At 42.0% G+C, this 72,089-nt stretch overlaps 1 protein-coding gene across 1 annotated transcript; it reads right to left on the reverse strand.

The window, feature by feature from the left end:
* Nucleotides 1–9,917: 9,917 nt before the first annotated feature.
* Nucleotides 9,918–41,323, reverse strand: TBX18 (T-box transcription factor 18). The gene is made up of 8 exons (XM_062187595.1): nucleotides 41,008–41,323; nucleotides 39,653–39,857; nucleotides 37,353–37,454; nucleotides 34,418–34,589; nucleotides 24,516–24,683; nucleotides 20,515–20,579; nucleotides 13,230–13,324; nucleotides 9,918–10,758 (listed from the first exon to the last, which is right to left on the reverse strand). The coding sequence occupies exons 1-8, from the start codon at nucleotides 41,321–41,323 to the stop codon at nucleotides 10,034–10,036; spliced, it is 1,848 nt and encodes a 615-aa protein (XP_062043579.1). The 3' UTR covers nucleotides 9,918–10,033.
* Between the last annotated feature and the right edge of the window lie 30,766 nt (nucleotides 41,324–72,089).

Here is a 72,089-nt window from a genome sequence, read left to right on the forward strand (position 1 = left end):
ACATCGGAGATGGGAAACCAGCTCTCCTTACCACCACGTGACTCACCGTTAGGATGCATTCTCAGAAATTGGTCTGGATTCGACCCAAGGGTCTTAAAGAAGAAATTGCTAGTTTTTCTCTGTAACAATGTGTGGCCACAATACAAACTAAATGATCAGAGAGTGTGGCCAGGAAACGGGACTTTAGATTCTAATACCATTTCTTGTTTATATCTATACTGCTGTGAGCACAGTAAATGGACAGAAATCCCTTATGTACAGGTCTTTATGGCACTCAGGAAAGATCATGAGCTCTGTCAAAGTTGCAGACTGGACTCAGCAATACTAACTTCATTTGCGTTATTATCAGGAGTCCACTGTAAAGCTAAGCCAAAGGAGCTGCCATCTAGCACTCCCCTAGATACCCCAGAGCCATCACGCCCTCAGCCTCTTGTGGAGCCAACAGCCCCACCTTGCCCAGAGGCTGAGGGCGAGGCCAAGGCTGAGCCAGAGCCCTAGCCCGAGGCTGAGCACAGGCATGAGCTTGGGCACGAGGGCGGAGGGTGCAGGAATGTTTCCCTTACAGGAAGTGATAGGACCCAATGGCCCCACCAAAATATGGATCCCCTTTAAAATGCAGGATTTAAATGAGACAGAAGCAGAAATGGGAAGCTTCACTGAGGACCCCAACACGTGGCTATAGGGATGGTATAAGATTACCGGCATGTTTGAGCTTACTTGGAAGGATGTAGTATTCCTTCTAAACACTACCCTAACTCATGGGGAAAAGCAAATGGTGTCGCAGCATGCCAATGATTATGCAAACACCTTGCATAGGCAGGATGAGGGACACCCAATCACAGAGGCAGTGATCCCAATTATGGAATCTTCATGGAACTATAATACCCCTGAGGGAAGAAAAAGTAGGGACCACATGCTGGCTTGTCTTTTAGCAGGTCTAAGGGCAGCCAGTAAGGCAAGACCAAAGAACTTTAATAAGCTATCAATGATAGAACAGGGACCACAGGAAAATCCAGCTGCCTTTCTAGAAAGACTCAAAGAGGGTCTTGATAAGTATACTGATTTAGATCCTGACTCTGCTGTAGGAAATGCCATATTAGGGGATAGGTTCCTAATTCAAGCTGCCCCTGATATTAGAAGAAAGCTTCAGAAATCAGGGTTGGGTTGGGCACCCCCTTGACTGACATCATAGAGGCTGCCTCCTTGGTCTACTTTATTAGAAACCAGGAGAACGAGGAGCAAGCTAGCAGTAGAGGATAGGCAACAGGCCAATCAATGGCTGCTTTACACAGTGATCTGCTGTCAAGGAGACCCAGCAAGGCCAGTGCACCCCAACTTGCTGATATAAGGAGCCAGGGCATTGGGCAAGCAGCTGTCGTGACAGCAACTGCCTTCTGTCAGCTCTGGCAAGAGCAAGGCCACTGGACACAGAACTGCCCTGGGTATCGAAGGACTCCTGGTTCAGAACCACAGACCTTGTGGCCCTGAGCTAAAAAGCCTTTGGCTCTGCCCAGCTTCTGCTCAGCTTCCAGCTCCAGCCACCGCTATTGAGGGGATGGCCTAGGGTCAGTGAAATGCAAGTTGCCTATTTCTATCAGCCTCCTATTCAGCTCTCCTCCTAGTCCAGCCATGTAATGCAAGTCAACAGGGTTGCTCCCTTAAAGGAGATTTGCATCTCTTTCAATTCTCTTCCAGCACCCCATGGAGAGGTCTGGGCCTCACACACCCAGCCAGGCCTTAAAAGTCTATCCAATAGTATTAAGCTTAGAAAGCCCTCCCTGCCAGTTCCTAAAAACAGGACTTTTGGTAACAGCTAACTCAGATAGCCCTGCACCTATTTGGACAGGTCCTCACTGAGGACTTAAAGGGCCTATCTCTTGAGGGGGGTGCACAATAATCCATAATGTAGATGGTTAAATGTGAATGATTTGTTAGTCTGTCTCCTTTCCTAGCCTGAGACTCTAGTCTTGTACACTGGCTTAACTTCCTATCAAAACTAGCTACTAGATATCCAGAGGAAAACAAAGCATAGCCAGTCCATTAGAGTGTTAATTATTTAACCCATATCCTCACCCCTGGGGAGAGAAAACCTACCACAGAGAGGATATGGGCCATACAGCAAATTCCTACTTCTGCAAACTTCAGGCAGTCCCAGCTTTTCTCTATCAGGTTACAGGTTCCTAGATACAGGGAAATAGCACAGTTCCTAAACCAGGCTCTCAACAGGCAGCCAAAGCAGAGACCTCTCCTTTGGGGGAAAGAGAAAACCACAGCCTTTGCTCAGCTAAAGGATGCTATGACTAAAGCCCCTGCGCTAGGACTGCCAAACCCAGAGAGACCCTCCCAGCTGTACTTCACTGGGAGGCAGGGAGTCACCTTTGGAGGGTTAATTCAGGTTTGGGACCTGTTAAGCAACCTGTAGGCTACTTTTCTAAAACCTTAGATATGGTTGCACAAGGATGGCCTCCACTGCCTAAAGACAATGGCAGCAGCTGCCTTGCTGACAGAGGAGGTATCTAGAACTACACTGGGGCAAGATGTCGCCCTTTATACCTCACATCAAGTAAATTCTCTACTGGAGCAAAAGGGCTCTCACTGGCTCACAGATAGTAGAATACTAAAATATCAGGTCCTCCTTCTAGAAAACCCTCAGGTAAAAATAAGGCATTGCTCTACTCTAAACCCAGTTACTTTAATGCCAGTTCCAAGGGAAAGTGGTCCCCTCCACTCCTGTACTGAGACTAGAGACTTGATCTATGCCAGCAGAAGGGACCTAAAAGACAGCCCCCTGACTAACGCAGATGAGGTTTGGTTCACAGACAGAAACAGTTTTGTGAGACAGGACCTGCTTCTCAGGGTATGCAACAGTTACAGCATGGCACGTTATTGAAGCGTGCTCTGCCCCCAGGAACTTTTGCTCAGTTAGCAGAACTGATCACCTTAACCAGAGCTCTAGATCACACAAGGGATTTGTAAGGCACCTTCACTCTGCATGGAGACCTCAGTCTTCCGGTAAGGTAGAAAGAGCCAACCAGGCTCTATGGAAAACATCACAAGTATAGAAATGTGTGCTGGGTAAGAAAGGTTTAGAAGGAAAGAGTGTTGTTGGTAAGAAGGGCTAAAAAGGAAAGAGATTTTTAAATAAGGAAAGGACATGGTTTGTAAGAATCCTGATGGCTAGTTTACTCTAGACTGGAATAGAAATGATGGAATGTTTCAAGTAAGTTGAAGAAGGTGTGCGGAAGTCACAAAACATTATGAAAGAAAAAAATATTGGACATGCTAACTGCTGCTCCAGGAGGTATCTGTGCCATGTTCCAGGAAGAATGTTGTCTCTGGGTCAATCAGACTAGACAGGTACAAATCCAAATTCATACTTTTCCTGGACAAAGTCAAACAGCTCCAGGACCAGGCCAAGCAGGGCTGGGATTTCTGGCCTGACATCTGGTCATGGAAATCCTGGCTATTTCCTCTCCTTGACCCAATAACTTCTGTAATCTTGATGCTTCTCTTTGCAACGAGTGTTTTTAATGCCCTTGTTCGTTTTGTCTCTAACAGACTAAAAGCTGTTGAACTCCAAATGGTCGTCAGACAAGGCTTCCAGCCCATTCCATTGGATGACCTAAGCAGCCCTCTGGACTGAGCAGCACAGTCTTTCCAAGGCCACTGTCACACACCATAAGACAGATAGCAAGAGGAAATACCCAAAACCCCCTCGACGCCCACATGCCAGCTTTGAAGAAGTTACAGAAAACGGAACTCCATCTATAATCCCAAAGAAGAATTTTGGATATTGCCTCTTGAGGGGGGAATGTTAGGTAGGAAGTCAGTTATGAGCTATGTGTGTGACATAAAGGTCTAAAGAGAAGACATCTATGTCCAGCATATGCTGCATCTCAAAGTCATCCTGATGGTGTTTCAGGGGCAGCCTGGTATTCACATCCTGCCCTGCCCTGCCCCATTCTACCTGATAACCTGCCAGGTGGGGGGTCCCCACCCCTTCTGCCTGACAAATCTTCCACAATCTCCCAAGTTCAGCCCAGTATCTGCATTTCAAATACCCTGCTCTGGATCCCAATTCTCTAGGGGGTCCTGCCCACTCTTCCTCCTGTCTGATAAAATTTGCATCCATAAAGTCCTTTGATTCAGATTTTCAAGAGAAAACTCAGATAGAAGTTTTTCTATTTACATCCAAAAAGCCCTTTGTTCCAAGAGGAGCAGAGGTGGGGAAGCAAGACCCATCTCCTTAAAAACCCCCAGCCTCAACCGGACTGGGCTCTCAGCCCTCTGCCTCTCTGCTGAGCTGCCCGCCTGGTCTGGCCAGGTATACTCTCTCCACTCAACCATGTAACCTTGCTCCCCCCCCCCCCCAGTCTGAACAACTGCCCTCTCTCTCGGGTCCTGTCTGGAGAGGTGCCCATCCATCCTTACGGATGTCCCTACCCTAATAAACTTTGCTACTTTAAACAAAAAAAAGACAAGACTCTGTGGAAAAACAAACAAACCAAAAAAAAAAAAACAACCCTACATGGAGGATCTCTGCAAGACCTCAGAGGAAAGGAAGGGTCATCAAAGAAGGAGACACTCTTCTCTGAAGGGAGAGGAGAACATCCTTTTTGCTTATGGCCGTGTCCAAATAACAACAGAGTCTATGGTCACAAAAGGCCTCCATGGCTAGCCCTGGCAGCTCATGACAAGAGCCTTGGGTGATCACTGACATCGTAAAAAAAAGAGTGTTAATTGTTAAAGGAACAACAGTAGTCAATGTGCACTTGCTCCCCAGGTAGGACCTCTGTCCCTATGGAATTGCAATATGAGAATCGACTATAAATTCTCTCCCAAACTGTTCTTTATATATTCTGTGTGGGTGTGGGGGTAAAATGTTGAAATCTATGATTAACATAGAGATGGTCCTCTATATTTAAAGTCACACTAAAAATGATACATAATGAAGAAGGAGATGGGAGAGGGAATGGGAGTTGGGAAGGGAGCAGGGTGGGGGGCATGAGGGAAAGAACCACTGTATTCCTAAAGATGTATATAATTAAAAATGCATTCATTAAATTAAAAAAAAAGATTATTTATTTATTTGAAAGACAGAGATACAGAAAGGTAGAGAAAGAGGTCTTCCATCCACTGGTTCACGCCCCAGATAGCCACAATGGCTGGAGCTGCGCCATTCCAAAGGCAGGAGCCAGGAACTTCTTCCAGGTCTCCCATATGGGTGCAGGGTCCTAAGAACTTGGGCCATCTTCTACTGCTTTCCCAGGTCATTGCAGAGAGCTGGATCAGAAGTGGAGCAGCTGGGACTAGAACCAGCACCCATATGGGATGCCGGCACTGCAGGCAGCGCGCTTTACTGGCTAAGCCACAGCACCAGCCAAAATTTTTTTTCAATAAAGCTATTATTTAGAAAAAAATTTCTGGGCCTTATTAAATAACTCCAGTAACCTGATTTCTATGATTGAAAACATGGATATAGGATGTATATGTTGATCCAGCCTTGGATAAACTCAGTAAGTTGCAGAGTAATAAATTTCTCCATGTTATTGTATCTGAGTCTCAGCATGCATAAAACCTTTGAAAAGACAAGTTCAAGTGTTTTCTGAAGGATTTAAATGTACTGTGAATGGGCTTAGAATGATCTCTATGTTACTAGACTGTCATAGTTATTCCAAAATGAAGGACTTTTATGCTATGCAATTAAGAGTACCATGAAATAGAATTTTATTAATATCCTTTTCTGTTCATTGTAAAGGCATTATTAAGTACAACTTCCTTCAAATATAATTATTAAAATGCTAAAACATATCCAACATATTACAACCGAGTAAAGCACAGTTCCACTTAAAAGATAACTTATAAGTAATTCAATAAATTTAAAATCATTTTAATAGTGTTCTTTCATATCCAAAAGTAGATATATATTCTGAAAGTGGTAATTGTTTTATAAAACTACTTCCTTAGTATTAAGCTAGATATTTACTCAAACTAAAACAAATACTGAAGATACTCATGCCAGCCACTTCTTTCACACATAAGAAAACTGATACCTAAAGTGGTTAAGTTTTTGCAAAAAAATCATCATTAAGAAATCCATAGTTTGAAATCCAGTTCCCTAGTTCCCAAGATTAGGACACTTTCAGAATACCAAAATCCCAAGAACTACCTGAAAATCTGTGAGCATGTAGAGGGATATTAAGTTTATACATCTATTGGATGTTTCTATATTTGAATATGCATTATTTGCTCATTTCTATCTCTGATGTTAATTTTCAAGCTTTGAGATTCTAGCATGCTGTACTCATGTGTATCTATACAACCATACACAGTTAACTCACTCTCAACTTATTTGAGCACATTTTTAAAACGGATCACCAATGAGATTAAAATACAACATGGTGGCCGGCACCGCAGCTCATTAGGCTAATCCTCTGCCTGCGGCGCCGGCACACCAGGTTCTAGTTCCAGTCGGGGCGCCGGATTCTGTCCCAGTTGCCCCTCTTCCAGGCCAGCTCTCTGCTATGGCCCGGGAATGCAATGGAGGATGGCCCAAGTGCTTGGGCCCTGCACCCGCATGGGAGACCAGGAGAAGCTCCTGGCTCCTGGCTTTGGATCAGCGCGGTGCACCTGCCGCAGCGCGCTGGCCACAGCGGCCATTGGAGGGTGAAGCAACAGCAAAAGGAAGACCTTTCTCTCTGTCTCTCTCTCTCTCACTGTCCACTCTGCCTGTCAAATAATATATATAAATAAATAAAATACAACATGGTAATAATTTAAAAACTATTTAATGCCCAATGCAAAGCTTGGGAAAACCTTCATCTGCATGACCCAATGAGTTCTTCATGAGGAAACCCCACATTGTGTACACTTTGAAATCAGGGTTCTTTATAAACCTAAGCACAGAGAGCCTCCTTGTAGCATTCGCCAACTATACCTCGGCTCCTGAAGGAAGCTCGTGAAATGATTGTTTTTACTGGCTCTGTGTCAGAGTTCCACGGCAACCTGCAGAGGTTAGTTAAGGATCTCTCTTCTTGTACTTTCTTGTCTCCATGGAAATCTTTCCAGAACTGCCCTGCCACAATTATTTATTTCCTTCTTAATCAAACCTCCTGCTCTCTGGAAAGTTTCTGTTTATCTATTTTACAATAAGGTGTCAGTTACTGATAGGTTTGAGTGGAGTTGGGTAATAGTGAGTTCTTTGCATTTTAAAAGTGATGGTTCCTTTTGCTCAAAATTTCTCTAATTAACATGGAGAATGAGTGTGGTCCTTCTCTATATAGGCTACACTGTGCCCCAACCTCCTCCAAGGGCCACCAAGGACTCCTGACCTCCTACATTCCAGCAATCAGGGGTCAGCAACTGGGTGCCCCATTTGTGAAAAGCTGTTGACCTCCGGGAGGAAGCTGGTTTGGAAGCAAGTGTTAATTTTCAGAATGTGACTGGTCTTGATAGCAGCACCCTCACCCCATCTCAATGTCCCTTGGAATGTTTTCTGGTCAAGGGGCCTAGAAGTAATCTGTCATCACTGGTCAGTGGTGCAACAGCTCATTCTTGTATCTATCTTTGTGTTTCTCCCCTGGACATGAAGCAAAACACACCCCACCATCCTCCTCCTTTCACATTCAAGTTCTCATGTGTTCAACATTTGTCAGGGCCTTCACCTTCAGTGACATGGTCAACACACCAAGAAATTATATCCAACATGTGGAAAGTGAACAGCAGGCCCGTTTCTTCCTGCCTCATGATTTAGAACTCATTTATATTTGGAGTATGTGTTCTGTGCTTATTCCTGGAACAATAGCTACAGACACTTAAAATAATTACCCTCCAAAATCCACAAAATGGTTTAATGACACACTTTAATATAGTTTCTTAAGCATTTTTAATAAAATACAGACATATAATTATCAATGTACGTATGCCATTTAATATAATGATAAAAGGCTAGTCTTTGAATGACAGGGTAATTGATATTTACAGTAAAACCCAATGGAAACAGCATTTGTACAATACTGCTGAATTTTATCCCAAAAAAGATTTGTAAGAAATCCCACTCACATTGTGATGTTATCTCAAGTTACCAAGAACAAAAAGGAAGACATTCTCCTAATTAGTACATACGAGTATACAGATATTCTTTCCATGTTTCCTCAAGCTGAAAAGGCCTCTTTTTTCCTTAAATTTTATCAAGCACCAAGACTGGGACAAACTCATTCTCAAAACCTTTCCCCAGATCTTTGTCAAGCTATTAATATCACATACAAATGTCTTACATGGATCTACCTATTGCTATTCTTAAATTTAAAAATCAGTACTAGTTTGATGAACTGCTGCAGAACCCATGAGGCAATTTATCAATATCTATAGAGTCACATCCTGTGCAAATTCTGTTCAAACAGTATATTCCCCTAAATATATCACAGTCACGCTATTTTAAAGTAAAGAAGGAAATCAGGAGCTAAATCATTTAAGCTAAGGATTAGTTAGAACAATCCTGTTTAGCATTTTAAGGAAATCACAGTCTTTTCACTTGTTGAGTATATGAAAGACACTGAGGTGAGGGGAAAACACATCATTTTGACTTCTCCATAGAAGGGGAATGCACCTCATCAGCCCCTCTTACCCTTTTCTGTTTAACTTGCAGTGTGCTATCAAAGCTACTTGTTTTGAACTCTTAAGTCACAGATACATTATTTTAGGGATTTAGAAAAAGTAATGTTGTTTGCATTTCTGCAGTTCTCAGGTTAGGTTAATAGTTTCATAGCGCCTCTATCATAATTAGTATCTTCCTCTTTAGTCTGCAAGAGGGCCTTTATTGTAATGGGCTTTGGCCTTCACACTACAACCCCAAAAAGACAGATTGCTGAAGATAACCTCCTTAAATTCCTTACTGGGTTATTTAACACCATAAAGGCCCTGAACCTATCTGGGGAAAGACTCAGACAGGGAACAAGGTTCAGGAGGGAGATCTCAATCTGCAAGAGTTAGGAAACATAAGTAGCATAAATGCTTTTTCCTTACATATAGAGTGTGGATTAGGAAGCTCAAAGGTAGCTGGAAGAAGTACCCAAAATTAAAAAACAAACTATACATAAATCAAGGGATGGTTAACAGTATTATTCCTCTAGATTTAAAAAGATAGATATTTCTCTTTGGAATCATAGAATTTGAGGTGGATTTATTTTCTTTTTGCCATATCATTCATATCACATTTTCCTTCCCTGGTGAAAACCAGATTTAAAAAATGTTTATAGAACATTTTTTTAATGGTCTATTTGATAAAGTAAATAAACTGGCAAAAAAAAAAATTCAAAACACTGGAAATTCATTCTCTGCGGATGAGTAAGTACCACTTATATGCCCAATGGAAAGTGAAAAAATTCACAAGCCTCTCCTCCACCTTCCTTAAGAAAATAGCAATTATTATGGGTTATGAGTTTTTATAGACCCAAGGTCATATAATATCTGTGGTAAATAAAAACAAGCAGGAATGCAAAAGCTAATCCTTTATGATTACAAATGTCTCAGAACTAAGATTAAGACTCCAACTGGACTTTGTACTTTTGGTTTTCACACTGTGTCCAAGAATAACATAAATCACAAAATTTGATATGCTGGTTACTGCTGGTTATCAACACTCAAGTATGGAACTGTTTAGAACATTTTTCTGACAAATTAAGTTATAAGTCTTCATCTGGTTAGTATCATTGCCAAATTTTAAAATGAGTCTGAGAATGACGGTTAAAAATACTACATGAATGCCAATACACTGTGCCCCTGGATGAATGAGGATGAACAAGGAGAAATAATAGAGGCTGCGATATTCCACATGCCATGTATATACAGTCTACATACATACCAAAGATAATTACAATCTCACCATGAGAAAGTCAAAAATCTCAGTGAGCCTTCATTTTCTAATATATGTACATTTTACAAGCTACAGATAGTTTTCTTTCCACCTTGCTTTAAAAAAGAAGGAAGAAAATACATTAGACAGATTCAAATGTATTTTAACTTAGAGGTTGCATCAGACCATATGTGCAGACACTTGAGATGATGACAGAGTTAAGCTTCCTAGGGTCCTGGAGTCAAAGAAACTCTGCTGACCCCCACTGCTAAGCAGGTGCACTCCTTCCACAGGGGGCAACATCTGCCGATCAGTCATGGTCCCACTCGGTGAGGATCCCAAGAAACTTCCTTGGGAAGAAACAATTTTCTCAGGACTGGCAGCCAGTTTAGGGGATGTGGAGAAGTTATATCCATACAAAGCACAGGGACTGTGCAACCTGAAAGTGTTATAAGAACCCTGATGGGTCTGGTTAGTAGCAAAGGCGTTGGTGGAGGGTGAAGGCATGATATACTGGAGCTGAGGTGACATCCCCGAAATCTGCATGGACAAGCTGGTCTGTGGGCAGCTGAAGGTGTCGCCATCAGTGCCACCCATGGACATGTTCACGGAGGTGCTGCTGCTCACACCCACATAGGAAGGAGTCCTTGGTGGGGCGAAGGTCTCGCCGGACTGGTTGGTGAGCCTGTTGTAGGTCTCCGCCAAGGATGTGCTGTATCGGTTGAGGGCAAGGCCTGAGCGGGCGCAGGTGGAATAGTCAGCCGGGGCCAGACTACACAGCTGGCTGGTGTTAGGCCCCAGATGAAAGGCAGGAGAGGAGCAAGAGGAGCCAGACAAAAGGTGAGGGTGGGTGGCAGGGACACCATTCCCAGAACTCTGGAGTAAGGTGGAAGAGCTTGCATTGCCTAGAAAAGAAGTTGAAATATAAAGAATGACTCCACAGCCATCTTTTCCTTTTAATGCTGAAAATATGATGAGACACAGCTTGTTACAATGTGGGGGTGGGGAGAGGGCTACAAAGATGAAAAGAAAATGGTATTGGTTTCAAGAAATTTACAATTTAATTGAGTTCAGATTGAAATAATTTAAACACAGGTCCTTACAATATTTTAGGACACATTATCTCTCTATATATTTTTTTACAGAATAGGAGACTAACACATAGGATTTTTCCATTTTTTCCCTCAATTATGTTTCTCAAAATTATCTTATTTACTGTAATAAATATTACAAATACTAAATAGACCAGAAACTTTAAAATATGTTTCATCTCCTTCTGTATCTTGTTTCAAAAGTATAACCATCTCTTCTACCCAGCTTTTACCCTTTCTTAAGGCAAAATTTACTCTGGATCAAAATTTTTTCTTGCAAAGAAAAGAAAGCATCTGAAAGGAAAGAGCTAAACTGGTCCAAGGCATGCACTGTCTCAAACATATCTGTGGCTCCTAACTGAATGCTTGTGTGTATCAATGTGACTCCATCATACAGGTTTTAGCAATGCAATAGGGCAATAGCCTACTGTTTCAAAAATCAAATTTCCAACCAGAAAACATGTTGGTGAATCATGTACTAACAGAAGAACAGAGGTCCAGCAAATAAACAGACCCGTGAAACTTAAGAGAGGGTAGTTGACCCTGCGTCCAATCAATAACACTGATGGTGGCTGACTCCCCACTCTGGATTCCCTGGCAGATTGATGTTTGCAAATCTGACAGAACTTAGGAGAGAAGGGAATTCCAAAGAGGTAGATAGGTTGTAAAACCTTCATTGCTGCAGCAATGGTGTTTTATACAGCTTCTCAAAATAATCTACATGCCCAATCTGACCAATGATAATTATCTAAAACCAACATGTGAAATTCTCACTGGAAGCTAAGGAGGATCTTGGTAAAAAGCCTGACTATAGGAGTGAGCTGAAAGTCCTACCTATTGAATAGACATGAGAGAAGGAGCCATCCCTTTCTGTGTAGCTCCCACTAAGAGAACATGAGCTCTGAGCTTGTGGGAACTATTCAGAGATGAGTCCAGGGAGGATTCAATTCTGCCTGGCCTTCTCATCATAAAGCCACAAAAGCAGCCTGTCTAAAGTTAATTCTGCTGAAAGAACAGAAGAAACAAGCTGACAAGAAGGGTAGATGGAGACTAACATCATCTATTTCTTGTGAAGTGTGCCCAGCCAAGATCCCAGGTCATCTCTAATTTTAGTATGAAATTTAAGAATAAGGTAAAGATCTCAGGGCCAGTATTGTGGTGCATGGTGTTAAATCACTGCCTGTGACACTGGCATCCCATATGAACACTGGCTCAAGTCCTGGCTGCTCCACTTTTGATCCTGCTCCCTGCTAATGTGCCTGGGAAAGCAGCAGCAGATGACCCAAGTACTTGTGCTCTTGCTACTCATGTGGGAGACCTGAGTGGAGTTCTAGGTTCATGGCCCTGCACCAGTCACAAGCTCGCTCGCTCTCTCTCTCTCTCTCTCTCTCTCTTTCTCTCTCTCTCTCTGTCATTCCCTTTCTCTGTGTAAGTCTGCCTTTCAAATAAAAAATAAATCTTTAAAAAAAGATGACACCATTTTAAAAATAAATAAGTTAAAGGCTTGATAGATATGAGGGTACTTCAGTAAGCTTGTGGAAATTTGGATTAAAAGGTAAGTGGCCGGCGCCATGGCTCAATAGGCTAATCCTCCGCCTAGCGGCGCCGGCACATGGGGTTCTAGTCCCGGTCGGGGCGCCGGATTCTGTCCCGGTTGCCCCTCTTCTAGGCCAGCTCTCTGCTGTGGCCCGGGAAGGCAGTGGAGGATGGCCCAAGTGCTTGGGCCCTGCACCCACATGGGAAACCAGGAGAAGCACCTGGCTCCTGCCTTTGGATCAGCGTGGTGCGCACCGGCCGCAGAGGCCACTGGAGGATGAACCAACGGCAAAGGGAAGACCTTTCTCTCTCTCTCTCTCTCTCTCTCTCTCTCACTGCCCACTCTGTCAAAAAAAAAAAAAAAGTAAGTTTATTTTGATGCAAAAAAATTTAAATCCATGCATAATTTTTGAATAATACACATTCCTCATGAACTTTTGAAAATCCTTTGTATGTATGAACTTTGAAAAAAACTGCACCAAAATAAACATATTTTAATTTCATGTTCCATAAACTTTTTGAAGTACCTTCATATAAATAGCCTAAAACATCCAAAATTTAATTTTTGACCATGACACCCATTTTTCCCAGGCCATCTCCATTCCATACAGAAAACAGATGAATTCTATAGTAGGGTGATGGTGATGAGGTTGCCATTACAGGAATAAATAATAACTTCTGCAGTTTTTAGTGCTTGGCATCTGGGCAGGAACTAGCTCCATGTATATCCAGCAGACTCTGTGAATTACCTTGCTTGGGAATTCCAGGGATATCTTCAAAGGTGAGAGTCCGTAATGAAGGTCTCCAGAATGCGTATGACTCCACCAGGGCTTCCAAACCCATTCTAAATGGAAGGGTCAGGATGGGAGTGGACAAATGAAATTTAGTTAAGAGCAGTTGGAGCTTTCACCAGTACAGGCATCTCAGAAAACAACAGCCATATTGTCAGGATGCCCTACACTGGCAAGCTAGGAGCTTGCTACAAGCAGAAAGAAATGTTTTGGAGATGGGCTACCCTTCGGTCACCAGGAGCACAAGAAAACAAACTACCCAAGACACCTGTCAATAGTCTCAGAAAATTAATCCGACATGGGGATGAAGAGCTGTCCCCTGGCCTAAGGGCTGAGGTGGAGAGAGTCTATCCAGGCTGCTGTGAGTCCCAGGCTCTGCTGTGATCTGGAATGTTCCCTCTCTCCAGCCACATAAATTCTCCCTCTAGTGAGGAAGATGTAGTCACCGAAGGATGACTTGGAAAACCACCTATCTTCTAAGGAGCACTGGTTCCTTTCCCATCATTTGGTGGCTGGGCAGACAGCTCAGGAGATCAATCATCCAAAGAAACCTGACCTCTCTCAGGGATACAATGTCCACTACCACCCAGTGCAGCCAGGCTGAACTCTGCCTAAAACAACAAGAAGGGCCAGGAGGGGGCAGCACCTGTCTCTCCCGCCAGTGTGTAGGGCTATCTGGTATATGGAATCAGTGTAAGAGGTATCTAAGAAGTCCATGGAAAATGCACAATATGGAAACACTATGCATTTCAAAAAAAATTATGTGTCAAAACAAAAAACATATTTTAATTCCATTTCCACAAACTATCTGAACTAACATTGCAGTTCAAACATGTTATAACATGTTGTCATGGGGCTGGCACTGTGGCGTAGCAGGTAAAGCTGCTGCTTGCAGTGCCAGCATCCCATATGGGAGCTGGTTCAAGTCCCAGGTGCTCCACTTCCAATCTAGCTCTCTGCTATGGCCTGGGAAAGCAGTAGAAGATTGTCCAAGTCCTTGGGCCCCTGCACCCACGTGGGAGACCTGGAAGAAGCTCCTGGCTCCTGGCTTCGGATCAGTGCAGCTCCAACCATTGCAGCCAATTGGGGAGTGGACCAGCAGATGAAAGACACCTCTCTCTCTCTCTCTCTCTCTCTCTGCCTCTCCTTCTCTCTCTGTGAAACTCTTTCAAGTAAATAAATAAATTTTTATTTTAAAATGTTATCTTTTTTTAAGCTTTTATTTAATGAATATAAATTTCCAAAGTACAGCTTATGGATTACAATGGCTTCCCCCCTCCCATAACTTCCCTCCCACCCACAACCCTTTCCCGCTCCCTCTCCCCTTCCATTCACATCATGATTCATTTTCAATTCTCTTTATATACAGAAGATCAGTTTAGTATATATTAGGTAACAATTTCAACAGTTTGCCCCCATATAGCAACACAAAGTGAAAAAAAATACTGTTGGAGTACTAGTTATAGCATTAAATAAGAGTGTACAGCACATTAAAGACAGAGCTCCTACATGATATTTTTTAAAAATTAATTAATTTTCTATGCCATTTCCAATTTAACACCAGGTTTTTTTTTTCATTTCCAATTAGCTTTATATATAGAAGATCGATACTGTATATACTTAGTAAAGATTTCATCAGTTTGCATCCACACAGAAACACAAAGTGTAAAAATACTGTTTCAGTACTAGTTATAGCATCACTGCACATTAGACAACACATTAAGGACAGATCTCACATGAGATGTAAGTACACAGTGACTCCTGTTGCTGACTTAACAATTTGACACTCTTGTTTATGGTGTCAGTAATCTCCCTAGGCTCTAGTCATGAGTTGCCAAGGCTATGGAAGCCTTTAGAGTTCACCGACTTTGATCTTATTCCAATAGGGTCATAGTCAAAGTGGAAGTTCTCTCCTCCCTTCGGAGAAAGGTACCTCCATCTTTGATGGCCCTGTTCTTTCCACTGGGATCTCACTCGCAGAGATCTTTCATTTAGGTCTTCTTCTTCTTTTTGTTTTTTCCCATTGTGTCTTGGCTTTCCATGCCTACAATACTCTCATGGGCTCTTCAGCCAGATCTGGCTAAAAATGTTATCTTAATGCCCAGACACACACTTAATAGATTACAAGACAAACTGGGTATGGGCTACATGCTATACATGTATTTTAAAATAGGGGCAACTACTCTAAACACTTATCTGAGTCCCTTCCTATCACAGTGATTCAGAGTTTCCCTTTTTTATATCAGGTACCTAATTCTTCTGGGTTCTAAGAATGAAACTTCTCACTCAACTAGCTCATGTTCAAGACAGTCACACCTGAGACCTTGCCACTTGCCCATAAGCAATTTGTTAGTCTAGGTGACACTGCTCTTTTCATTTAACTTACACCACTTCCTGAGGCATTAAGTGATATTCAGACATCTCTTGTGACTGTCAGAGACCCTTAGTATCTTATTGTAGGTGCTACTTCATCTAGGTTAAAACTATAAACCAAGATGAGAGTAAACCATACCAAAATAACCACATCACTTACATATTATAGTGAAAACTCTCCAGACACCAGAGTAACAGATTTGTACTGATGAAATTATCACACACTACTCGCCCTTCTGTTCTCAGGTTTTACCTACAGAATTTGCTTCCTTTGAGTGTGCAGGGTATGATCTCTGTTAATTTATGGATTTCTATCTTCAGTCAATGAAGAGCATGTCTATCCTAACTTAGTGACAGGAGAAAGCTGTGCATGTGTGAGGAGTAGTATGTGCCTGCACAAGCTTGCATACATGAACACATCTGGTTATGAGACCATATATGCATGTGACTCACCTCTTAAGTCACAGACTCAGAGGTGCCACTATGGGAGGACTTCAAAGAGAGGTTCCCAACCCCCAGAGGAGCTAGAGTGGGATGTCAAAGGGTGGGCAGAGCACAGAGGAACTTGCACCTGCTTTACCTGAGCCACCTAAGAGGGAGAACAGAATCTGGCCCCTGATATAAATGATGTGCCACACAGAAGATTATTTAGTGTAAAGGACAATAGGTTGGGCTCAGGAACTGGACAGTTGATTGCAACACACTAAATCTCATTGTGTGACCTTAAATCAATGTCTTCACCGCCTGCATTTCAGTTTCCCATAGAGTGACAGTTAGACTACAAAAGCTCTGAGACCCCTTCCCGCTCTGAAATTGTTTCATTCTGAATGTTTCTAAATCAGACATCTTATGGCCATTATAAGTGGCCAAACTACAATCATAACCCAAGATCATGCCAATCAATAATATACTTTGTACATTAAAAATACAGATTTCTCGGGAGTGTGGAAGGCTTGGTCAGCCTCAAAATGCCATGTTGCTTGCTGTACAAGACAATTCAGTGTTTTGTGGGTTTTTTTGCACCAAAATACACTTATCTTTTAATTTCATTGTCCCAGGAGCATTTTGAAGTATCCTTGTATTTAATTCTGAAATTATGAATGATGGGTGCTGTTTAGCTGGTTACCCTACATTTGAATACAAAATTTTCACTACTTCCTAGCATCAAGATGTTTCAAAATGCAAGAGACTCAGGAAACATTTTTATTTTTAAAAACTGCTTTTTTTTACTAGCATATACTTGAGTTTTGATGACAGTAATTTTAACTACTAAAGACATCAAAGTGTATACTAAGATAATTATGAAGTATCCACTGGACTTTGAAATTTGTTAACCATAGGGATATGCGCTGCTGCATAATATTTGCTTTACAATGCACACTTTTTATTATGCTTCAAATGTAAATTTGTAAGCCAAATTCTGGGCAGAAGTTATTGATGCTCACAAATACATAATCTAAGCTTTAAAGAGATGCTCCAAATGTGGTATTTCTACAAGTGATCTGATTCTAAACTACTGATATTTTTCCAGAGGCTGCTGTTTCACACTGCAAGTTCCAGAAAGGATTTCAGATATTTTGCAGGAAACAGTTATAAAATATTTATTAGCTGAATCTGGGCTTTTGTTAAAAAGCCTTCATTTTCTCCAGTAATGGAGACTTTCCCCGTCTAGTCAAAGAAAAGATAAAAGGCACCTCCTGCAGGAGTGTAGCCAAGGCGATAATTTATACAAGATGCCTTTGAACAATTTCCACATTTTATCACCACCTTAATTTATGCTATCAAATGGCCAAGTTTATTTAGTAAAATGGTTATGTTTTTCCTGAAGTATTTAAAGAGAAGAAATTTTTGTACCTTCCTGAGTAAAAACTTTTATAGGGTCAAACTTAAGGCCTAACTGAAGAATGAAACTATTCTCAGCACATAAATTCTCTCTCACATAGCAAATGTCTTGCAGGAGAGCTTTCAAGGGCCGAAGCTACTGATTCCTATAAAATAGGCTGTGGAGCTGTAAATAGCCAGGGAAGGATAATTTTTAATTAAAGCAAATCATTTTATAAAGTTTAAACAATCACACAAATCCATGTTTACTTCTTGTTCTACATAATTTGTTTATTTCATTTATGGAGAAAAATAAAAATAAAATTTGTTTTTAAAAAGAGTAACAACAGCACAGCAGAACAAGGAGTATTAAAGGAATACACTGAACCTTTCTCGTGGGTTTTATTCCCTACTACTGTACGTGAAAAAATATTACAATTTCCTCCATGCTCCCAAAAGCACTGTACCATCCACCACATCTTACATACAATTAGGGCTATTTTTAAGAGAAAATAACACAGAGATCACAAATTAAAATTGGCCAAATTCCCTCTTCTCTGTGTTTATAATTGGAAAATATTAAAATCAGATTTTTAAAAATGGGAAATGTTAGCTGACAGATACTTAGCATTCCAAAGTGAGCAATGAAGAACCCATCTGTGATAAGCAAGAAAAATAATTTCAGTGAGAAAAAAAAAAATAGAAACTATTTCACCAGCCAGAAAACTACATAGAGGCCCAATGTGCTTTACCTGTACTAAGATATTATTTAAACACTTGGAACAAAATTTAAAAATTAAATATTAACAAAATTTATTATATGATCAAATATAATTCATTATTTACCACATCTCTATTAAAAACATTAACAGTATTAGAACCAGGAAAGAAATAGTAGCAAACACCACAGATGTCATGCCTACACATCCTTGAAACAGGCAAAAGGTAGGTAAAACCCAAATCAAACCTAGCATCTTGATCTTACCATACTGAACAGGCTTAGTAGTTTATTTTCACCAATGCCACTGATTGTTTTTCCATTCATCAAATTTAAATAACCAAATGTCCTTTTATTGTACTCACATATCCAGAATTCATCCTAAAAACTTGATATATGCATCTATCATCCCACTTCCACATGTTGAAGACTCACTCACTATTACTATCTATCTAAAATATGCTTTAAAAGTTTAATTTATTGCTTACTAAAGGAACTGGGAAGGTACAAGCAGCATGACCCCCGGTGCCATCAACAGTGAGGTCTTTGCAAGAGCAGATAGCTTGGGCATCATTTCTGGTGTACCCTCTCCGCATTTGTGTTACTCTCCTGAAATTTTTGTGAGTTTTAATAAATTCCTTCTCTCTTCAAAAAAAAGAACTAAAAGCATAGAAGATTCTTAAATGGATAAGGATTATTCTGCTATAGCCAAAATCATAAAAAAAAATTCATCAAAGAATTTGTCAAGGCGGAAACGGAATCAACCTGAAGGTTCCCTTTAGCAATCTGCACTAAGTGACCATTTCAAGTTACAAAATTATGGTTCAGCTTGCATTTAATTTTCAGAAACTCCTCTGAAAAAACAAGTTAACCAGTAACTACTGTAACATTAAAAAAGCCATGCAAATTTTCTTCTCTACATTGAAACAAACAGAGAAAAAGATAAAATAATTTAATACAGGAGACAACTATACTGAACTACAAATCATCAAAAAGTTCATGGAAAAATACAATTAAAAGACAACAGTTTGGGCGTGCAAAAGTTTTTGAAATCCATATATATTTTTTCAATGATGCCAATTTTCCATGAACTTTTTGAAAACCCTTGTACCAGCAAAGCTTCCTACCAAGAGAATTTGAGAGGGAAGCCCTCCTATTAGTCTTACTAATCAACCAGTACTAAGTTAAATGTCACTCTACTCCTTTAGCATTCTAGTCGTATTCTATTTCTTATACTCATGATGTGTAAATGATGTCACTGTGTTAAAGAAAAAAAAAAAGATGACATTAAGTCTCTGCGAGCATTTAGTGTATTCTGAGAAAAGGATTTTGTCATCTACCCTGACCAATTAATCAGCTGAAAGAATTAAAAATCTGGACTATTATCTCACTGTTTTCTCTCTAAAATTTCAAATGAAATTGTGTCTAGAAGAAGTGAAGACTGAATTTCATTTAGACACAGCCTACGTGTGTCAGCTTTAATGCCAAGTTTTCAAGGAGCATTAGAATAATTTGGGGAGTAAAGTCATAAAAATTTCTCAAACACTTAAAAAAAATCTTTTTTAAACTTTTAAGTCAAAACCTTATTACCCTGAAAAGGCATTTGGAGAACTTATTCTGTTATTACTTTCTATTACTTCTAACAGTTATTTTATAAAATGTTTCACTGAACTGTATTGGAATCAACTCATATGAATAAATTAAAGAACTCCTGGCACAAAGACTAGATGATCTGCTTTTTGATAAAAGTAATGGAGTGGAATTCATTTTTGTAGCTCTCCTACTTAGTATAAACACAGTAAAACACAACACAGAAAAAATAAACAAGTGTGTGGTTGTCAGCAGAGCCAAGACAAATTTGGAAACTAAAGAACATCAGCTCTCTTGGCAATAGGTAGTGTTTCATATTCCAGTTGGACATCTGAATTAACAAGAGACCCCATGATACTCCCTAGACAGAATCAATAGACAGTTGTGTCATCACTATGGAAATGCTAAACCAATACTAAAGGCAGTTGGGATACTGAGGCCCCTGGGCCTGTAACTGCAGACTTCTTCAAGGCTCCATCAGAAACAACACACAAAGTACACCCTAAGAGCTTCCATCTTCACCCCCACATCATGCATGAAAATTCATGCTAGGGCAGGCTACACCATTACATCCACAAATAAATAACCTCCAAGGTACAACTATATGAGCAAATGTAAATCTTCATCAGAAATGATTTCAACACCATGTCAGTGAATTGAACTGCTTACTTGGTAATAGAAAATTCATAATAAATATCAAATATGTTTCTCATATTTGGAATGTTCTTCACTGACACATACCTGTTACGCCCAGAGTCTCGGAAGCCTTTGGCAAATGGGTTTCTATCTATCTTCAGCCGAGTAATCTGTAGAATAGAAAAAAAATCACATCAAATCTCACATATACATCAAGTAAAGGTTATTGAAAGCAGAAATGATTGCAGAACTGCGTATGATTCAAAAATTAACTGTTGATGGAGTCTACTGTTTCTCTATTCCAAGTGTTTAATATTTTATCAGTAAAGCTAAAGAAAATTTCAGAAATCATCCAGAATATTCATCTACTATGAGGAAAACACTTCACTCCTATTTAATCTCCACCAGGAAAAGTATGTTTTGCTTTTACTTTCCTGATAAAGAAGACTGAATGGTCTGTGAATAACTTGCCGTATGTTTGACAACCAGAAACTTCTCAGTGAATTCTGTGATGTGGTTTAGATCTGTTTCCCTTGCAGTAAAGCTTATGAGGAACACCTAATTCCCTACTCGTACTTAACAGCTATTTACATGTTTGAATGTTAAGACTCCGTGCTGCCTTCTCTTCCTCAGAATTAGGTAATACACACACTCCATGAATTTTCGGCCTCTCTGTTTTCACCTCTCCTTTAATCTTCTTTGTGACTCTCATCTCAAAGTTTTTTTTCTTTCATCTTTTATCTGTGGAGTCTGAACCTGGTCCGAGTGCTACAGAGAATGAGTAACCAGAGTTAACTAATACATGAAGGTCTTACTGGCACTAAATATCATACATGCAGAAGAAATAAGTATGTGTTAATGTTAACTAGAGTTCCAATTTGCTGACTCATAACCAGCTTCTTGCCCACTAAGATGCCAAGATATTGAGGGGAATAATTTTACAAATGGCCTAATCATCTCTATTAAGTTTTTTTAGTTATGCCATCCTGAACTTGACTCTAATAAATAATAATCCCATCTGTTTCTTACCAAATCCCTGCTTTGTCTGAGAAATTAACAGCCTGTTTTCTAAGAGGCACATTGTGTTTTGTTTCCCAAATGTCGTGGCTTAATGAAATCTGTAGTTAATGAACAAACTTCTGATTGCAGCACTTAGTCTGAAATCTGCTGGCCAACATTAGGGCATGGAAAGGCCTCTTTGTAAAGTGATCTGCCGTCCCCTAATACAGTTTACACATATTCTCAGTCATTCACCCACATGGGATGCTGGTGTTGCAGGCAGCAGCTTTACCTACTACGCCACAATGTTGGCCCTAGTAGTCAGAAAATTTAAAAGTGAGTATGATTGGATATTGTAAAATTCCCTTCTAATTTTCCATCCTCTTAATCAACTTGTCAGTGTTTGCTAGTCACCACACATGCCAAACCCCATTGCACAGCACTTACTGTACCACAGAGGGTGGGAAAAAATATATACACAGATGGGTCTGGCACTGTGGCATAGCAGGTAAAGCACCAGTTTGAGTCCCAGCTGCAGCACTTCTGATCCAGCTCCCTGTTAATGCACCTGGAGAAGCAACAGAAGATGGCCCAAGTACTTGGGCTCCTGCACCCACGTGAGAGACCAGAAAGAAGCTCCTGGCTTCAGATAGGCCCAGCTCCGGCCATTGTGGCCATCTGGAGAATGAACCAGTGGATGGAAGCTCTCTCTTCTATGTCTCTCACCCTCTCTCTGTAACTCTGACTTCCAAATTAATTATTAAAAAAATACATACACAACACAATTAACTTGTGTGTACACAAGATATAGAAAAGATGAAGTTAGGCAATTAAAAAGGGTATTAAATATCTCTATTTTCTCTTTATGAATTAATTTTTTCCCAAGAAATCATCTCTACCTAATATATTTCTTTTTTTTTTTTTTGACAGGCAGAGTTGGACAGTGAGAGATAGAGAGAGACAGAGAGAAAGGTCTCCTTAAATGAAAGATCTCTGTGAGTGAGATCCCAGTGGAAAGAACAGGGCCATCAAAGAAGGAGGTACCTTTCTCTGAAGGGAGGAGAGAACTTCCACTTTGACTATGACCCTATCGGAATAAGATCAAAGTCAGTGAACTCTAAAGGCTTCCATAGCCCTGGCAACTCATGACTAGAGCCTAGGGAGATTACTGACGCCATGAACAGGAGTGTCAAATTGTTAAGTCAGCAACAGAAGTCACTGTGTACTTACATCTCATGTGAGATCTGTCCTTAATGTGTTGTCTAATGTGCAGTGATGCTATAACTAGTACTGAAACAGTATTTTTACACTTTGTGTTTCTGCGTGGGTACAAACTGATGAGATCTTTACTAAGTATATACTGAATCGATCTTCTGTATATAAAGATAATTGGAAATGAAAAAAAAAACCTGGTGTTAAATTGGAAATGGCATAGAAAATTAATTAATTTTTTAAAAAAATTATGTAGGATCTCTGTCTTTAATGTGCTGTACACTCTTATTTAATGCTATAACTAGTACTCCAACAGTATTTTTTTTCACTTTGTGTTGCTATATGGGGGCAAACTGTTGAAATCATTACCTAATATATACTAAACTGATCTTCTGTATATAAAGAGAATTGAAAATGAATCATGATGTGATTGGAAGGGGAGAGGGAGCGGGAAAGGGGAGGGTTGTGGGTGGGAGGGAAGTTTTGGGAGGGGGAAGCCATTGTAACCCATAAGCTGTACTTTGGAAATTTATATTCATTAAATAAAAGTTTAATTAAAAAAAAAAGAAAGGTCTTCCTTTCTGTTTCTACCTAATATATTTCAAGAGTACCTTCCTAGAGCCTAGGAAGACTAGAAGGGTTAAAGGAGTTTGGATTTTAAAAAATAGGGAAAGCTAGGTGTGGTTCATTTTTAGTGACAAATATACTAATATGAGATTTTAATAATGGGGGAAGTTTCATTTATGTATTATAATTTTTTTAATATTCTGAAATAAAATATATTTTAAAAGAGTATCTTCCGAATTCTAAAGTTACCCTTTATGTGCCTTCCTAAAAGCCTGTATCACAGAGTGGCAATGTATGAGAGAACAGCTCAGCCCTGGTGAGAACGGGCATCTTCACTCCAGGGAAGGCAGCTGAGCCTCTGAGTCCTAAGGGAGGACACACTGGACAGGATCCAAAGCTCCTGAGCAGTTTTACAACAGAAAGCACAACGAAGATTATAAAGCCTTACATTTTTAACCAAGATTTATAAAAATTCAAAAGAGGTAGAGAGGCCTAAAACAACTCTGCTGATCACTGGGAATTTTTTAAATCTACCACAGACCACATCATCCTCCATTACATAGCTATATCTTATGGAAACTTTCTGAAATTGCATATTAAATTGCATTAAATATTTGTTTCTGATCCAGTCCTCCACCTAGGCGACACATGTAAACATAGCCCTAAAGAAATATATATATTATACATAGAGAAAAACATTTCCCTTCTTAAATTGTTTTCAGCTTTATAAAAGTTGGTGATCTCTCAGACCATACAATCATTGATCTCTCAGACAATAAGCATGTAGATCACCCTCTCACAATAAAAGCATTTCCTGAAAAAAATAGTCCTATTTGTAAAGGTGCCAAAATGATCCTACAGGATAAATTCTTCTGAAATATTTCTCATAATTCATTGGCTATAATCTTAAATTAAAATGAATTACTAAATCCCATGCTCCATGATACAATCCACTTTTTAATATGCAACACATGTATTTCCTAGCAATAAACACGCTAATTTTTAATTATGACATCACAATTCATTATCTCAAAACAGCAAGTAAGACTGTGCTGTCAGCGACAAGACATAATTTTGTCTAAAGGAGCACTTTTCAGGGTATCCTTACTTGGAGAATCACGGAAAAAGAATTGTTATTACTATATATGTATATATACTTATATTTATATATATACATATGTATATAATATGTATATATGGGAAAGTCAAAGGTTAATGTGAAAATAAACTTTTCCTTCTATAATTATTTTGATAACACAGAGAAAGATATCTTACTATGAACAGCTGAAATGAAATGTCAAGAAAGATACCAGTCCCGACAACTCTACCTGCTGATTCTGGTAGGCAGTGACAGTTGTGAAGACAGTTTCTGGAAAGGAGAACGCCTTCACTCCCTCCCCGGATGGGACAGGCTTGATGGGAGAAAGATCATCTCCACAGTCTTTACGGATGACATGCACTCGAGGTTGGTATTTATGCATAGAATGAAGAATAATCTACATCAAGGAAAGAAAGGCCAGATTTATCAGACTCATCTTCCCAACCGACACCACGACTAAATATTTAATGTGTAAAAGAAATTCCTGTGGGAAATTAACGTTTTCAAGGAGTCAGAAGTGGCAATTGAATAGACTGCATCAGAACTGGAGAGGAAGGGCTAGGAAAGTTTTTGCAGAATGCACTTAAAAATACAAAATAAAAATCCTCATGTCAATGAAACCCTGCTACAACCATGTGAACTTATCAAATGTTTTGTTGTGGAAAATACAAGAATAAATTCTTAAGCATTTTGTGTATAATGGTCTAAAAGGAACAGAGTCCAAATAAAAAAAAACTGAGATTGAAACGGTTATTTAAATTGTACCAACACCTATTCTCTAAAAATAATTTTTGCACACAAGATTTTCTTCAGAGAAAATGTTTCCTCTACACATAGAGTACCTAAATGTAATATATTAGAGTGAAATGGACAGTCTGAAATTTGATAATTGTTAACGGCCCTTGTCTCTTCTGTTGAGGAACAGTGCTTTTTTTTTATACTATCTGTTGAACTCTTTTATTTAGTGTAGGGTTAACTTTATGATCATTAAGTAAACTGAAAGTAGATCTTTGTAAAAATTAAGAGTGGGAAGGAATAGGAGAGGGAGGAGAAAGAAGGGTTGGTGTGTGGACACAAGGGAAGTTTGGGTAGGAAGTATCACTATGTTCCTAAATCTGCTTATATGAAATACATGAAACTTGTATAACAAATAAAATTTTTAAAAGAAAATGTTCCCTCCATCTCTGACCATAAATGTCCACTCAAGGGTAAGGGGAATGTTAAGGATCTGCTTTGTGTACCTCACAAAGTTTCTAGCCAGGAGAACCCAGTATGAAAGCTACCATCGTAACAAAGCTCCCAAGACTCAAACTCCAGAGCATGGAAAAGCTGGTCCTCTCAGACTCTGGGGGGGAATCTGATAATATGAGTAAACTGCCTCCTATCCAGTGATTCAATTCCTGAGAGTTTATCCTAAGGAAACACTGCACATTCAGAAGAGCTACTCATGTACAAAGATGTGCATCACATTATACATAACAGTAGGTAAACTATCAACCCCTACATGCCCCATATGAGTAGGTTTCCTGGGTAAATGAAAATCCACACAATGGAATACAATGTTACTAATGTTACTAAGAAATCTTTAAACACATAATGAAATACTTCTCTGTAAAAATTTTATTTTTAGACAAAAGCAAGAGCTCCTATCTGATGTTTCAATCCCCAAATGCCCACAACAGCTGGAGCTGGGCCAGGCCAAAGCCAGAAGCCTGGAACACAATTTAGGTCTCTAACCTGGGTGGCAGCCCAAGTACCTGAGCCATCACCTGCTATCTCCCAGAATGCACATTAGCAAAAGCAGGAACTGGGAGCAGAGCTGGGACTCAAACCAAGGAACTCCTATAAGGGGTATGGGTGACCCAAGCAGTAACTTAACCAGTGTGCCAAACACCTGCTCTTCCTTTCTAAGTGATAAATGATAAAAGAAGATGTAAAGTATGTATAAATTTACCACAACTACATAAAAATAGAGTAAAATAAAAAGACCCAAGCAAAGACATGAACAGTAATCATCTCTGGATGTTGGTATTATGGGTGAATTTTTTTCTTCTAAGTTCTATGCTTTCAAGACTGAGAGGGATAAAGTAAAGAAACAGACTCATCCAATGGGATCTCCTACTGGCTGCTGGGATTCCATATTCAGGTATTTATTAATAAGTTAACTAACAAATCTGTATCTTCCCCAAGATAAAATCTGACTTCATGTTTCTGGGTGTAATGAATTTAGAGGGGAAATAAAATTCTCAGGAAAATTCAGGGGTTAACCTGAGTGATGTTTTATAGTCTATGAGCAGTACAATAAGCGAAATTTGGAATCTTTGGTCAGGCCAGACACCAATAGTTCTGCACCTGGAGAGTGCACCTGTTGCAACAGCAGGATGTCTTTATCCTCTGCAGTAACAAGCACTGAGGTCAGGGCTTTGTTTTACACTAGGATTTTCCCTCTCTCAATGGAACAGAGGCCAGATATACTGAGTGTGCAGCAGACATGCTTGTTGAGGAGGTAGCATGAGTATGAAAGAAGAACGAAAGGCGACAAGAGCCCACATCATCACCTAGGGACATGAACAGGATTCTGCAGCCCCTGGAAAAGTCTCTTTCCATGTCTAACAAAAGGGCAGAGCTTCAATGACCATTAGTAACTCATGAAATCAATTTAGAGAGTTGTAATCAGAAAATTTTTAAATAAAATCATAAAACATAGAGTACGCTGCTTGTAGTAAGGGTAAGTATGGTTCTGCAAAATATTTTCCATTATCTGGGTGGATGTGTATGGACTAGATCGTAACATAAAATGTATGACTTGCTGTGAGACACTTAAAAAGTTTGAAAAACACAGAACCAACATTTAATTCCAATGATTCAAACATTTACTGTACTTTAAACAGATTTTCATTGAGTATGAAATATTTTTATCTTCATTTCCTCAGTATATTATCTGAGCATAATGTTCACTGATCCTCAATCTGAAAAATATGTGGGGCTGAAAGGTGTCTTGAAAATATTTCAGATTGACATGTAGGAGTCTGCATGACGTTACACTTGACACACGTAAGTCTGCACAAAACTGACACTAACATCCCGATCTATAGCTGAAGACGTTAAGGTCTACAGGAAGCAAGAGGCCTCTGAATCCTCAGGGCTGGACCTGGAAGCTGGTTCCTTGGCCATCTTCCCAGCATGACGTCTGTGTGCATGCATCTCCACTGGAGCAGGCCCAACAAAGGACACGCAAAGAAGGTTCTCGGCCTGTAGAGGCACTGAAGTAAACCCCACCTGGTGCTGCATTTCCACACGACTCCGAAAAACAACTGTCCTGGTCCTTTTCTCAAATTATTCTATATTTGTACCTTAACATGCTCTTTAAATATGAACATAAAACAGCAAATGACCAATTATTTAATAAAAACTGTTAAACCCTGTTTTTCCCCTTCCTTATTTCTTAACTAACTTCCTTCTGTACAAAATTGGCATACAGTTGATATCTTGGGTAGTAGAAAAGTGTGAAGGAGATTTCGTCTTCTACAAGCTAAGAAACAAAATGTCAATGGTAAACAAATAATAATAAACAAAACAATAGCACTTATAAACTTCCAGGGAGAATCAGCAACCTTTTAGAAACAAATTCCAAATCAGAAAGAAAAAACTGACTTTACATAAAACTAAAATAAGTGCACAGCCCATTTCAAAGACTGGAATGAACTAAGCTGGAAAAAAGGAAACAAAATATTTATTTGGGTTTCTGTTTATGAGTCAATGAAAAGCAGGCTCTTGTTTCACGCAGATTTCTATTAAGCAGCTTTCTCCATGTAGTTATTTTTTAAGATTTATTTACTTATTTGAAAGGCAGAGTGACAAAGAGATATTCTAACCACTGGTTCACACAACAAATGCTCACAACAGCTGGAGCCCAACCAAGGCAAAGCCAGAAGCCAGGAACTCCATCTAGGTCTCCCACATGGATGGCAGGGACCCAACTACTTGGGTCATCATCTACTGCCTTTCCAGGCACATTAGTAGGAAGTTGGATTGGAAGTAGAGTACCCAGGACTTGAATTAGCATTCTAATATGGGATACATGAGTCCTACACAGTAGCTTCATCTGCTGCACAATGCCAAACCCTGGTAATACACATTTTGATTTCTTTTATTTGTTTATATCCTTACTGTATTTCAAAAATAACTTCAGGTGGGGTATACTGGGGTAAGGTATAGAAATGCCTGATGTGTGCCTATGTTTGTACATTAAGGAGCAACTGCCAATAGTAATCTGAAGATTAGAGAAAATATTTTAAATATCAACTATAGGACCTCAGGGTATTCCTGAAAACTTTTTAGGCAATTCTAAACAAGTCTCAGTTCTTTATATGGCAGCATTATTTGCTTTGAAATGAACTCTCAGATTTATAACGATGAGAAGTCAATCACGCTTTGCAATAAGTAGAACTAGGAGAACCACTGGCCTTATAGACAAGAAGGCCACCACTGAAAATCACAGTTACATCTTGTGGAAATGATCTTCACTCTCTATTCTGTTTAATGGAGAATTGGAGGGGGTCCATTAGCACAGAGAGTCGAAAAGATCTATGCTTTCTCATGAACAAGCTAATGTACATTTTTCTACTTAAAAGCACTAGAAGTGAGGCAAAAGAAGCATAATATTATTTGTGTGTAATAAGATGAGTTTCAAGTGCCTGAAGTCTGACAGACAGGTGGCTGTGTAGAGTCTTACAGGAAAGCTCCACAAGGAAATATTCCCTGCTGATTGGAAATTTTCCAGATGATCTAAGTTCCTCTGTTGTAATAAGACAAGACAAGGGCCAAGGAGAAATAGATAGCAAAACCCTGGATCCCTGAATTTTTGGTGATACCAGGTACCAACCCACTTTAAATGGTAGGGATTGGGGCCGGCGCTGTGGCAAAGCTGGTAAAACTGCCACCTGCAGTGTCAGCAACCCATATGGGTGCCAGTTTGAGTCCGGGCTGCTCCACCTCTGATCCAGCTCTCTGCTATGGCCTGGGAAAGCAGTACAAGATGGCCCAAGTCCTTGGGCCCCTGCATCGGCATGGGAGATCAGGAAGAAGCTCCTAGTTCCTGGCTTCATATCGGCGCAGCTCCAGCCATTGCAGCCAATTGGGGAGTGAACCAGTGGATGGAAAACCCTCTCTCTCTCTCTCTCTCTCTCTCTCTCTGCCTCTCCTTCTCTCTGTGTGTAACTCTTTCAAATAAATAAAACAAATCTTTAAAATAATGGTAGGGATTAAGGCTATAACTAGGCTCTAAGAACAAATCACAAGTTCCACAGAAGGTAGTTTTTTATTCTCATGCATGATGCTGTATAGAAAACACTCCTTACAAATATATACTTTCAAGTGCCTCTGCTCATTTGATTGACTCAGAGTTCTCTGATTTTTTTTTTTTTTTTTGACAGGCAGAGTTAGTGAGAGAGAAAGAGACAGAGAGAAAGGTCTTCCTCCCGTTGGTTCACACACCCCAAATGGCCACTACGGCCAGCATGCTGTGCCGATCCAAAGCCAGAAGCCAGGTGCTTCCTCCTGGTCTCCCATGCGGGTGCAGGGCCCAAGCACTTGAGCCGTCCTCCACTGCCCTTCCCGGACCACAGCAGAGAGCTGGACTGGAAGAGGAGTAACCGGGACAGAATCCAGCGCCCCAACCAAGACTAGAACTCAGGGTGCTGGTGCCGCAGGCAGAGGATTAGCCTAGCAAGCTACGGTGCAGGCCAGAGTTCTCTGATTCTAATAGGACATAAGACAAAACCAAGCCTCAGATAGAAGTGCTTTGCTCAGGAACAGAAATGTGTCATTCCTCTAAGTCCCTCCAAGTTCCTTCTACCAAGAAGACCTCAGGATCTTGCTTCCCCATCTGATTCTCAAGAAGAAAAGGGAAGAGAAGCAGGACATCTGTATCGCTGAGTCCTCAGCAGCCAGGAGTGCAGGCTTTCCCATAGGCCCTGGTCATGGACGCCTGGCCATGCTGCCTTCCTAAGCACTTCAGTGTCCCGTGTATGAGTCCTGCTAGGTTTCAGGTACCTCATCTCCCTTTTCAGAGAAATGACCACCAAAGTGTTTTCCTTCAAACAGCAAATTCCAGGTGAATAGGAAAACATGCACATGGTGAGAGGGAACTCCAACCCGAGCATAGCAACCAACACCAAGTTTTGGTTTCCACAAAAGCCATCGAAAACCTAGCTACAGATTCTCCAAGGATCTGACAGAAATTACAAAGTCTTCACAACATCCAAAGAGTAGCTGAGGAAGGGTGAGATATTTCCACTCTGGATTCTCACCAGTAATCCTCTCTAAACAACTGTGGAATCTGGAAAGCTGAAAAGTCTCTTTGGGGAAAATGGCACATCATTTCCTGTCTCCTATGGTCCTATGCCCAGTCACAGTCCTGGAAGGATTTGATCCCTGCAATCATTTTGTGCTATTAGTAAGAACCTCAGGTCTACATAGGGTTATAAAGACATTATGACACATACTTACATGAGGAGAGGCAAAAAAACAAACAAACAAAAAAACCATGAAAGCAATATTCAAATGAAATTAGGAAATCATTTCTCATTTGGGTCCCCAAATTTTTTAGTTAGAGGCTGGCATTACTTGCTTTAGAACTGCATGGTTTGGGGGGCCAGCGCTGTAGCACAGTGGGTTAGGCCTCCACCTGCAGCATCAGCATCCCAGCTACTCCACTTGCAATCTGGCTCCCTACTGGTGGCCTGGGAGGTCGGTGGAGGATGGCCCAAGTGCTTGGGCCCCTGCACCCACATGGGAGACTCAGAGGAGGCTCCTGGTTCTTGGCTTCAGATCGGCCCAGTTGTGGCCATTGCAGACATTTGGGAAGTGAACTGGTGAGATGGAGGATCTCTCTCTCTCTTTTTGTTTCTCCCTCTATCTGTAACTCTGCCTCTAAAATAAATAAATAAATCTTAAAAAAAAAAATTGCAGGGTGGGGAGGAACCTCAAACATGTGAGGGCAGACAGATGAGTCCCTGAGTAGTCTCTGCGTCAGGAAAGGGACAGTTGAATTACAACTTAATGGTACTCCTATCTACTTAGAACCTTAGTCACTATCATGGACAGAATTAAAACAATGTAGCCTCTTTTGGGGTCATCAAGCTGAGTAAATAAATACAACTGCTGACATCTTCATGAAGCCTTCCCAATCTCGCCCGCCTGGAATAAGGTGGCATCTGCAATCCTCTGAGCTGGCAGGATGGTAACCTATACACATCTTCTCCCCCACTTACGCTAGAAACTCATCAAAGGAAGAGACCATGGCTTTGCATCTTTTACCACATTTTACAAAATCTTCAAAGATATTTTTAAATAAATAATGGGAAGAGCATTTTCTCTCTTACATCCTCCTCTAGAATCAAATGATCATATGTACATTTTTACCATTTGCAAGGTTATTCCTTACTTCTAAATTGCACAGATCTCTCTCTCCCACATTAATTATTTCCTTTTATTAAACTAGCACATCCTGCCACAACATTAAAGGGAAAATTTCACTAGTAGCTATACTTCTCTAGCAGGCGCTTGATTTCTTCTTTTTTTTAATTTCCTAATAGTGAAATACTACAATTATTTAGCTTTAAGCAACTGAACTTCAATTTATGACCTCGTCTTTCATATTTCAAACCAATACTCTGTGATAGGTAATTTTATATGTCAATTTGGCTAAGCCACAGGACCAGCTGGTCATACATCACTCTAGATGTTCCTGGGAAAGTATTTTTGGATGAAATTAATATCTGAATCAGTGAGCTCTAAGTAAAGCCGGTTATCCTTCATGGTGAGGGTAGGCCTCATTCAATCAGCTGAAGGCTTTCAGAGAAAAGAAACTCAGGACCCCAGAAGAGAGAATTCTGAGGGCAGACCACCTCCAGATTTGAGCAGTAATATCAGCTCTTCCCTGGGGCTCTGGCTTTCCAGCCTGCCCTACTGATTTCAGACTCGCCAGTCTCCACAATCTCATGAAGCTGTGACTTAAAGCATAGACACACACAGCCTGCAATCTGGGGAATGCTCTTTCAAGTAAAGTCTGGTGAAATTACTAAGCTGAAATACTTAGATCAGCTTACTAGATGGACAAATTACTAGATCTAAATCCAATATTAGGTATGCTAGTTATTAAACACAAGTATAAAGCCAGTCATTTGAACTAAATAATTAAAATCATAAAGTGACTATATTTATTTGTCATTTAACTTGAAGTTTATGAATAACAATACATAGTTTTTAAACCCAATTATCTCTTCAAAAGATATATTCTGAAACTGTAGAACTCAGCAAAGCACAGTACACTTAAGGTTTTGATAGAGGGTTGCGGGTGGGAGAGAAGTTATGGGAGGGGGAAGCCATTGTAATCCATAAGCTGTACACTGGAAATTTATATTCATTAAATAAAAGTTAAAAAAAAACATTAAATAGCATTTAGTCCAACATTTTTCATTTAAAAACATAAAGGACCCTTCAATGGATGTGCTTTTAACAGCTCCCTCAATGAGACAGAAAAAATAACAGTGTTCTTTCACTGAAGTCAAATGAAAAATAATTGTTTCAACTTGACTATGTTACATTACAAAAATAAACATAAATAATAAAAAGGAAAACAAAGCAATGCACTAAAACACAGGGCTCAAGGAGCATTTAGCCTAGTGGTTAAGCCATATTCCACATCAGAGTGCCTGGGTTTGATTCCTGGCTCCAGCTCTTGACTCCAACTTCCTGCCAGTTCAAACCTTGGTTAGCTGTTGTGATGGCTCAAGTAACTGGGTTCCTGCCACCCACGTGGGAGACCTGGATTGCTTTCTGCTTCCTGAACCCGGATGTTGCCCTGTCAGTTTTTGTTTCTCTCTCTCTGTCTCTCAAATAAATAATTTAATAAAATAATAACATAATAATTTCTGTTAGCTTCTGTTATTTGAGTGGGCTTTTGATTGAGGCAAGATTTAAATGCCTTTTGAAGAATAAATCATACACAAAATAAAAATAAATAAAATATAGAGCATAAAGTTGGATTCAGAAAAAAACACTGTATTACTATTCTGATTCTGTTGTAAATCATAAAAGGCAACAATCAATGAACAAAAACACTGGATATGTGAGACTTCACTCAATGAGTAGAAAAAATCTAGATAATGCATTTGTACCACCAAGAAATCTGTACTTGAATATTTTCATTAGAGTGAACTGACTAGCAACTTTCAAATCACATTATGTCATGTGTATTAGTTTATGAGTTTCCATTTTTGTTTTAAAGGAATTGCCCATAAACACACTATCTGTATGTCACTGCTTTGAAAAACGAGGAAGTTGGTATTCCATTTACGTATGATGTATTCTTCAAAACGTATTTCAGTCCTATCTCCATCAAAACCCCTCTCAAATAGAAGAAGCTAACAGAAACGCTAGCTTTGAGCAGAAATCAGTATGTTTCAGAGTTACTCACTTACTAAAACCATAATGTAGCAATCTTGCCTAGGAACAATACTCCATAAAAATTAATAAAGTGTTAAAAATGACTATTTTTGGAATGCCTGAACTTTGACATACATATTATGTTTCAGCAGTTTCAAGACTAAAAGGAATTACTGTTGTAACACATTTTGACACATCAGATGTCATTACAAAACAATTGGGAGCTTACACAAGGAACACACAAACAGCCTCAGCCTGGGCCATTACTGAGAAGCAATGAGCCTCAGCTGGGAAAAGAGCAGGAGGAAGGCAGGGCCAATAAATCATTATCCCTGTTTACCCAACTCCCCAGTAGTATTCATATTCAGAGTATAATAATTAGCACCTCATGGGATTTCACACAAATGTTTTGACTAAAAAAGTCTCTGCCTGGGGTTCTTACATTCCAATACAAATGCAGTTTTATCTAGAGTTAACCTATTAAATGCTTCTGGGGATACTCCAGCCATAGGCATACTCTCTGATGCAAACATAACCTTGATTCTTGCACAAATCATGCACATGCTGATCAACCAGCAAAGGAATATTATGATTTTGAAAATAGCCATTCCTTCATTCAGGCGCAGCATAGATCAGGTTGTGCCAGTCAAAGGTGGTACATTACAGAGGCCATCTACTCACATGGCCTTGGTCATCCAGTTCATTGTTGGTGAGCTTCAGCTTGTCAAAGCTGATCACTTGTCTCATCCAAGTCTCCCCGGAGGCAGGCGAGTCTGGATGAATGTACACTCGGGGTGGCACAGGGGAGTCTGCGTTACCCGCCACCATCCATTTAGAGCTGTGGTAAACATACCTAGAAGGCAACGACGAGGGTCTCAGCATATGGACTACTCATTACTTGGAATTTCCAACTCAGTAAAATCAGACAAAATGTACGTCCTTGTTCGAAGGTCTAAAATAAATAAATTTCCTTTTTACATCCAGAAAGATTCCAAACATTTTTCAAAAATTTTCCAAGACGGCAGTGTCCTACTCAGAGGAAGCGTTGTATTAAGGTTTTAGTGAAAAATACACATACTGTTGCAACAGAAATGCAAACATCTTACTTCTTTCAAATCCCCACATTCACAATAGACATTCCACCCACATTCTGATATTTTCCCACTTTCATCTGGATTTTCAACTGACATAAACAAACTGTTAAGTTGCCAAGCTCACCTTTAAGTAAATATAGAAATATTTTAGTTATATTTTAAAGTGTCCTACTTTAAGATCAATTCCCATTTTAAGTTATGTATGGGCTGATCGGATACAGTAAACTGACAACAGGAAATTGTCAAAGGTTCCAGTAACTTCTATTTTGATACGGAGGAAGAAGTCTTATCATAATTTAGAATCATTTTTCTAGTGCTATAACAATAAATTGAGTAAAAAATTATCATAAAATGTATTTTCACAATTCATTTTTCATGAACATTTTGAAGGCTCCTTATATATGTAAACATTTCAAAAAAAATTTTGCACCAAAATAAGCCTCGTATTTTAATTCCATTTTCCACAAACTTTTGGAAGTATCACTGTATTAATGATTTTTTAAATCAAACTAATTTAAACACTAGAAATTAGTTACTGATGAAGAATAATTATAAATAAAATTATATACTTATATATTTTGTTTCCATTTTGTGTTAAAATGTCACATTGAATTTAAAGCAATACTTTGCTGATGGTATCTGGAAATTCTACTTGTGTAATATATAAATTTCTTTTTAAAAAGCATGAAACATTTTCAGTCTCTATGGTGAGACCCTTTGTTTCATCTATTGTCATATATTTCATTCTCTTTTGAGCTCAACGTGCCTTCTATTCTCTAATTCATCTTTTGGGAAAAATGCATAATCACAAAATTAAGAATAATTTGTTAAAACCTTCCTCTAATTGGTATGGTGTAATTTCAGTAAATAAATTTCTAACTGTGGGCTTTTGCAAATATTAATTTTATATTCTAATAAGTGACAATCATTTTTAACTTGACCAAATACCACTCAGACATAAGAGAATAACCAAAAACTAATATTTTTCTAACACTGCTAAAAGAGTTGGAAAATAAAATGAAAATCTTAGAAATTTCAATAAAAAACTGCAATATCCATATTAATCATGTAACCATCAAAAGAGTAATATGCTCTATCAAAACCTTGAAAATTATACATATTGACTAGTTCAAAACCCCATACACACTACAAGTTACACAGCCTTTGTAAAACACTCTAAATATAAATGCTAAAGCCAAATTTGTTCCTGGAAAGCAATACAAGTGAAAGCAAATTTATGTCTTGCAATTTGATCCAGCATTTTAAATATTAATTTATAAAATGTCCTTGTTTTCTGAGACAGTAAGTAAAAAATCAGTTATGTAAAATAAACTGTATACAAATATATGGAAGAAATTTAGAGAAACATGAGACAAATTTAGAAATGAATAATTTGCAAGCTCATTAAGAATCACATTATCTTCTTCAGTACAAAACCCAAATTAGAATATGAGTTTTAACCCAAAGTATGTTTAAGGAATGAACTTCAATGCTTTCTAGCTTCTGTTGTGTATATATAATTTTAACAAAACTGTATAATGACATACTTAATTAAAAAAAAAGTAACACCACATACTATAGCAAAACACAATGAAATTCTTTTTTGTTACTTATTTTTATGGCATTTCATGTGGCCCTGTGCTAATTAAAATTTCTGTACTTTTGATACCATAAACCTGTTTCATAAAGGCATAAGTTAAAAAACCAAAACTGATTTAAATTAAAAACAGACTAAATGAGAACATTCATATATTTTTAAGAAGAGACACAGATGAGCAAAATTTAAAATAGCACTTCTGATCTTCCAAAGACTCAAAACTTCCTTTTAAAATGTCAGCATTTTTAACTCTTAAGGGAAAATAAAAAGGATTGTCACTGAAAATTGCTGATTTGCTTTATTATGTAAGAAAAAGAGCAAAGTTTCCTTTGCAATTGAAGAATGAATCTTTTTAAAGTTCACTTGATGGCAAGATAAGTACAATCTCTCTCAACACAAATATAAAGATTTTTTTTAATGTATTAACTCAGTCAAAAAACAACAAAAGTTAACAATTTACTACCAATGGGGATGTGTTTATCTCCTAATGAATTATGAGATTTTTCTTATGTATAGAAAACTTTAAATAATTTTTAAAGGGAAAAAGCCTACAAACATTCATGATTTTGAACACTACAAGACTGAGTAAATTTATAGGAAGATCAAAACTCTTGATGAAAATACATTTCTATATAATACTTCCTACCAAAATTCTAATTAAAATGAGTCAATATAAAAGATATATTTAGTTTAACAATACATAGATACATTTCTGTATCTATTAAAAGCAAAACAGAAATTAGTTTCCGTATTTGCTGCAAAAGATGGCACTAGCTCGGCTGCTGGAACCATGGCTATTGTTGAATTATAGAACTGGAAACTCTACAGGGCTCTGGAAACAAGGATCACAGCTGTCACACATCAAACAGCCATTAGCTGAAAAATCGTAGCATTTTCTTTATTATCCTGTATCTAATCACTGTACCTGTATCTTTTGTTGTCCACTGGCACAATATCCATGGCAATGTAATATTGCTGGTGAGGATCTAATCCAGAGATCTTCACTCTCATTGCTGGAAACATGCGCCTATTTATAAGGGAGGGGAGAGACAGGGTTGGGGTTCTGTTTTTGCTAGTGATTAAGGATTGAGAACGAATAAGCAAAGAAACATCTTGAATTTCTTTTTAATATGGACAAATTTATAGCATGCACTCTAATAATGGAATTCCAGGAGTCAGAACATAGGGAATGATCAAAACCAAGGTTTGTAAATGTCATTTGTAGCACTCCGCGTTCATGTGTTCCATGTTTACTGAAGTGTCAGAACAGCTAAAACTAAAAGGACTGTGCACTGAAGGAGTAACGGCACTAAAGCAAGTACCTTATTTTTTAAACAAAATCTATAAGCATATTTACTTTAATAATATAAACAACAAAACGTACCAAACGGTAAAATAGAAAATTCGAATTTCTGAAAGTGATAAAATATATTATAATGTGAAATTTTAAAAGGGTTATAAAAAAAACCACAAGGAGCCAATGTGCCATGCTATAACCAAACAATATGTTCTTTATTGAGACAGGACTTCCTGTCTGCAGCATGGTAAAGGTGAAGTGCAAACGTTGCTCTAAATGTGAAAGGTATAGTAAAACTTCTTTATTGAAAGCAGAAACTAAACACAATTTATATTTACCAAATCATTCCTCCCCCCACCATACCTCAAAACTGCTTTTTTTAAAACCACACTGATCACAAACTTTGCTAATTAAAACAAGTGAAAATCTGCATAGCTCTTGGCTTCCCAGAATGTGTATCAACAGAGATTCTAATGCATCTACTCTTTGAAAAGGACACAGCAGCAACGGCTACTATAGCAAACTATTGTATATAAAAAACAAATGCAGCAGTTCTCTTTTTTTAACTTTCATCTAGTGATTTATGTGTAGGACCCTTCCAGGTAATCTAATTTTTGCTCATTTAACCTTACAACACAAATTTTAGTACTGTTATTTACCAAATTTTTCTCATAACAATAATGCCATTAAAGAGTACTCCCACAGAAAAGAAAGTCCATTATTCCTAACTAGGCATGAGAACAATTTACTACTACACTGGCTTTTTAATGTTATTTCAGTGCACCTGTAAGATAAAGAATAGAGGTCTTTAACTATATCCTTTATAAGACAACTGCTGCTTTGTATTGTTGAGGACTGAATTTGGATCATTAATAAAGGCTCTGTGAAAACGTAGAAGGGAGCATATGGATTCAATAAAATATGTTTTTGTAATTTCTAATAAGTTTGGATACTTTTATGCTATCCAGGTTTTTACCATGTGTACTCCCTGAAAGAGATGGGTGTCCTTTTTAAGATCCTTTAAAGGAAGCATATCATTCATAGATTTCATTGCACTAATTGAAAATTTTAAAATGTAAATATTTCTGTCTACCTTAAATGAATCTAGCCAACAAATCCATTTATTTTAGTAACGATGGACGTGCATATTTCACACTCTGAAACCGATATAACTTCTTACCATTAAAAAAAAAAAAACACCCCTTTCTTTAAAAAAAATCCTTCAGCAAACGCAGGCTAATGTGTTGATTTCATTTAGGGAAAAAAAATTACCTACGTATCTGTACATCTACAAACAGGTCGGTTTCCAAAAGTCAGGGCAATTATCCCTGCAGTTACTATGATTAAACACGCACGATGCATAATTCCAGCGACTTTTCATCCTAGCCTAATACCCAAACAGCACAGTACACCATGTTCTCATGGTGCCAGTAAATCTTTAGACGAAGAACCAACCTGAAAGCTTCCAGTCTGAAAAACCAAATCATAACATGCTGTAGAGCAAGCTGGATTTTACATATTTAAAAGGAGCGGATGTTGGAAAGCTTTCCCTTGTTTCAGAACTGATAACCGGCGCCTAAGGAAAGGCCCGCACTGATGTGAACGTGACCTGGAATCCACAGCTGCCCGCACGCGGCACAACCACCGCGACGGCTGCAGCATCCGCGGCGACACCGATTTTCGCCCGGGCACTCAGCAAGCGTGCGGCTGGCCGATGCTCCTCGCTGATGGCTCTCCAAAGTAGTAGGTAAAGCCATCCCCAACCGTGAATCAAGGCCCAGGGCCTAGTCCGGTCCGTCCAAACCCGCTGACCAGAGTCCCCTCCCGCCGCAGAGCTGCAGGCCCCTTCTCCTTCCTAACCCAGCGAGGGACGAAGTGAGGCCGGGGCCGGGGACCGGGGTGGGGACCGCGCCAGCTCGCCCGTTTACCTGCCCGCCTTGGTGATGATCATCTCCGTGCCAATCTCGTGAAAGCGCTTCCAGAGCTCAGCTCCCTGCAGATCCACCCGTGGGGTCTGCGGTGAAGGCAGCGGGGTCCCGGGCCGGGCTAGGGCGGGCGCGGGGGACCCCTTTGGGGAGCCTCCGGGGGACGCCAGAGGCGAAGCGCCCTGTAGGAAGCCGTCCTCACAGCTGCCTGGACAGCAAAGGGCAGAGAAGGGGAAGCGGTGAGGGCTCCAGAGGGGAAGCGCGCCGGGGACTGGGGAGAGAGGGGAAGCTCTGGTGTCACTGAATCCTCCTGAGCCACAGGCCCGTCGACGAACGCCACGTTCTCGGCCTGCCCGAGGGCCGCTCGGCGCTCCACGGAGGCCTGCCGGGCTCCCAAGTTCCGCGCCCCGGAGAGGAGCGTGAGCCGCGTCCACCCCACCCGCCAGGCCTACTCGGCGCCAAGGCAGGGCCCAGAAGTGTCGCGCCCCGCCGCTGCCGCCGGAGTCTGTGAGGCGTGTCTGGCAGCGTCTGAGACGAGTTCCTAAAAGCAGAGTCCCGCACAACCCGCATACGAAGCGCACGCAGCCTAGCGCCTGGCCCCTGGGCCTTCCCTTCTCAAGAAGCGTCGGCGGCGTCTCGAGGCGGACCCCGCCTGAGGCATCTTCTAGAAAGCTCTTCAGACCCCGCTCCGGCCAAACTCTCCGACAGCCCAGCGCCTCTAGTCAAGCAGTGCGGAGGCCAGGAGAGCGCGACAGGCAAGCCTGCGGGCGCCGTCGGCCTTCCCCAGGGAAGACTCCCTCCGCTGACCCCCGGGACACCGTATTTGCAAACAGGCCGCCTCCTTCCTGGTTTGCACAAATGGTTTAGGGCATTCGTTCCGGTTACGGTGTGTGTGTGTGTGTGTGTGTGTGTGGAGGGGGGAGGGTTGGGGAGTTAGGCCATCGCTCCCCCAACCTATTCCCCACCCCCCCACCCCGACCTCAGGCTTCTTAAAAGTTAGGGAAGGGGAAAAAAAAATAGAGCACCCATTGGCTGGAACCCCAAGGGAGGCAGACGCAGAGAGCGCAGAGCCGCGCCGCCGGCGCCGCAAGCCGCCGCGGCTGAGGGCGCAGGTTGGCGAGTGGGCGGCGGCAGGCAGCCTCGGAACCGTCTGGCGGGCAACCAGGTTGCGCGGCGAGCCTGGCGCCCCACACCCACGGCGGGCGCGCTGGGGGCGAAGTTGCCTCGGCCACGTAGGACGCGGCGCGCACGCACACCAAAGACTCCCGCAACTTCGGGCTCGCGCAGGCTGTGGGGCCCGCGAGACCCCGGGAGCGGACGCGCCCTGCAAAAGTGAACGCTGGAAGGGGCCCACTCACCCGCGGCGCCGCGGGAGCCGCAGCTCCCCTCCAAGTCTGAGCAGCTCCGGCCCGGCGCGGACGCCGCCCCGGCTGGCGGCGGGAGCGCTGCGCCTTCGTCTCGCTCCGAGGAGCCCTTTTCACCCGCGCCGCCGCCACTGCCGCCGCGGCTGCAGCCTCCGTCGTCCGCCGGCCCGGCCGCGTCCTCTGCGCCCAGCTTTAGCCGCTTCTTCTGAAGCTGTTGCTGCTTCTCGGCGCCGATGAGCGCCTCCACGGAGAAGGCGTGCGCCTTGAGACTCAGCATGCTGCACGGCGAGCCCCTCCGCTTCTCGGCCATCCCCGCCGCCCGGCGCCCGCCCGCCCCTCTCTCATATACACTCGCGCGGGCACACGCGCGCACTCGCTCTCCTCCCCACCAAAACCGAGCCGCAGGGCAAGGACAGCTTTGGCGTTTTCTTCCTCGCGCTGGTGTCGGGATCCGAGAAGCCAGTGACGCGCCCGCCAAGTTTCCTTCCCCGGGTCTCTCTCGCGCGCGCTCTCACTGATGCACTCCTTCGCTCCCACCCCCTCCACCTCCTCCTCCTGCTCCAAGATCTGCCTCGACTGATGCGCCAGAGAGGACTAGCATGGGTAAAAAACACTCTGCGGACACAAATTAGGGATTGTAATTGAAATTTGTTGCCTTGATCTGTCAGCACTTCCAGGCAGGAGAGCGGTGGGAAGAACTTGCTCATTAGTGTCAATAAAGCGGCGGAGGCGGGGCCCGGGGCCCTGTCAATCAGGGAGACGGCCGGCCAATCAGCAGGCGCCAATTCCGCGCGGCCCGCGCCCACTTCCTTACAAGGTCGCAAAAACCTCTGGAGCGAAAAGCGCCGCCGTCTGGCGTGGCCGTGCCAGCCCCTAGCACGCTGAACCCCTGTGGGTCTCCCCTGCCGCCCACCGCCCAGTCCAGCCCGGAGTCTCCAACTTTCCTCGCCGGGACACGGAGAGGCTGAGGCTTCTGGGCTGAAGTAGAGAGGATCACCAAGTTAGAATGTCAAGGATCTTTCAACTTAAACTCCAGTACCACGTCCGCATCACTTGATGTTGCCGCAGCTCAAAACATGTTGGGAGGTGGCAGAACTCACTGCCGCCAGGCCCATCGATCTCATTGAAGCATTCCTACGGTTTAGTGGCGCCCACCCTGCGGCTGGCTCAGCACCGGGCTTACGTTCAGCTCTGTGGGTTTTTCTTGCGAAGGGTTCAAAAATATTTAAATCCATTATGTTTAGGGGACCCAAAAAGTGTTATATTATCGCTCAGGCCTTCGCATAAAGTAGCCAAGAAAAGTATTTCCTTTCCGGAGACCCTCTTCTTTCAAAGAGTGGCAGCTACTTTAAAACGTAGGGATCTTAGATGTTACATCGCTAGAAATACCGATCTAACCAGAAAACTCTAAAACGTCGCAAAGTAAGTTTGAAGATGCCATAAAAACTCCACCTGCTGCAATTTTTGACATGTTTTGTGACTTGATGTAACTTCATATTTCTCCTGATTTCACACTTTACCACTCTACCACTCTCAGCTTTGATTTAAGGAGCCAGCTTGTTTTTTTTAGGAGACATTCAAAAGAAAACCGCACTTTTGAATTGAATGACAGCAAACATGCTTATGCACTGTTTGTTTTGTAGTTTCAACTCGACTTTTTGTTAGGATTAATAAAAAAATGGCATTTGATGTCGCAGACTATATTATAGGATGAAACTGATCATGCATATTCTCTTACTATTTGGTATAAAATATCAGAAGGCTGCTTTGTCTCTCGGTGCATCCCCATAACCTTGGCCTGCCCTGTTATCTTCTCCGTACGCCTTAGGCAGAACAGCTCCTAGGAGTAGCTTCGCCACTGGCCCCAGTCCTGCTACCTCACCTCCTGCGGACGGACGCGTGATTCCCGGTCTAGGCCCACCGTGAGGGAGCAGCGGGCACCTAGCTGGAGGTGCCCAGAGAAGCTTACACGCCGCCCAGGGGGGCTGGCAGCCTTGGGACCAAGAACCACTCTGCTGTCCTTGCGGCCGTGGTCTCCTTTAAATGCTGCAGAAAACATATTCGCTTGGGAGAAGTGGCTTTGCATTTGTCAAAGAAAGGCTTTGCCACCTACATGGAACTGTCGGGGGAAGCGAAGAAGAGATGTCTCAGGCCCACGTAAAAAATGAGCGTGAATCTTAAACTCGGTGGAGGACAGGCGCGGCGCAGGAACAGTGCAGAGGCGGCTTGGAGGGCTTGGGCCAGGAAGGGAGGTGGGACGAGGAGAGGGGCAGACGTGGCAGGCGGCTACGCCAGGAGCTCCGCGGGGCTTGAGCGCAGGAAGCCTCAGCAGCAGCCTGCGAGGCTCCGGCGCCCCGCCCCGGGCCCGGGATTTCGGGGACCCGGAGGAGGAGCAACCCTCTGGCCCTCGGAACTGCCCTTGCAGCCTTGGAAAGGTGGGGTCGCTGCAGCCTTGGGGCCCACTCAAGCTCCGCGACTGGAGCAGGGGAAGTAGTTGTTGTGAGAAACCGCCAGAGACATACTCGGGCTGCAGAAGCGAAGCCTTCTTTGTAGATGAGTGCTTGACCGTCTACGTGCCCAGCAGCTCAAATTGATTTAGGAAAAGACTCCACAGGCCTGCAGTGCGCCCTCGGGATCACACAACCCCAGTCCTCCTCTTTTCCGCTGCCACGTCTTTCGCTTTTACTCCTGGCAATTGGAGGTGTCGACCCCAGGATGCGCGGACACCCGGGACTTGTGTCTCTACAACAGCCAAGGAGGAAAGCCCGGCTTCACCGACCGGCACCCCCTCAAGACAGACTGTGGCCCTTAGAAATAACCCGAATGTGCATGGGACGCCCCGGCAAGACGAGGGCGTCGCCCCCTTGGTCCTGGGCCAGGCTGGGCTTTGGGAACCACACCGCACCGCCGCTAGTTGCCTCAGATTTACTTCGAATGGGGCTTAGGCTCCCAGACCGAATTGGACCCGCTGTCCCCCAACTCGGTGGCGCAGTGGGTCGCAGACCGCGGCGCACCCATAGAGAGCATCGAGCCTCTTCTGGGCACGGAAGGAAAGAAAGCCTAGAGTTGACCGACCGGCGACGTCTGGGCCTTCGCAGAGTTGGCGAAGCCATAGCGCTGGCAAGGCCTCCTCTCCAGAAAGCAGGACACACACGTGTAGGGACAGAGGCAGGCCCTGGCGCTTTCCAAGTTAAAAGAGCAAAGGAGGCCGGGCTCATATTCTTGGGAGGGCAGCTCAGCGACGTGCGATCAAGCGTGCTCACGCGTCTGGGTGTGTCCGTGCGCGTGAGTGTGCACGTGTTCGTGTGTGCATGTGTGCCTGCGCGAGCGCACCTGCTCACGTGTACACGGTGGGGGTGTGTGTGCTGTGGTTCTATGTAACGGGGAATGTGTGCCCTCTGCCATTTGCTGATGGAAAATGTCTTTTCTCAGTAGGAGCAGGGCTAAGGAATTGATTAATACTGTAATAAGCTGTCCGCCCTCTCGCAAGACCAGCCGCATTGCACTTGAAACCAGTCACTCAGAGAACATTGTCGGAATAAGCTAAAGATCCTAGAGCATTCAGATGTAACACAAGGTATAATCCGTGTCCACCCCAGCCCCAAAGAGCAGCACCATCTGGGGCAAAGGGGCTGCACTTTTAAAAAGCAGAGCCAGTCTCTTCGTTTTGCTCGGTGCTTTTGAAATTTGAATAATCTGAGAGATTCCTTTATAAAAACACATTCTCTGTCAGCTCTTGCTGTGCCCATTTACAAGCGTTGAGATATATATTTATACATACACACATTTTATATGCATATAATATATGTGTATGTATTATATACAGATATAATATGTATATATTTTATATTATACATATTTTGCTATTTCATCTTACCTGCCTTATGTGATACTTTTATTTACGAACAGTAGTTTAAGTTCTAAATTGCAAAGTCTTAGGCGTCAGGATTTCATTCTCTATAGACTGACTTTTTTTTCTTTTACACTTGACCATCACCTAAGTGTTAAACCCTTGCGTTTGACTTCTCAGACTGAAGACATGGCACAGAGAGAGGAGCTCTGGCACACACTAGTCTGTTATGGACCCCTGAACTCCGGGGGCATCAAGTGGTTGTCTGGTTTCCAAACAGAATTCAGACTTCCTCCCCATGCTCAACAAGACTTCCACCATTAATTAAAAGATTAACCAAATGCGGAAACAGGAGGGGGAGTGGCGGTGAGCAAGAGAGGAATCCCAGCACGGACAGGAGCACGTATTTGGCTGCCTTACTTTGTAATTTTATCTGGGAAGGAGCCATATCCTGGTTGGGGACTGTGGACTTCCGACACCATTCGGAGTCTCAGCGCCCCACGCGGGGAGTTGGGGCTTCTTCCCTCAACCCTTCCTGCCCTACCTCTCCCGCTCTCTTCCTTCTTTGCACCTACTCTTCCTTTCGCCTCTTCCTCTGGCCTGGGTTAATGAGAATAAGTTATAACCTGTGTGCATTTACAGGGGCTGCGGGAGTAAATCCAGGCGGCCAGGCTCGACAGCTGCGCTCCCGCGGACTTCCTCGCTGCCTGGGGTCCGGCCGCAGCTGCAGACCCAGGCCCCGAGGAGCAGCAGTTCCTGCCTGCTGGCTGCCGTCGCTGAGGCGCACGCAGGCATCACCTCCTTTCTAGTTGGAGAGTGCTTTCCATTCTTCTCTCCCGACAACTCACCTCTTCTTGGTTCTGGTTAACCAAAACCAAGGCCCGCTACGAAAATAACCCGCGCAGCGTGCGCGAGAACGCTGCCAAGCTCCCCAGCGCCCAGACGTCGCTCGGGGCCGCAGTTTCTTCTCCAGTGTTGATTGTGCGGTCACTGCTCCTTTCCCGCTGGGGTTCTGGGGAGAGTGTATTCGAGGGTAAGCTTATCTTCATTCCTCCCTCCTCCCAGCCCACGGGGCCTGTAGCTTGGAAAAGGGAACGGAAAGAGCACAAGGGGGCCTCTGACCCACCAAGCCCAGCGGTGGTGAGAGAGTCATGAACCCGTGAGGTGCCCAGAAGAAAAGTCACACGCTTGGGCAAATGAGCTCCCCGGTTCCGATTCTGCTTCCATCCATTTCCCAGGCTATCTGCCTTACCTCCAGACATAGGGCCGTTTTTTGTTTGTTATGTTTTGTGTTTTTTCTCACCTCCCGCTGAAAAACCGCCGTCCTCACATCTTCATTGAAAGCCCTCCGAAAACACTATTGGTGAGGGGTCAGTGACAGAGGTGTCACACTTGTCTCTGTCACTAATACCTCATTTAAATATAAGATGACTCCAAGGAGGTAGCAAGTGAAGGCTTGACTGTAAATGAATGCCCAAAGCTGGAATTGAACATTTCTGATACCATTATCACAATAAGTCGATTTGAACAAGTAACAGAAAAATAAATAATATTTATTTTTTAAAAATAATATTGCATTGTTAATGAACATTGTAATAATTTGTGCTATTTGAGATCATTTTAAATTTATATATAAAATATTCAATTTCATATTTTTATTAAGCATTTAATGCCTTTTCCCTATAAACAATGGTTACCATGAATCTGCAAGGTTAACAAAAATGAATTGAAAATAGAGCTTAACATTCCCGTAAGCCCTTTCAAGAATCACTGTTTGATATTTAGCATTTAGCAAAAATTATTCCCTCTAATTTGTTGTAAATTGGACCCTGTTCTCTACAACTGTGGATACCAACAGTTCTTAAGCAGTGGGCATTCTGTGCACATTCGTATAATCTTTTGAAAGTATGAACAATAAGGAATGTGGCTGGAATTGATTCACATCTTTGTGAGGACAGATGCAGCATTTCAGTTTCAGTTGAATGAGAGGACTTTTAATGGATTAATATAGAGATAACATTGGAATGGTGCATAAAGAACTGAGTTATTGAAAAACAGTATTACCATTAAGAGTGTCTTTAGGAGTGAATCTTGTATTTAAACACATAAGCAAAAGTTTGTCATGAAGTAATGGTGTTCCTAAATGACTTTTCATTTTGTTTTCACTTTTAATTGATAATCTGTAAAGTATGTATCCTGAACAATTAAGAGATGAAAAATGAAAGAGGCCAAGATTTTTTTTTCATTGCAATATAAACAATTTAAAATTTTATCTTAAAAAAAATCATACTGGAATATAGCCAAACTAACTTTTCAGGAAAAGTCAAATGAAAATCTGGGAGCAAAAGACTAAAGAGTGGTGATTACAAGAGGAGGGCTACCAAACTTATGTTCTGGAAATGTTGCTTATAAACAATCCTTGCCATATACTAGTACAGCACTGCATTTCCAAATTACATTTCTAAATGCCTTCATATGAAGAAAGGGAGAGGGAAAAAAAACTATCTTAGGCCATGCATTAATAGGTGGTGTAAATTTAGAATAACTAGCATTTCTAGAGAGACTTGAACTTTTTTATGTTCACCTTTGGTCTTTAGTGTGGGTTTCTTCTCAAATTACATAAAATGTACTTTAAGAAGCACTCACTACCTGCTACAGATGTCCAGGAAAACTGAATTATGGAAGTCGGAAACATATGGCAGTTGCCTATTGCACAAGGAAGGTACATATGAAAGTTATAAATTTCTTTCTTTAAGTCAGCATTGTAAACGCATTTTATAGGGTTCACAGTATGTATTACATCTGTAGATTTAATTTTTGAAATATATGTTTTTTGAGATATTTGTGGTTTGAGATTATAAGAGAAAGAACTCATCTTGGTGAATTAAAAATATATATATATATATAAAAAAAACTCTCGACAAGTAAAAATAAATATGTGGGGAGAGAAACATTTTTCTTTTATTTCCCAGCTGGTTATACTGAAAAGGCCATCAGGCCATCTATTGGCAAAGGATTACTCACAACACAGGAGGTGCCCATCAGCAGAACATGCTGCATTTATTGAGTTCCCGTTCTGAAGAAGCAGAGATATCAATTTGAGCAAAGCCAGCTTGGGGCTGATATAAATCCCCCACATTAAGAACTTGACCACGCAAATGTCAAAACTACACCAACTCAATTTGCTCTTGAGAAAATGTTTCAACTACTTGCTGATATTTTTCCAATCAAAATACTGGATCTAATTTTAATTATGTCACTTAATGCTTTTGAAACTACGTTTTGATTCCAACAATAATTTAACATTACGTATTCAGTATCAACAATGGATACTGAGTACTATCAACTGCCAAGGTATCCTCCCTTACACTTTTAAAGTTGTTTTAAAATAATCCCTCTGATTTTCTACCTGACACCCCCAGTGTTATATTTAAATTTTATTTTGTGGTTTTTAAGAAGCATGGCTCTTGTTCCAGTTTATTTGGAGAAATGCTAGAAGCAAGTTTATGCGAATGGTCTCGGTCAAGAATAAATTACATACTTAAAAAAAAACAAAACACTAAAGGTGGGGCAGGTGCCGACAGGTAAGGTCGCTGTGGGTTCACTTCAGTGAAACCGTCCTGCCGTTTTCGTAGTGGAAAAGCAAGAGACTGATCTCCGCTTTGTTGCGCTAGAATGAAAATTACTTGGGGGCAGAAATAATGCAAAATAATAGCAGATGCGCCCTTCCCAGGCAGAAGTTTTATTTGGTTGTGTTTTGAATTCCTCCTTTGGGATCAATTGTGGAGTGGTCGCCTGTGTCGGGTTTTCTCCTCTTTTCCAGTTCCCGCCTTGCTGTGGGTTCGTCTTTGGGCAGGCTTTTGATCCCATCGTCTACGTGCGGCGGTAAGAAATCCAGCGTTTAATGTTGCGGGCTTCTACGTAGACCGGGGCGGGGAATCCCCGAGGCTCAGAAAAGACGATCAGATTCTTTCCTTGGAAACCAAGAAAGTGTCGGGGAAGTTTTTGATTTCCTTCTCTTGCCTGTGTCAGGTTGCCTCCGGAACTGCTGAAAACTGGGTGCTGCTCCTGGCATTCTGCGCCCCTTGGTTTTTCCAATTACGGGGACCGCGACCCGACTTCACCTGAGCATATATCTGGTTCGGTTATATTAATATTTTAAGCAGCATTTTTGATATTACTTAATAACAAAACAGCACTAAGGTTAAAAAAAAAAAAAAAGTCAATTGTTTCTGGGCACCCTGGAATCCCTGGGGGTAGATACCGTTGGTAAAACATTCAGGAATTCATGTTTCCGATGAGGTTCCACACCTGAAATTAAAATCCAGTGTGGCTTTCTGAAACTCATATTGCTTTGGTCCTATCTGCGTTTTCTTTCATTTTATTTCCGTTCTTTCTGGTTTGGATGCTTTTTTTTCCCCCCAGTGCTGAAGACAATCTGATTTACAGTTTGACTGAGAGTTGCATTTCTGTTTAGAAGGTGAAACGTCCAAGTCAGTTAGCCAAATTATTCCCCGACGGCTCCAATATTGCGCCAGAGTTCCAGAGTCAGTTATTTTTATGTCTGACTGTATATCAAATGTGCAGGGTGATAAATAAAACTCGCCTCAAGCTACAGACTATCTCAGTGTGATGAGGAACAATTGACAAAAATTAACCCAGCCAAAGCGTTGGGGTTCTCGCGAGCGACTAGAACATAAATCAGCGCTGCGGTGGCGTCCGGAGGCAGCGCGCTCGGAGCTGCGCGCCCGCTGCAGCCACAGCTCTCAGCTGCCGCTGGACTCCTGCGGCCCGAGCAAGCCGGGCTCAGCCGGTGGGGCCCTAGCCGGGATCGCATTCTGCACGGGGTTCGGACTCGCCCCGGGAAAGGGGCCTGTTGGGGCAGAAAGGCATGGCCAAACCCAAAGGAACCCCGAATTAATTCATCATCTGGAATCTTTCGGTGCAGTGTTTGTAAAATCAGAGGACCTGGGAGACAAACTTGGGGTGGTGGTGGTTAATGACAAGAGTAACAACCCCAAACTCTGGATCCCAGAGAAGTTCCTGGAGAGCTCAAGTCACTCCAAAGGGAGATTCATTCAGCCATTAAGGGTGGACCCCCTACTCCCCCGCCCCCCCCCCTTTTTTTTTAGCAGAAATCAAGGAAGGCATCCTAGAAGTTTTCAGCGACAGCGGCGGCGTAGCCGCTTGCAGTTGGGATCCCGCCTGCAAACTCACTTCCCAGCGTACACGCCCCACTCCGGGATCCTCGCGTCCTTGAGCCCGCGCCCCCTCTCTCCGGAGCGAAATGGCTGGCTGCACCCAGGGGGCGAGTGTGTCCAGCTGGACAGAGGGCGTCCCGACGGGTCGCCGAGGGTCCTCGCCACCTGTTGGATAAGCCCAGGCCCAAGGACCCGCTCCAGCGGCGGCAGCGCGGCGTTGGGCAGCCAGAGTCAGGGGCTGCGGCGCCTCGAGTCTCGGTTGCTGAGTGCAATGAACAGCCCTCTCGGTGCTAAGTGCACAGTAAGTGCGAAGAACAAATACATCATCTCCCGGGGGCGTCCGTCTTGAAAGGGCCTCTCAGCCCACTGCGGCTCGGTACCCGCCCAGAGTTACACAGTAGTGCGGGCGTCCGCGCCGGGACTGCGCCGCCGCTTGCTGGCGGAGCAGGGCTCGCGGGACCCGACCCTGGCTCCAAGCGCCAAGCTCAGCGCTGGACTCCCTGGAGAGGAACTACTAACGCTCATCAAAGACCCCCAGGAACCTCCCCGAGCTCCCAAGACCGCACCACCCCGCACTCTGTGTCCCAGGCCTCGCCTCCACGCCACTCAGGCTCCCGGGAGGCGGCGGCGACCCGCGAGCAGAGAGCGGCGCGTTCGCGTGCGCCAGCGGATCCGCCGCCAACTGTCAGTCTCCGGGAAAGCAGGAGACCCAGAGGCAGTGGGATGAGCAGAAGGGGCTGTGACGCTCTTGTAGATATTTCAAGTAAGAATTCCTTTTCGAAACTAGGTATTATAGAGAAAAGCGAGTGCAAACGTCAAGCCCATCCACGAGGAGCGCCAGCCCCCGTGGCCGCCGGGCTGTGCAGCGCGCTCGTCCCACTCGTGTGCGGCTTGCTCTGGCTGGGCCCTGGCTAACCTCGAGGGCCGCTTGCACTTTCCCCCGCTTCCCCCGCTGAGAATATCCGGATACCCTCGGGCCTCGGGCTTCGGGCCTCCGTCTGCGCCCTGGCCCGCGGCCCGGCGGGTTCCAGAGGATTCCGGGGCGGCGGCGGGTGGGGGGGGGGGGGCTAGGGGGTGGGATAGACCGGGCTCAGCTCCTGGCGTGATGCCGCACGTAATTTGTTTCGTGACCCCGACCACGTCCCGGCCTCCACCTCCTCGCGTTACAACCGGGATAATAATCGCTGCCCGGCTGGCTCGCTGGGTGGTGGTGGGATAACATATTCCGCCGGGGGTAGAGAGGCTGTCAACCACCCCTCTGTGTGGTTGTTCGCAGCCCGCCGAGACTCGGTGTGTGTGTGTGGGGGGTAATCCAGGTCCCCGCCCGCGACCCCCACCCCCGCCCCGCAGAAGGGGGTTGGTGGGCAAAGGTTCGGTGCCGTGGCCGCGGCCGCCGTGCCGGGTGCACTCACGCGGCGCCCTCTGGGGACCATTGGCCGAATTGCCCTGCGCCCGGCCTGGGGCGGAGTAGCCACGCCCCAAGACTCAGGCTGGGTCCGGAGCCCTACCCCAAGCAGAGCGCTGACACCCGCCCCCTCCACTTGACCTCGGGGGGTTGGGGGGACAGCCTTGGGATCTCCAGCCCTCGAGCCCCACACGGGAGCTGTGCGCCCCCCGAACCCAGGCTGAAAGGTTGCGGCGTTCCGAGTGCCACACCTTGGCGGAGAGCGACTCAGCCCTTCACAAACAGGTAGAAAGCCAATTGGAAGGAAGCCTTGTAAGGTTGGAGAACAGCACCTGAAAAGGAAAGATTATTAGGACAAGGAACCTGCAAGGAATCTTAACGGACATGTTTTTTGCACTTGACCTTGGGGTCAACCCCAGAGTTTTAATGGAACACCCAACAAACAAAAAAAGTCTGTAAGTTTCCCCAAGCCTGGGCCAAGGAGGGAGATATTTCCGGGTCAAGTTCCCACGACCTGTTACAGTTATCTCCTCAGCTAGTGGGCGAGGAATGAACTTGTCTCCCACTGCCACTTCCATTTAAAATGCCGGGCCACTCTGCCTGTGACTTTTTTGACCCGCCAATACAATAGTGAGGTTTCTTTCTGTCGGTTTTTTTTTTTTTTTTTTTTGAACAGCACATTTCACAAGTTTCTAAGTAGGTCAGCTGAGTTCAACTGTCCCTATCTTAAATGATAGTAGATCGCCAAAAAACATGAATGAGAGATAACCTGTATAGAGGGGCAGTGGCTTAAGGTGCATATGGATTGTAACTTGCACTGTTGTCTCTAAGACTTTATTTGTAAGAATGAAACATTTTGGGGCAGTTACAGTTACATTAGTACATGTTGTGGAAATAAGCTTGCATTTAGAGAAAAATTATTAGAAACAGCTGTGATGTTAATGTTTCAAAACTCGAAGCGCTCAGTATGCTCAGTATCTACTTTTCATCATGAGTTCTCCCTGTGCATCCACATAATGCATACTCTCTGTGTGTAATACAAGACACTTGTTTAATAAAGCAAACGATTGTCTGTGTCAGGGAGATTTGGTCCTCTCTCTTTCTCTCCCAATCCATGTGCAGAGCAGATCAAAGACCTGAATTACCTCTGTCATTCCAAAGGCAGCCAGATGGTGTTTTGATTTTTCTTTGGATTTTTTTTTTTAGCAATAGAATTCAAAAGACTGAAGAATCTGTGTGATGCTGCAGATGAAAGCCCTACCCAGGTAAGTTGTATTCTTTTTTATGCCATGCATACCTTACTTTATTCCTCCAAGGTTTTCAGAAATTTCCAAGAGTACATATAATAAATATGTAAATGGTGAGTAAAAGATTAGGACTAGGTAAAACTGAGATCACAATCCAGGGCCAAGATGAAAAGAGAATAAGGACTCTGATATGCATGTGAGGCACTAAACAGTTCTTAAAGGGCACCTTTAAAATATGTCTCTGAGCTTCCTAGCAGCAAGGGTAAAAAGTGAAACATGATCTTTATTTAACAGAAGGGGAAATCATATCAGTTCCCTTTAGTAAGCAATATGTTACCAAAAGTGGTGATGAGGATGATTTTAGCAGCATCAGCAATGGTATGTTTTACATTTGCCCCACTTGGGAGATCAGCTGCCCCTGCCTCACCCCAACACATACAAATACTCTTCCTGGGCTTTTTCTTTTCTTTTTTTAAAAATACTTTGTTACATAAGATGAAATCTGTTTCACTATATAGAGGCAGTGCGGTGTCTAGAAAGAACTTTGCAATCAGATGTTGGTTCAGTGCTGGTTTCTTCACTCAGCTTCTGCTTTAACCCTTGGCAAAACATGTACTCTTTCTCTCTGAGACCCACTTTTCTTTATAAAATGGAGGCAATCTACCCCCGAGGCTTTTACAGAGGATATCCCACAGCCTGATGCCTAAAAGACCTTTGATAAATGTTAAGCCATTGTTACCTTTATTGTCATCAAACTACCACAAATATGGTAGTTTCCTTCTTTTCCATAGATACAGACCATTCAAAGATACTTCTATGTCTGTCTCAGAGCAAATGACTGTCAGGACAGTCAGAGGGAGAACTCCAAGCTCCTTTACCTGCCTACTTGCCTTCGGGGGTTACAGGATTGGGCCAGTTGCTAAGAGAGAAAAGTGGGTGTTGGTAAGATGGGCCTTTCTCTGAATCATCAAGGGTTGCAGTGGGCTGGTCCTTGAGGCTGCAGGCCCACCTATGGCTCTTCAGCAGCTGTCTGGGTCAACTGCATAGTGTGGGGAATCATGCCATCAGTGAGTCCCAAAAGGAGGTAGATGTGTGTGAATATTATTTTAGAGGGAGAGGATAGCACTATAAATTTTCAAGTCCCTAAAGAATGTCAGTATTAAGTATTGTGGAGTTGGGGCAGGAACAAAATACAAAGACATACTTCTTTCTTTTTTTAAATTAAAAAAAAAATTTTTTTTTGACAGGCCGAGTGGACAGTGAGAAAGAGACAGAGAGAAAGGTCTTCCTTTGCCATTGGTTCACCCTCCAATGGCCGCCGCAGCTGGCGCGCTGCGGCCGGCACACCATGCTGATCCGATGGCAGGAACCAGGTGCTTCTCCTGGTCTCCCATGAGGTGCAGGGCCAAAGCACTTGGGCCATCCTCCACTGCACTCCCTGTCCACAGCAGAGAGCTGGCCTGGAAGAGGGGCAACCGGGACAGGATCGGTGCCCCAACCGGGACTAGAACCCAGCGTGCCGACGCCGCAAGGCGGAGGATTAGCCTAGTGAGCCGCGGTGCCAGCCTCTTTCCATCCTCCCTCACCCTACCTTTTCCTGTGAAGAATGCTTAAAGTGAGTATTTGCTGAGACCCAGCAGTGGTGCCATGTTTTATGAAGACAAGTTCTTTGTCCTGGATCCACCATTTAAAAATCTTTAGACAACTAACCTCCAGGGAGGTCTTCTCTTTTTGTCTCTCTTCCTTCGCTCTCTCACCTGCTCTACCCCCATTAAACTCTCACCCTTCTTCCTCCTTCTAAAACTTGTAGGTTGGTGATATTAAATGTCAATGCATTGTATCTATGCATCTGTATTGTATTTCCTAAGGTTAACGGTATCTTAGACAAGTACGGAGCAGTACGTGTTCATGGTCCACCTGTTCAACTAGAATGAAGTTTTCCTAAGGTCATAAACCTCAGGTTGTGTATGTGCTGACTGCATGAATATAGAACAGCGGACCTTAAGATTTCAGCTCAAGTGTGCTCCATGATCAAGCTGGCAAGAAGTATCATGATGTAACAGAATGGGAAAGGACTTGGGGTTAAAAGAGTGGTGCCCAAGACTCATTGGTTCTGTCATTGACTCCATGAGCTTGATTAATCTTTAGCCTCTATCTGAAGTATTTCTTTAAAAGATTTTTATTTATTTGAGAGATAGAATTATAGACAGTGAGAGGGAGAGACAGAGAGAAAGGTCTTCCTTCCATTGATTCAATCCCCAGATGGCTGCAATTGCCAGAGCTGCGCCAATCTGAAGCCAGGAGCCAGGAGCTTCTTCTCAGTCTCCCACTTGGGTGCAGGGGCCCAAGCACTTGGGCCATCTTCTACTGCTTTCTCAGGCCATAGCAAAGAGCTGGATAGGAAGAGGGGCAGCCGGGACTAGAAACGGTGCCCATATGGGATGCTGGCACCGCAGGCAGAGGATTAACCTACTACACCACGCAGCCGGCCCTTACCTGAAGTATTTAGTTGAGATGGTTCCCCCGGTTTCACATAGCACCAACTTTTTATAATCCTGAATATACCTTACAGTTGAGAGTATTTCACCTTCCTTTGAACTAACCCTTGTGATTTTTATATGGACAAATGAAAATTCTACATATTTATGGGGTACAGTATACATGATGTTTTGATATTTGCATACATTGTGGAATGTCTAAATCAAGCTATTTTACACGTGTATGACCTCAGGTATTTTTTGTGGTAAGAATACTTAAAACCTGCTATCTTCTCATGGCATTTTAGTTTTTCCTTTTTTAGACACATAACATTATTATCTTGTATTAACATTATTGCACACTGGGGTGGCATTTGGCACAGCAGTTAAGATGTTACTTGGGATGCCCTTACCCCATGTCAGAGTGTCTGGGTTTGAGCTTCAGCTCTGCTTCCCATTCCGGGTTTTTGCTGATGCACACCCCGAGGGGCAGCAGGTGATGGCTCAACTACTTGGGCCCCTGCTGTCTATCTGAAAGGTCTAGATTGAGTCCCTGGCTTCTGGATTCAGCCTGGTCCAGCCTTACCTGTAGCAGGCATTTGAGGGGATGACCTAGCAGATGGAAGATCTCTCTTTGCCTGTCTCTGTCTCTGTCTGCTTTTCAGATAAATCCAAAATTACTGCAGACCATTTCTTACCTTCTCAGTCAGACATAATCCACATGAGTTCAGGAAAGCTGTCTACATCTGTGTCACCAAAAGACCTAGCCCAGTGTTTCCTACTACTGTACTCAATAAATATTTTTGAGTGAATAAAGCCTGGCCCTTTATTCATAACATTTACGTGAGCAGAAAAAGAGGACATGCTAATACTCTTCCATCATCTGGAAGACTGCTAAACTTGTAGGACACCAGTACACATGGGCTCCATCTAAGTCATGTTCTACTGCTTTGTCTGCCTATCAGATAAGGCACACGCAGGCATGCTTGTACTTCTTGTTTGCAGGGTACAGGTTGAATGGTACAGAACAAATGGCCAGTCCTTTCCTTAGCTAATGCACAGAAGGTCAATCAGAAAGGATGCAAGCTGTGTGATAGCAACAGGAGAAGGGCTCATGGAGATGTTTTCCCACCTCAGAAGGGTAGACAATGCGTACTGAGCTGTGTCATCCTAACCACCAGTGTGGTGCACAGCCATTGCCGGAGGGTGTGGGGGAAGGCCCAATGGATCCCACAAAAGGGCATCAAACAGACGTGCTTATTACTGTGTCATGGTCTTCATGGCCATGTTTGCTGACTCCCCGAAGCTCTCCCAGGGATAGGGAGGTGAAAAGGAGTGAGAAGATAGCTACTCCCTGTTAAAGTGTATGGCTCTGGATTCCTGTCCTTTAACATTGCAGAATATGGCTAGAAGCATAACCAGTACACAGCTCCCTAGAGAAATCCTAGAGTGAGAATAACATAGTAAATTCCTACAAAAAGTCATTTCTTGGCTTCTCCACTAGTGAGGTCATTGGGACTGCAGCCCTACTCCCTTGCTCAGTTCCCTGTGCTCACCTTAAGTTGGTACTCCTCCAAGCAGTTCTTCATGCTGTGGTCAACCCAGAGCCTCTGCCTAGACCAGCTGGCTCAGCATTCATTGCACTTTCTCCCTGGAAGTTTGGTGCTTTCAGGGCTCCCGAGACTACTGCTTAATGCCACCAAATTGCTCAGTCTTCCTTATATTTAATGTTACTGATATTATCTGCATGTTCAACCCAACTTTCCACTGTTGGACCTGACACAAACTTGGGTTCTTGCACGTTGGAGGTCCTGCTGGTGTCATTCAGCTTACTTTCCTCCAACTCTTGCAGTAGATTTTCCTTCTTGTTGCTTCCCCAGCCCCAACCCTACACAGCAGTGGAAATCTCTCTTAGAGAGCTAATGGACTCCGGCCATTCCTTCTGAATGCCCACTCCTTGACTCACAGATCCAAGGGCATGGAATGGTACTTCCTTTTCCTCTCTCCTTGTAAATGCAACAAGTCCTCATGCACCAATGTGTGTAGGCTGGTCTCCATTCTCCTTCTGGCTGGTTAAGTTTCCTTGAGCTCAATTGGATGCATATTCATCTCTGTCCATTTCAGCTACACTTCTTATATAATTCTTAGGCTTATTATTTTTATAAAATAACACTCTGCATGAAACTTTTGACTTTTTTTAAAATAAATGCTAACAATACTATCCAAAAGCTCCTGAATAACAGTGGAATAACCCAATAGAAGTTACTTCTCTTTTTTATTTATTTGTTTTTTATTTTTATTTATTTATTTATTATTCTTTTTTATTATTTATTTGACAGATAGAGTTAGACAGTGAGGGAGAGAGACAGAGAGAAAGGTCTTCCTTCCATTGGTTCACCCTCCAAATGGCTGCTACAGCCGAAGCTATGCCAATCTGAAGCCAGGAGCCAGGTGCTTCTTCCTGGTCTCCCATGTGGGTGCAGGCGCCCAAGCACTTGGGCCATCCTCCACTGCCTTCCCGAGCCACAGCAGAGAGCTGGACTGGAAGAAGAGCAGCTGGGACTAGAACCCGGCACCCATGTGGGATGCCAGCGCCACAGGTGGAGGATTAACCAAGTGAGCCATGGTGCTGGCCCCTTATTTATTTATTTGTTAAAGACAGAGTTACAGAGAGAGGCAGAGACAGAGAGAAAGGTCTTCCATCCACTGGTTCATTCCCCAGATGGCGGCTGCAACAGCCGGAGCTGTGCTGATCTGAAGCCAGGAGCTTCTTCAGGGTCTCCCATACGGGTGGAGGGGCCTAAGGACTTGGGCCATCTTCTGCTGCTTTTCCAGGCCACAGCAGAGAGCTGGATCGGAAGAGGAGCAGCCGGGACTAGAACTGGCGCCCCTATGGGATGCCGGCGCTTCAGGGCAGGGCTTCAACCCGCTGCACCACAGTGCTGGCCCCTAGAAGTTACTTCTCATTTAAGCCCCCAAGTAGGTCAGCTGGCTCTTTTGGAGACCTTTCCTCCATGGTTATTTGATTTCCAAATTCCTTGTGTAAAGCCAAGAGAATATATGGGGAAAGCACGCCTGTTCTTCACACTTGATCTTAGCCAAAAAACCAAGAAGTGATACGACCATTCTTAATTACTTCAGCCTGGAGGTGATACTGTGTGAATTCAAATCACTTTCTGTTGGCAAGAAGTCAACCCCAAAGTCCCATGTACCTGCAGAGAAATCTGGGAAAATATAGTATTTTTTTGCACCCTAGAAAGTACCTAGATGAGTACCTAGCTTTGTCTCTGCCCTAAGTTTAGAAGGGAAACTCCTTTCTTTTCTCTGCATGAGAAACTCAGAAGATAGAATATCCCTGGACTCAAAGGACAAAGAAAGGAGAAGCTACTGTTTAATCATGTGTAAAAACTATAATAAATACTATAGGCCAATATTTGGTTTTGTTCTTATAGGAACTGGTTCAAGGCCTGACCTCAAGGCTCTTTGAGGTCAGGCAGACATTCCATGGAATTAAAATAAAGTGTGTGGAGGAAGATGAGGAAGTGAGGAACCAAAGGATAGCCACTTATCGTGGAAACAGTCATATCAATACTAGATGTCCTAAACCCATGTATCATAGATTTCCATTGTCCTTTTATTACCAGAGTAATTGCCAGTGACTTGGAAGTTGAGAAGATTTAGCCAACAAGCTACAGAGAATTAATCACCTCTCCTGGCCTTTTACTTTTAGTCCTAATATATGCTGTCACCACTCTCCCTCCCTCCTCTGTCTTGGCTAACATTTTATTTGCATCTTTAATAGTTTAACAGATGTCAAACTTTGTTATTGGTTTGACAAGGGCTGACATTGCTTGAACGTCTTTGCCTAGGTCTGGCTCATTTATGAGGGGATAACAGACCACTGATGTCATTTTCATGTGCTTTGATGGAAGTTTTAGTGTCCCAACTCCCCAGTGGAAGGAGTTTTATACTTCTAAAGTGGTTGCAGCCTTCTTGTTAAGTTCTTTTCCCAACACACTCTTGCATTTTACCTTCTCACTGAACAGCAAATTGTAATACCATTTAGTATAGTTGGTTCAACATTGGTTCACTCAAATTTTCCAGATGATAAGTATGGTGAAGAAGAAATTAGAAACCTTCTATTTCTAAGCAGACTCATCTGTACTGAGAGACTCATCTTATTGTGTCAAAGAAGCTAGAAAATACTGCACGTTGTCTATACTTAAAAAACTATGTTCATTGTTTAAAATAGTGTGACATTCTTATTCCTAAACTGGTGTGTTTAAAGGAACACTCACCTATTCAAATCCTAAATATTGAGTACTGTAGAAATGCTTCAACACCAGGAATGTGAATCACAAGCAAAATTGACATTAATAGAGCTGCCCTGTGAAATTGTCTGTGAAATTTGCTGATGGAAAAATCACCAAAACTCAAATTTTGAAAAAAAAAAAATCAATAATTGAGTCATTCAGCAACTTGGACAGTCTAGCAATGACTGTTGATTCAAACATGAGTGGATCGGGTCCAAATTGCTTTCTTGATCTCTGTGTTTCTGTGCATGTGTGTGTGGATGAGTACATATGTTAGCCAAGGGAAAATACTACTAGAATGCTACTAGTGGTGGCATTTAAGCAGTGGAGATTTCCAAAGCTGAGTGAGTTAGAGTCATGTTTTTCTATAGTTTGTGCTGTTTGGAATAGGATCCAGAATGGTGTTAAGGATAAGAGACAGCAAATGCTAGGGGGCAAGTAGCCCAGGGAACCCGGTGTTCAGGGTCCATCCTTGAACACTGAACTCCAGATAAAGAGAAGTCCATCAGATTTCAGAAGCACTCACGGTGGATTGAGAGCTCTCGTGAGGAGTGGTCTGGAGCCCTCCCAGGTGGTCAGAGATTTGGGTAGATGGCATCAGTGCCAGTATCTGAGAGGATTAAGGAACCCAAGAATAGATACTGAACCAGAAGTCAAGAACACTAAATTCTGGCCCCAGTTCTTGCTTAAATCAGTGTAGACTTGTGCTTTTCAGATTCTCTGTGAAGAACAGTTTTTAAAAAGTTCAAATTCAGGGACTGGTGCTGTGGCATAGTAGGTTAAGACTCTGCCTGCTGCACCAGCGCCTGTTCAAGTCCTAGTTGCTCCACTTCTGATCCAGCTCCTGCTGGTGGCCTGGGAGAGTAGTGGATGATGGCCTTTGGTGCTTAGGCCCCTGCACCTGCATGGGTGACTCAGAGAAGGTTCCTGGCTCCTGGCTTTGGATCAGTTAATCTCTGGCCATTGTGGCCATTTGGGAAGTGAACCAGTGGATGGAAGACCCCTCTCTGTAGCTTCAACTTTCAAATATATAAATAAAATCTTTAAAAAATTTTCATATCCACTTTGCACTGAAATATAGTACTTTACTTGGCTTGCATCACATGTGACTTACCAAGTAAATTAGGTAACACACAAACTGGCCTACTCACTGTATTCAGTGAAGTGAGTATATTGTTGTTCACCACACTCAATGCCACAGAAATGTAAAGTTTCTGTAGATCTGTTTTTTTTTTTTTTTAAGTTTTTCCAACAGCTTTATTCACATAGTCACCTAAAACTGGGAGTAGCAACCAAGTGTCCAATGGCTGGTGAAGAGAAAAACAATCTGATCCATTCACATAATGGAATCTGATTTGACAATAACAGGGACAAATTGCTAATATATGCAGCAACAGATAGATCTCAGATCTGTGTTTATTCTCAATTTTTGACTGTTAATCTTTATGGATGAGTAACAATTTAAGGACTGTGACTGGAATAGATGACCTCTGAAGTGTTTTCTACACTGACACTTTAAAATCCTGATGTGGGAGGGGCACTGATCTTTCAGATACAGAAATGCTTCCTTTATTGGTAACTGTTGGAGAATGAGAATGAGTGCATATTAAGGAATGTTCCGGAGAATGACATGAAAACACTGGTGAAGAAGCTGCTGGTGGGTGGTCTGGAAGTCTCCCTTCCTCTTTCTTTCTTGGTATCAGAACCCACAATCTTTAGATGGAATCACAACTCCAGAATAGAAATCACATTTTCCAGATTCCTTGTAGTTGGTGTGGTCATGCTCTAAATTTCGGAGAATAGGATTTAAGCTGAGATGATGTGAAGACTTTTGAGAAGCTTCCGGAAAGGGAAAGGATGGGAATGTGGACATCATTGTTTCATATGGTCTCCTGACTTGGGACCGGAGGCCATGTAATGCTGGTGACAAGATGCACAGAGCCTCCGTGCCTTTCCCTGTGGGCCTAGTGTGTCATATCAGCCCTAGCTGGTCTATATCTGGGTGGATGTATGAAAATAGATTCATTACTCTAGATGCCAATCTGATAGTTCCTTTGTTTGAAGAATCCAATCCTAAATTATATGATTATCACTTTTAAAAATTTTGATATTTTAATTAAAATATTTATTTAACAAAACATGGCTATTCCCATAATCCTAAACAGAATATTAAACTTGCATTTTTACAATTAACAGGCAACACCATGAAGAGCTACAATTATATAGTGTTGTCATTCAGGAAACTTGAGTATAGTGTGGCAGGAAAGGTTGGCTTTTCAACATCTACCTGCTTAGGAAGACTGTGTATATAAGGTTCTGCTTTCCTTGTCAGCACCTCCTCTTCTTGCTTTTGCTGTCTCTATGTCTGGAATGTAGAACTATCCTTCTTTAAAATTTGTATGTATGGGGCCAGCATTTTGTGGCACAGCAGTTTGAGCAACTGCCTGCAGCACCAGAATCCCATATGGATGCTACTTCAAGTCCCAGCTGCTCCACTTTTGATACCTCCCTGCTAGTGTGCCTGGGAAAGCAGTGGAAGATAGGTCAAGTCCCTGGGCCCCTGTAACCGTGTGGGAGATCCAGAAGAAGCTCCCAGCTCCTGGCTTCTGGATGACCCAACACTTGCTGTTGCAACCATTTGGAGAGTGAACCAGCTCTCTCTCTTTCTCTCTCTCTCTCTCTCATAAATTTGCCTTTCAAATAAATAAAATAAGTCTAAAAAAATCATATGCTTCCAGATGGTTGCCATCTACAAACAAAATGTATTAAAACTGGGTTAAATAAATTCAACCTCTGTTTATTAAACATCTACTAATGTAATGAGCACTGAGTTAGTTGCTGGAAGTACACAGATAAATCAATACAATCCTTGCTTTCCAGTTGTATATAATCCAGTGGGGGTATTGCTAGTGACATAAGCAAAATATTCTAGGAACGTGAAAGAAGAGGCTACTATTTTTGTCTGGTATTGGAGCAGAATTGTTAAGAGAGATGGGAAAGGCTGCTGCTGGATTCTGATGTGGGATACCACCTGGGGAAGAAGTGTTGATGCAGTCACTGTACATGGGGACAGAGTTCAGAATAACAGAGAGAGAGAGAGAGAGAGAGAGAGAGAGAGAGAGAGAGAGAATATATATGAAAGTACAGGGCATATTTGGGGAAAAGCAAGTAGCCCAGGGAGACTGAGACACATGGCTGGAAAGAAAAGTTTAATTTAAAGTGACAATTAAAACCTCAGATGTCTTATTTAAGGGTTTGGTATTTGTGAATAATTAGGAACCATTGAAGTGTTTTGTTTTTACTTGAATATTTTGAAGCAGGGTAAAGATATGACAAGATCTCAAATCTTAGGGAAATAAGTCCAACAACACTGTAAAAGATATATTGGATGGGGAAAAGAATGGAAAAACAGACAGCAATTTAATTCTGTGTGGTATATATATATAATACCATTTAATAAAGTATGGATGAGAACAGGACCTAAGGTATTGGTCAAGAGGAAGGGAGGTGCATGTGAGATATGTTTCTAAGGAAGCAAGAAGTTCTGGGGATTGGACAGATAAGTGAGATGAAGGAAAAGGAGGAGCCAGAGAGTTTTAATGTGGGATGCTGATGCTTTTAATTGATAGTAGACTAAAAAAAAATTAGGGAGAATGATGATTTTGGCAAATTGTGGCATGTTGATATAATATCTGTATAATATGAAGCTTTAATTGCACAGGTGTTTGTAAATTTTTGTTGTCTGCTCCTGAGGACATGTTCATTCTTTTTTTTTTTTTTCTCTTGTGGTGTCCCTAACAAATGGTGCTAGACTGTTCCTGCTGCATAGTAACAAGTATATATTGAGCTAACGATGAAGTACTTTACTGACTGAAATATCTGGGGCAAAGAGAGGGATTTCAAAGTCAGTGACGTATTTGCTATCACTGAAGCTATAGAAGTTGATGAAATACATAATCAAAAGCATGAGGAGATGTAAAATGGGAATTTAGGAATTTTATGGAATGTATTTAGGAATTTCTAGTAGTGAGGACATCTCAGGATGATCAAATGAAAATATGTTCCAGAAAACAGCAAAAAGCAGGGGCGCACATTTGACTCCAGTTGTTAACACATTGCTTGGGATGCCTGTGTCTCACACTTGAGTGCCTAGGTCTGCTTCCAAGTCCAGCTCCCTGCTAATGAGCACCGTGCGAAGTGGCAGGTGATGGCTCAAGCACTTGAGTCTCTGCCATCCACCTGGTAGACTAGGTTTGAGTTCCAGGCTCTTGCCTTCCGTCAGGCCTAGCACTGATTGTTGTGGGAATTTCTAAGTGAATCAGATTATGAAAACTCAGTCGATCTCTCTAGGGCTTTCAAGGGGAAGAGGAAGGGGAAGGGGAAGGGGAAGGGGAGGGAAAAGGAAGGGAAAGGGGAGGGAAAAGGAAGGGGAAGAAGAAAGGAAGGAGGAGAGTAAGTTTCAAGGATTAGATGTTGATGAATTCTACTAACTGCTGCCAAGGGAGGAAGTTTCATGGAGACCAAGGTCAATGAATTTAGAATTAAAACTTTGACAGTGACAGTTGATAGAGAAATTTCTATAGAATGGTGATTCTCAAACTTCAGAATCATCTGTAGGGCTTGGTGAACACAGAATTACTGCCATAGAACTCACACATAGATAACAATTGAATTATTTGGGGGTGAAAGAGGGATCAATTCTGAAGGAAGAGTTGTTGGACAGACAAAGTGTCAACTCTGCTCGCTAATTAAGAAGCAGAACAGATTTTTCTTACATATTTAAAACTGAAGATGTTTCTTTGAGATATGTAATTTCTTTGACTTTTTTGATTTCATATTAATGGGGATAATAATAAAGACTACCTCTAGATGTTGTTTTTAGAAGTAAATTAAATACTTGTCAATTATTGATAATGTTCCCTTTATTGTTTGGTGCTCAGGTAAATATAAGGGGTCTTAAATAAGTTCATGGAAAATTTACATTATTTTTTAATTCCATTTTCCTGGAACTTAATGGAATATCCTTGTAATTGTTGGGTTTTGAAATCCATGCAGAACCTTTCCATTTTCTGAAAGCCCATTGTATGCATGAATTTGAAATTTTTTTATCAATATAATCTTTTCTTTTAATCCAACTTTCCATGTTCTCTTTGAAGTACCCTGATAGATTATGCAATTGCAAAACAGCCTTTCTACAAATCAATCTATTTAGTAAAAAATAATTGCCTATGCAAACTTTCTTTAGCCCTCCAAATATGTTTTTATAATTTGTACTCTAATTCTACCTATAAATCATAATTGAGCAAATATAAAATGCTTGTTGACTGTTTACAGAAACAATAGAATTGAATACTGCAGATTATAACAGTTTTTGCTTCCTTCTATTTTACTTCTATTATACTGGTGTTTGAAAATTTTGTCCTCTGAAATATTTTTTCTCTGGACACTTTAAAAATAAGCCTTTAAATTAATCATTTAACATTTATTTCATTAATGTGATGAGTGAATATAAATCATTAAGACATGTTTGAGGAAAGACTATGAAATAATATTCAATAAAAATGTGAATCTTTACTTAAGAGCTTAACTAGAAGCCAAAAAACACTGTAAATATTCTTTATTAATTCCATGAAGTATTCCTTTAAGTCATTCCAAATCTGTATGATTAAACTCTATGAGAAACATAAACAAATCAGTATTTTAAGAAATCAAATTTAAATCATTTTTACAAATATTCTCATTCCAATTTTAGTATATGTGCTGCTGAAGCGAGCACTACAAATATTCTAATACAATAATTATATTTAGGTGGGGAGTAATCATTGATTGTGTTTTTATGGTTATGCAACAATACCACTACTTTTCTTTTTATTTGAAAGATTTGAAAGATAGACAGAAAGGCAGAAAGAGAAAACTCCCATCTGCTGGTTCACTCTCTAAATTCTCTCGACAGCCAGGGCTGGATGTGTGCCAGAGGCAGAAGCTAAGAACTCAGTCCAGGTTTCCCACATGATGGAAGGAATCTAATTACGTGGGCCATTGCCACTGCCTCCCAGAATCTGCATTAGTAGGAAGCTGGAGTCAGAAGTTGAAGCTGGGAATCGAACCCAGATACTCTGATATTGGATATGAATGTCTTAAATAGCATCTTAACCACTGGGCTAAGTGTTGTCTACCCTCAACAGTGAAGAGAAGGAAAATATTAACTATGCTAATACTGACTTTATATAATTTTTAAATTAATTACTTTTTATTAATATAAAGGAAACAGATTTCATGTAATTCATAGATACAGTTATAGGAATATGACATTTCCTTCCTCCTTTCCTACCCTCCTTCTTCCTTTTGTTTTTTCTTTTTCAATTTTTGTGATAATATACTTTTTTTAAAAAAAGATTTATTTTGTTTATTTGAAAGACAGAGTTACAGAGTGAGGTAGAGATAGAGAGAGAGGCCTTCTTCCCACTGGTTCATTCCCCAGATGGCCACAATGGCCAGAGCCATACCGATCCGAAACCAGGAGCCAGTAGCTTCCTCTGGGTCTCCCACATGGGTGCAGGGGCCCAAGGACTTGAGCCATCCTCCACTGCTTTCCCAGGCCATAGCAGAGAGCTGGATTGGAAGAGAAGCAGCCAGGACCAGAACTGGTGTCCACATGGGATGCTGGCACTTCAGGCCAGGGCTTCAGCCCGCTGTGCCACAGCGCCAGACCCTATAATATACTTTTAATTTAAAATCACAGGCTTAATGCTCCACTAAATAAAAAGTTCAACAAGTTAAAATAGAAAGGCCACCATTCAGCAGGAATATTCTCTGATTTGTGGTAATTAATATATAGAATACAAAAAATGTATCAGATTGACATCTTGGGATTTGATTATTACTTGTAGCCTTTGCCTATATTCCTGCTGACTTTATGTAAATTTTATGGAGAGTAAATTACATAAGTACATAATATTTTAGAATATTTGATATGGAGTATACATCCTAATAATAACAATAATAAACATAATACCTATTACTATTTTTACCTGAAATTGTGGTGAAGTCATTATTTCATTAGCCTGGTTTAATCATGTAGTAGATACAATCATTAGCCCTGTTTTACCGATGAGGAAATGAAGTGTCAGTGAAGTGATGTAGCTTCCGAAGTAACACAACTAGTAAGTAATAGGAGCAGCATTAGAACTTAGGCTTTGGGGGCCACCTTTTTTTTCCCCCCAAATAAATCTTTTATTTAAGGAGTACAAATCTCTTAAGTGCAACTTTATGAATGTAGTAATGCTTACCACCATACCTGCCCTCCCACTCCTACTCCTCCTCCCTCTCCCATTCCCAGTCCCACTCTCCATTAAGATTCATTTTCAATTAACTTTATACACAGAAGACCAACCTTATATTAGGTAAAGATTTCAACCATTTGCACACAACACACATACACAGAGTTTGAGAACAAGTTTTACAGTTAATTCTCATAATACAACTCATTGAGGACAGAGTCATGCTTGGGAAGTAAGTGCACGGTGACTCCTGTTGTTAATTTAACAATTAACACTCTTAGATGTGACGTCAGTGATCACTCGAAGCCCTTGACGTGAGCTGCCAAGCCTATGGAAGCCTTTTGAATCCACAAACTCTGTCAGTATTTAGAGAAGGCCATAAGCCAAGTGGAAGTTCTCTCTTCCCTTCAGAGAAAAGTACCTCTTACTTTGATGGCCACTTCTTTCCACTGGGGTCTCACAGAGATCCTTCAGGTAGGACATTTTTTGCCGCAGTGTCTTGGCTTTCCATGCCTCAGATGCTCCCCTGGGATTTTCAGCCAGACCAGAATGCCTCAAGAGCTAATTCTGGGGTCAGAGTGCTATTTAAAGCAATTGTCATTCTTTGAGTCTGCTGTGTGGACCTGCTTCCCATGTTGGAACATTCTCTCCTTTTAAATTCTATTATTATTTGGGGTCGGCTTTGTGGCTTAGTGGGTTAGGCTGCCCACATCCCATGTGGGCGCCAGTTCAAGTCCCGGCTGCTCCACTTCCAGTTCAGCTCCCTGGTAATGTTCTTGGAAAAGCAGCAGAAAATGTTCCAAGTCCTTGGGCCCCTGCACCCACATGAGAGACTAGGAAGAAGTTCGTGGGTTTTGCCCTGCTCTGGTTGCTGTACCCATTTAGGGAGTGAACCAGCAGATGGAAGACCTCTCTCTTTCTGCCTCTGCTTCTCTGTAACTATGCCTTTCAAATAAATAAATAAATAAATAAGTAAATAAATAAATATTAAAAAATAGATTTATTTATTTATTTGAAAGGCAGAGTCACACACAGAGAGAAGGAGAGGCAGAGAGAGAGGTCTTCTATTCCCTCCCAATTGGCCTCAATGGCCAGAGCTACACCAATCTGAAGCCAGAAGCCAGGAGCTTCCTCCCCGTCTCTGACGTGGGTGCAGGGGCCCAAGGACTTGGGCCATCTTCCACTGCTAACCCAGGCCATAGCAGAGAGCTGGATTGGAAGTGGAGCAGCCAGGACTCAAACTGGCACCCATATGGGATGTCGGCGCTTCAGGTGGTGGCTTTATCCAGCTTTATCCGGTACGCCATAGCACCGGCCCCTAAATAAATAAATCTTAAAAAAAAAAACTGCTTAGGTTTGTGGCTTCAGAGTTACCCCTCTCTTCATAACCATTACAATGTACATGTATATGTGTGTCAGTGTGTACAGGATGTGTTAATTCAATAGAAATGTTAATGAAGGAGAGGATAATACTAAACATGTATCCAATGCATCTAATTCTAAGATTTTAATTACTAAACAAGTGAATTTAACTGAAATGCAAAGAATATGTCAAAGTGGAGATTGTGATTATGTAGGGACTTGTATCTAGAATGCATATATTAAAAAGAATCTCTGAAAGCTCAATAATAAAAGACAATCCCCAATTAAAAACTAGGCAAAAATCTGAACAGACATTTCTCCAAAGACAATATGCAAATAGCCAATGATCATATGAAATGATGCTTGACCACATTAGCCATCAGAAGAATACAAATCAAAGCCACAATGAAATATTTATCACCCACTTTGATGTCTCAAATCAGAAGGTTAGTAATAGCATGTGCTTATGAAAATGTGGAGAAATTGAACTCTCACACACTGCTGATAGGAATGTAAATTAGTGTGCAGCCAGTTTGGAAAACAATGTGGCAATCCCTCAACTGACAAAACATGGAGTTACAATATGACCCAGAAATTATGCTGCTACACATATAACCACGCGAAATGAAAACATATATCTATCCAGAAACTTCTATGTAAACACTTACTGTTTGTAGTAGCCAGATGAAGGAAGCTGCCCAAACATCCTCCAATTGACAAATGTATAAGCAAAATGTGGCAATGCAGGCAGTGGCTTTACCTGCTACGCCACAACACTGGCCCTTAAATAAATAAATCTTTAAAAAACCACTTAGGTTTGTGGCTTCAGAGTTATTACCCCTCTCTTCATAACCATTACAATATACATGTGTATGTGTATATGGAAAATTACTGAGCCATAAAGAGGAATGAAGTAACGGGGCTGGCGCTGTGGTGCAGCAGGTTAACGCCCTGGCCTGAAGCGCCAGTATCCCATATGGGTGCTGGTTTGAGACCCGGATGCTCCACTTCCAATCCAGCTCTCTGCTATGGCCTGGGAAAGCAGTAGAAGATGGCCCAAGTCCCTGGGCCCCTGCACCCACATGGGAAACCCGGAAGAAGCTCCTGGCTCCTGGCTTTGGATCGTTGCAACTCTGGCCGTTGTGGCCAATTAGGGAGTGAACCATAGGATGGAAGACCTCTCTCTCTCTCTCTCTGTAACTCTGACTTGCAAATAAATAAATCTTTAAAAAAAAAAGAAGAATGAAGTACTGCTTTATGCTACAACATAGATGAACCTTAAATATGTTAGGCTAAGGTAAAGAAGCTAGTAACCAGATACCACATGCGACATGTTTCCATTCATACAAAATGTACAAAAAAGGGCTCTCCATAGAGACAGAATGAAATTAATGGTTGCCTAGGGTTGGAAGAAATTGAGGTAGAGGTTGTTAGGGAGTTTCTTTTGGGGATGATTAAAAAATTCTATAACTAACTGTGGTGATGCTTAATATAGCTATGAATATGCTAAAACCTGCTGAATTGTGCACTTTGTATGTAAACTGTGGAGAATTTTCAGAAAATTCATGAAAAATGTGGATTATGGAAACACCATGTATGAGTTTTCAACATAAATTTATATTTTAAGTTCATGTCTATAAACTGTGAACAGTTTCCTCATATGTGAACTGTATTTCAGCAAAGGTGTTTAAAAAATAAATGGCATGTGTATGTGTGTGTGTGTGTGTGTGTGATTGTATGTATATTTAAAAAGATTAGCCGGCGCCGTGGCTCAACAGGCTAATCCTCCGCCTTGCGGCGCCGGCACACGGGGTTCTAGTCCCGGTCGGGGCACCGATCCTGTCCCGGTTGCCCCTCTTCCAGGCCAGCTCTCTGCTGTGGCCAGGGAGTGCAGTGGAGGATGGCCCAAGTGTTTGGGCTCTGCACCCCATGGGAGACCAGGAGAAGCACCTGGCTCCTGCCATCGGAACAGCGCGGTGCGCCGGCCGCAGCGCGCTACCGCGGCGGCCATTAGAGGGTGAACCAACGGCAAAGGAAGACCTTTCTCTCTGTCTCTCTCTCTCTCTTTCACTGTCCACTCTGCCTGTCAAAAAAAAAAAAAAAAGATTAATGAATGTACACAAATCCAGACAATGCCAAAGATTTAATACAACATAATTCATAACCTAAATGTAGATGTGGGATAGGTTTTTTTAAATTTATACAGCATGTTTTTAAATTTTTTTAAATTCGTAATTTGTAAGCATTATCTGTTGACTTTCAACATTCAAGAGGTGGAACTGGTTTCCTGTCACATCTGTCCTTTCTTACTTCTCCACTTGCACACTTCCTGTCAGCCATCTAGATTCAGTATTTGCATTGTTTTAACTGTGGTGGACTTATCTCTTGCCCAAATGTTGAATCTTCAACACGTTCAAACCGGATTTGGATCCAGAGTCTTAAGACCTGTTCTAATTACTCTCTAGGTACAACTCTGCTTCTGGGATATAATCGAATCCTGGAAATGTCATTCCCCTTTCTGTATTCCTGGAACTCTGGAAATCTTGACTTAGTGTTTCCCATGTTTTGATATACTTCCTTGATTTGGTAGAACATCTCTTTCCATAGCTTTTTGATAAGGAATACATACATAGTAAAATATTTCAGAGCTTGAATTTTTGAAAATATTTTGCATTACTCATATATCTGACTAACAGTTTTGCTGACATAGAATTTTAGGTCAAGGGGCCAGCGCTGTGGCTTGGCAGATAAAGTTGCTGCCTGTAGTGCTGGCATCCCATAGGGGCGCCAGTTCAAGTTTTGGCTGCCCCAATTCTGATCCAGCTCCCTGTAATATGCCCGAGAAAAGCAGCAGAATGTGGCCCTAGTGCTTGGGCCCCTGCACCCACATGGGAAATCTGGAAGGAGTTCCTGGCTCTTGACTTTGGACCAACCTAGCTCCTGTCATTGTGGCCGTTTGGGGAGTGAACCAGCAGATGGAAGATCTCTCTCTCTCGGTCTTTTCCCCTATTTCTCTGTAACTCTTCACTTCAAATAAATAAATAAATATTAAAAAAAATAATTTCAGATCAAAAATAAACTTTCTTCCAAAAGGATTATATCTATTTTTATCCATTATAACCATTATTTAAATCTATCTTACTCCACTTTCCATGTTACTGTAGACAAATTAATTTTCTGATTCTTGATCCCTTGGCTTTAATTTGTCTTTTCCTACTCAAAATTCTCAAAGATCTGCTAACACTACAAAAAGTAAGTTAACCCTTTATATCCCAGATTTTTAATGCTACAGATATTTCAATGACATAACGTTTACTTCTTCTTCTTTAAGATTTATTTATTTATTTGAAAGGCAGAGTTACAGAGAGGTAGAGGCAGAGGCAGAGAGAGAGAGAGAGGTCTTCCATCTGCTGGTTCACTACCCAGATGACCACAATGCGTGGAGCTGGGCCAATCCAAAGCCAGAAGTCAGGAGCTTCTTCTGGGTCTCCCATGCAGGTGCAGGGGCCCAAGAATTTGGGCCACCCTCTACTGCTTTCCCAGGCCATAGAAGAGAGCTGGATCAGAAGTGGAGCAGCCGGGACTCAAGCTGGCACCCTTATGGGATGCTGGCACTGTAGGCAGTGGCTTTTCCTGCTATGCCACAGCACTGGCCCCAGGTTTATTTCAAAATTACCATATATAGAATATATATTGCACAATTTAAATTTTTAGAGCTGTCCTGTCAATAGGATAATGAAGCATAATGGATGAAGCTGTAAGATGTATGAGCAAATTAGTTTCAATAGAAATATTTAAGATTTGTATAAATAGGCAATATTTTTCTACTTTTTCTGTGTACACCTTACTGATTAAGATTTTTTATTTTTAAATTTTAGTTTTAAACAGATTCAATATAGCTTATAGATATAATTATATTTTTTTTGACATGCAGAGTTAGA

The sequence above is a fragment of the Lepus europaeus genome, chromosome 3 (assembly GCF_033115175.1).
Source record: "Lepus europaeus isolate LE1 chromosome 3, mLepTim1.pri, whole genome shotgun sequence".
Lineage (NCBI taxonomy): Eukaryota > Metazoa > Chordata > Mammalia > Lagomorpha > Leporidae > Lepus > Lepus europaeus.

Bases quoted from the DNA above. Each gene is read 5' to 3' on its own strand.
- TBX18 (XM_062187595.1), bottom strand. From the start codon at position 41,323: ATGGCCGAGAAGCGGAGGGGCTCGCCGTGCAGCATGCTGAGTCTCAAG. The intron at 39,858-41,007 runs GTGAGTGGGCCC...TTTGCTGTCCAG, and splicing joins CGGCTCCCGCGGCGCCGCGG to GCAGCTGTGAGGACGGCTTC. The intron at 34,590-37,352 runs GTACAGTGATTA...GTTGCCTTCTAG, and splicing joins GTGGACAACAAAAGATACAG to GTATGTTTACCACAGCTCTA.